This window comes from Molothrus aeneus, chromosome 3, assembly GCF_037042795.1.
Source record: "Molothrus aeneus isolate 106 chromosome 3, BPBGC_Maene_1.0, whole genome shotgun sequence".
Classification (NCBI taxonomy): Eukaryota; Metazoa; Chordata; class Aves; order Passeriformes; family Icteridae; genus Molothrus; species Molothrus aeneus.
The window spans coordinates 80,047,287-80,119,375 of NC_089648.1; positions in this window are offsets into that span (position 1 = coordinate 80,047,287).

The window sequence follows — 72,089 nt, forward strand, 5'->3', positions numbered from 1 at the left end:
TGAATTTTAATGCCCATCCACCCACTACAATTCTGACTTCATTCCTAAATTCAAGTCTTGGAGTGTAATTATCCCCAGAGCCACTGAAGAAAAATATGGGGAAAACATTTTTCTTTTAAACTGCAGCTTTAAGGATGGAAAGCATTTTCAGTGTATGAAAATGTCTTTTAACCTAGCTCTGCTGGGTATAAAATGAACTTTATTTTGAGTGACAGTCTGCTATTTTCTTCTCAGAATCTTCAGTCTAACTCTATTTCATGGTGTGTCGACTCTCTATATGATTACTCCAATATTCAGGTGCAGAGAAGTAAATGTTTCATGAAAGTGATGTCCCTGTCAGTAGTGTGCATATCATCTGGCCCCCTGAGCTGTCAGTGAACAGATTGTAGAATTACCATTAGAATACAGGAGCCCATAGCTGCAGGCAGTAAATGGAGAGCCGGTAAGCATATGTCACCAGCGTGATATTTTAGCTTCGTATGAATTTGTAAAGTGGAAATAAGCCAGCAGTACCACAGCAACTGCTAACTGTTCTGACTATCCATGTTTCCACATTACACCATATGTTCACAAAATTTGCAGCAAAAAGGAATAAAAACTGCTTTCCACTTTTGTGAAATATAACTTTGTGAGATGGAGTTTAAAATTTCATTGGTCTAATGCTTTAGAGATGTGTTTACCCTGATTAAATTTACTTTTTAAGATATCACAGGATTTCTGTGGATGTCTACCTAGGAAATTATGTTTAGCTGCCAGCAGGATAAAAACAAGGCACATCTGGTTTGATCCTCTAGGGAGGAAGGTGTTAGATACGTTTGGATTTCAAAGTCAAATTATGTTTTTAATCGTATTCAAGTTGCGGTTGGATAACAGTCCATCCATGCAAGCAGAAACAGAGCTCAGTGTTGGCTATCACTTTTTGTTATTAACCTTGGAAAATTTTGTCATTTAAATTTGCCACAAATGTTTTGAATCAAAAAGAAAGGCCCTGGGTCAGTGAAGAGGTACTTTTGCCTTAAATGTCAATTCTTTGTTCTCAAATGCTCATTGGACGAATTACAGGAAGACATAGTAATTCTGCTAGGTCTTAAATCACCTTGAAAAAAAGACAAACTAGTTACATTGCTTTCCATAGCACATATTATACATTTTCTCATTGGTAGTAACATTTATATTGAAGAAAACCAAGACTTCTCTTTCTAACTCACAACACCTTGTACAAAATAGCAATTGACAAAAATGTTGATATTTGGACACATATTAAGTCTGAATTATATTCTATAGATACCTGTGTCTTTCTGCCTATTCTGGGATAGGAAATGGGAGGCACACCACGTTGGGAGGACATTATGCTTTCAAGAAATTCAAGACACTTAGAGCTCAAAACAAGATGGTGTAAATTTGGGATATAGAGGTCAACTAGATCAGGGCCCTGCTTCTTTGGTGGATAAAGCAAATGATGGTCCCTTTACCCAGGAGCTTACCTGGGGCTATAGAATGGCATTATTATTAGATGGTGAGAAATAATTTTTTTGCCCTGTACTTTGACATAGAACATTAGCTTTTGGTCACCCATTCCCAGCTGCAATATGCAAAAATTATTCATCACCCATTATCTTGTAGAGGCTAACAGGCAAAATTAGCACAAATGTAATTATTGATAATGATTCAACTAATTCATAAATAGGTGACTATTTTCTTGGTTGGAATGTGATAAATAGTAGTGACATCAGAGATATTCATGTCTTGATAGCTAACAAGGTCATACCTTCTGGGACACATAACATGCACAAAAACTAAAGATGTATTTAATTATTTTCTTTATGAAAAAAAGAAACAGACCCCCCAATCAAGCATCATGGCCTTCTGAGCATCTTTGAAGAGTCATTTATATGAAAAAGCATTTGGGCAAGTTCAGATTTTATTTCTTGAAGGTCAAAAAGAAAACATAGCTAGCTGAGTTAATTTGTTCTCTCTGTGGGATTATTGCTATGCTGTTTGCTGGCCATTGTTTGGAATTGTAAATCTAATTAATTTTATGTGTACCTATATCTTTTCTATGGGTGTCTTTATACAGCTTAGCTATACATAAATACAATAATAATAATGTATAAAAATAAAGCAAGACTAGGAAGAGATTACAAAATAAGACACTCTGAAAGACTAAAATGATGAATTGGCAAACAAAACCAAATCCTCAGTCACTGAGTGTCTTGTGAGGTGATAGTCTCACTGAAATCTGAATTTTATCTTTCTTCTTTTTTTTTTTAACCTTCTTTATGTGTGTGCTTGTGTGTGCATTCTGGTCCATGATCTATAACTGCACCAAATCTGAAGGTTCTAGTCAGTGGCATTGTGAAAAATCACCAATGTGCCTGCAGCATACTTGCTTGCTTTCAGCAATTTTCTTGGCTACAATCAGATAAAGAGATTTGATGACCTTTATTCACCTTAATTTTTCCAAACTGAAGGCTTGCTGCACCTTAGTGTAGATAGAAAGGAATTGGTTCACACACCATAGCTGACAAATGGATAGTTCAGATTTGAGGAAAATAGCTGAAAGGTCAGTTTTTACTGTCAAGGTAGTTTGCCTTTCTCCACTCATAATGATTGCATAAATGAACATACCAGATCTCTTAACTTGAAGTAGAGAGACTAATCACCATGGAACACACTTGACAAGCAGCTCTATTGTATGGATAATAAATAATGTGTGTTTGTTTGTGGTTTTGTTCATTGCTACAGTTTCAAAGCAAGCACCTGAAAATTTGATTATAATCTCAAGAACATAGCTGGGCTTTGTTTGTTCTTCTTGAACTAATCAGAGCAAATTTGTGGTGTTGGTTTTAGTTAAAGGGCATTAGTCCTAGAATTCTCATGCTATATGACAGGAAAATCTTCCATTCAAAAAAGTTTGTATACAAATACAAGAGGAGATTAGTGCTTTCCACCTTAGCTTTTCTATTAAACTTAATGACCAACTTATTACTGTATGAGATGGCATGAAGGAAACTCTGTAAAATCTACATTTTGAATCCATATATTCCATTATTATCACGTTCCTATATAACATGGTTGTACAAAGATTCATAGAGATCTTTTTTACATCTATTTAACTGTGTGTATATAGATATATATTTTTTTGGTGAAAAATCACAAAGTTTTTAATTGTGCCCTAGTGTTTCAGGTATCCACCATACAGACATTCCAGAAAACCCTGGCTGCTGCTGGACAATTGGTTTTAAGCCATCACTTGCCATCAGTACCAAAAGTGACAATAACAAGCCAGTCTCAAAGGCCCTTTTTTACACACAACTCCAGTGTAAAGTATGATGTCTCTGATATCATGCTTCTCTCTGTATAAATAATTGTATGTAAAGAGGATAGAAATCTTGCATATACTTTTAGGTCAACCTGACAATATACACTTGTAGCTTTATGTTATCTTTTTTGACATATTTTTAGATCTTTTCATTGACATTGAGAATAAAATTAGTATTTGGTTAAAGCTGATTGGGTTCAAACTTCAACTATGCTGAGTAGGAACATAATGTAATTTATCTCATTGGTTTTAGGTGGAATTATTTTCTTGTAGAAATATCTTGCAATACAAAGATATTTGAGGAACTTGATGTGATAATATTTTTTTCTTTTTCTTTTCCTTTTTTTTTCCACTTAGAGACTCAACTAGAAAAATCTTTCATTTTGAACATTTTAAAATTAAAATTGTGATTTTCTTCATTTTGGAATCATAGAATAGCTTGGTCTGCAAAGGACCTTTGAAGATCATCTAGTTCAACTCCCTGCCATGGGGGTTCATCCCCACAGTCAGGACATCATCCAGCCTGGCCTTGAATATTTCCAGGGATGGGGCATCCACAGCTTCTCTGGGCAACCTGTTCCAGTGCCTTAGCCCCTCAGAGTAAAGAATTTCTTTCTTTTGTCCAAGCTAACCCTGCTGTCTTTTAATGTGAATATGCACTGTCCCTTTTCCTGTCACTACAGGCCACAGTAAAAAGTCCATCATTTTTCTTACAAGCACCCTTTATATACTGAAAGGCTGTAATGAAGCCTCTTCTCCAGTCTGAGCAAACCCAACTCTCTCACCCTTTCTTCACAGTGAAGGTGTTTCACGCCTCTGGCCAATTTAGTAGCCCTCCTATGGACCTGTTGTAACAGGTTCAGGTCATTCTCCTGCAATACTCTTCATTCATCTCCTTTTTTATGTATCTAGAACTTAATTGCAGAAGATTTTTTTTAAATGCTAGTAAATAATCCCCCAAACCCCAACTATCTACCTAAGTCTAAAAGTGGGAAAAGTAAATGAGAATAAAACCATCTTCAAGTAGCCCAACAACCTTGTACTGGAGCAGCAAGGTGGGGAGCAGAGGGCAGTAGGGGGTCTCTGAGGAGGATAGAAAGAGCTGAAAGAAGGTTTGCTACAGATGACATCTGCCTAACAGGGGGAAGGCACCCTGTCTTTCACAGACAAACTCTTTCACAGGCCATGTCCATCTGAATAAGGGTCTTTCCACCAGCTATGGTGGAACACAAGAATAAAACAGAATCTGATCATTTAAGTCCAAGCACCAGCAGGAACATGTCATATTCCCTACTGTGTCTGCAAAGTGTTGAGATATTCATGAAACCTTATCTCAGATGCCATTCCAATATCACCAAGAATTGCAGTACACCAGTTCTTGCAGTTCTCAGACTCCTGGAAGCCTGGAACAGCCAAAGAATAAAAGAGTAGACATATTTCCTCACTATCAAAAGTGGAAAAAAAAACCCTGAAACACTGAAAAAAGTAGACTGTGCTGGGCAAGGTGAGTCATTAATTTATTTTCTCCTTTTTTTTTTCTTTTTTAAATTAGGTATTTCTGTGAAGCAAATTTTTTCTTAAACTTCTAATGCTTTTTAATTACAACATCACAAATAAAAACTTTGCAAAACATTTGTCTCTGTTTGTGTTTGTATACATTATGAAGCAATACTTTAAAAAAGAAATCTATAGAAGGTTTGCTACCCAGACTGAGGCCTCATTTGCCAAATTCTATCTGAGATCTAACCTATAGATGTGTAACAAATCCTGAAAATGATGTTTGCTCTGAAATGCTGACAGAACTTTTGCCATAATTACAGCATGTTACTATAAATACATGTCTGTGTAGCATACACATGTACTGGACCCACATACATATGCTGTCTGCAGGGTTTATTAGTCATAAGGCATTTCATGTTTGATGATTTTTCAGAAGTAGAGATGCCACAGCCATGTCCTGAACACATTCTAACAACGGAGAGAATAATGCAATTATTACTACATGTATTGTGACAGATTCACACAACCGTCACTTTTGATGATGTATTGATACAACACACTGCAAGAACAAGCAACTAACTAATGTACGTTGCAAAAGATAAACCTGCAAGAGCAGGAATTGTGCTTTATGTAAAGAAGAAAAAGACAAACATGCAGATGACAGAACTATCTCAATTCCATGTTTTCTAGCATCTCACACGATTCTCTCCAAAGCAGGTTATAACCACATTTATGCTTTCTAGAAAAAAAAAAGGAACAACAACCCACTCTCCAACCACCCCCCCTCCCCAAAGTTATTTAGAAAGAAAGGAAAGAAAGGAGCATCCACTCAGGTGCCCCAGCACACATTACTCCTGCTCTGTGTGAGAAGGAGGCAAGAGCTCCATTACAGTGTGACATCCCTTCGGGGCATTGTCGCTGTTGTCAATCATAACAAGTTTTTCACAAACACATTTACTAAGAGAACCTTGTCTTTTTGCAAGGGGCCACTGTCAAGACTTGTTAAGAATAAACAAGGCAAGACCATTCCCGTTTACATTTGACATCAGAAGGATGCACATTTAGCTGCTTCTCTGGCTCAGCCTCTCCAGTGGGCAGAATCCTGGAATATGCTGGAGCAGAAAAACCTGATATGTAAAGACAGGCTTGGAGTGAGTCAGTGAAATATAAAGAGAGCTTACAGGATAAGGAAACCACATTAGTGTGGGGAGGCCAGCAAGGGAGCTTATCTGTTAAGTTTTCTGTAACACTAATTGCAGTTTCTTTTATCAAGATGAAGACATCTCAAAAGATAAACTAAATAATTCTATATATGCAAAACCGTAGTAATTCCTGATGGCTAATATACAGCTTACTGGTCTTATTCTGCAGCTCTGGAAGGGCAGAGCTTATTCTAAATCACCAGAATTGTTTTTATCTTGAGTTTTAGTAATAATCAGTGCTTAGTCTTAAAGACTAAATCCTCAGAGTCATGAGTTCCTAAGATAATCCCATGCTTTATTACAGTAAAAAGCAGGATTTTTGTTGTTATGGTCAAAAATTAGCCTTAAAGTTTCCCCAGGGTTCCTAAATAGAAAGGCAAGTAAAAAGAGCCAGAAAGCTTTATTCCATTTTAAGCAAAACAATGAGTTTCTCTTCTTTTTGTACAGGCAATCAAAGTCATAACTCAGACAGCAAAACCAGAAGGGAAAATTAACAGAAGGTCATGGAAAAAAATTTGAAATTGAAGTAATTTTTTTCTAACTATCCTACCTTTAGGAAGATAAGAGATATGAGAATGACATTGTTGTTGCAAGAAACGCCTGAAGCATGGAGCAGCTGAGCAATACTTTTGATAACTCCAGACAGAATGAGACTACAGAAATATCAACTAATCAATTTTGTACTGAATCAGGTTGGTGCCTTAGGTCACAGCATGGTTATTTATAAGGTTTGACCTCTGGATTTCATTCTTACTACCTATGCAGATACCTAAAGGTTTTCCCCTTTCCTTGATGTAACAGCACTATCTCATGGAAAAATGCAGGAAAACCTATCCTCATACATGTAGAAGACATATATATGCAGAATATAAAAAAATTCAATCTTATAAACCTAATCTTATATATACGTTCTTCTAAATCCTTCTTCCTAATTTTACAAAAGAGATCACACCATCAATAACTACTATATCTCACTTTCAGAGAAATCATCCCTTTCAGATATTTTCCATACTTTTTTTTTTATGTGTATTTACACTGGAAATATTCCAATACTTTACTTAATGACATTTGTATTTGTGTATAAAGGCAGCAAACTGTATTTACTTAAACCTGCATCAATCTTTAATCAGTAGAACAAGACACTATCACACTATTGTAGTTAAACCAATTATTATTGATTCTGCATTTCTTGCAAAATACCATCACATTTTTGTATCACATCACTAGAATTAGTGAATAGATATTGCATTTGATAGTTATAGTAAATATTTCTATCACACCTGTTCTATGAAGACCTTTACAGTAAAAGATAGAAGCATTCTGAAGTCTTGTTATCTTCCATTTGTTTTACAAGGTGTTATACTGTGACTTTATAAGAAATGAGAACTCCTTGAGTATTTTTTGCTTTGTCTTGTTGTTTTCTTTCATTTTCTCCAGAAATTTGAATATCTGAATAAAGACTGAACACATATTCAGAACTGGAAACAATATGTGTAACTTTGTAGACATTAGATATTCCACAATTGAATTTAGGATTGTCTCTGGGAAAAAATAGTCCAGTTTGCAGGAGGCATGCTTGAGGGAGACAGAGCTAGAGAAATGCCTCCAAACAGCAAGGGCAGCTGAATTGTTCAAGGGAAAAAGGGCCAACATTATAATAGCCATTAACAGAGAGCAAGTACACCACTGATTGAGCTGAAGTGACAATGCTGACATGGTCCTGCCCTGGAGAAAGCAATACAAAAATATGAGGGTCTGGGAAGAATTATAGGTAGGAGAATTATTTATAACCTAATCCCATAATATTTTTGAAAGACATTCCATAAAACACAGCACATATCTATGCTGTTAAATGAAAAAGTGCCAGGCAGTGAAGTTCAGCATTGGATGAGACCGCCAGTCTTGTGCAGTGCATAATTGCTAGCATATTCCCTGGCAGGGTTTTTGCCTTTCCCAGTTAAGAGTTCTCCAAGACAATGACTGGGCATAGTTCAGGGGATAACTTGTGCCAGGACCATTCCCAAAAGGCCACATGGAGAAGAATGTGGTGGTTTGGGTGTCCCCCACCCTAACTTAACTTTGCAGCAGTCAGCGCTGTACCCTCAAACACTCCTCTTGCCACAAGACACTTCATGCACCACATTCCCACAGCTTCATGCTATAAAAACTTTACTATGGGAGATAACAGTCTTCATGTCCTTTCACAACCTACAAACAAAAAAAGAAATTAATAATAATAATAATAATAATAATAATAATAATAATAATAATAATAATAATAATAATAATAATTTAAAACTTCAGAGATCTTACAGGGGTCAGAGGATGCCCATAACACCCTTGGGCCCTAAGACTATGACAGTGGTCTGTGGCCTTGTTTTATTTATTAGTATTGACAAATCAAAGAAATTTTCACTGATATTTGTGATGCATGCTACCAGATACCAGAGCTCTCAATACACATACAGTACTGAAAATACCACCGCACATTTTGATTTTTGCATTTGTAACTGTGTGATAACATCAGTAGCCAATTCACTAAGACAAATCAGCAATATTTGATGGGAGAAATTTGATAAAATATCAATTAAATGCAATATGACATTCTGAGTGCCACAGGCTTTTAATAAGAAACCCACAAAGTTCAAGTCATTATCACCCGAGGTCTCTGGCAGCTGACAGATATAAGACCAGCTCTTCAAGACAGCCTGGTAATAAAATCAATACACAGACTCAGACTCACAGTGGTGGCTGTATGTTCACCTAGGGCTATATGGCCTGCTGTGTTATGATGCATAATATTTCCAGTTTCAGTAGCCACTGGCAGATACAAGAACAATGTGGCTAACAAAAAATTTAGTGCTCTTTGATTGCCCAGCTGAAATGAAGAAGAAAGCTTTTCCTAGCTAAAAGGAAGCTAACACTCATAACAAGAACTCATAGAGAGCAAGGGCACACCCTGACATTGCTGGATATATTGCACATTTCTTTAACCACCCAGCTACAGCATCTCATTTCACTGTACCATGATATCAAGCAATTTACTGCACAAGAAATGCAGGAGAACTAGCACTGTGGGTCTTTGGCATTGTAACAGAGCATACCAATTTGCAAAAAGAAAATAGTTCTCTTGAGGATATGTTGACATTTCCTAACTTTAAGTGTACATTTCCTGACTTGTACACTGGAAATTTGCATAAACTATTTGGAATACCCTGGGTCCTGAGACAGCACTCTCCAACAAGGCCAAATGCTACCCTTTGGCATCACCAGAGATTAGAAGATAACTTCACCTGCCACTTCTGAAACTGCAGGAGCATCATTCTATTATCTTTGACAGAATATATTGTGGCAGTGATTAATACTGAGGCAGAATTAACACATTTTTTCAGCCATTTCCAGAATATCAAAACAATAGAGAATTATCTAATAACAGTTAGGAAATTTATGTTCATTTGTATTGGGTTTGCATAGCAAGACTTTTGAGAAGGGCTACAGGGGTGGCTTCTATCAGAAACTGATCAGAAGCTTCCCCTGTGTTCACCAGAGCCAATGGCATCTGGCTCCAAAGCAGGCCCACCTCTGGCCAAGGCTGAGCCCATCAGTGACAGTGGTGGCACCCCTGGGGTAATGGTGTCCTGGTTTCAGTCAAAGACAAGGTTAATTGTTTGCAATAGCTGAGAAGAGACATGGCTAAGGGGGCATGGCCAGACACAGATTTTGTTCAATACTATCTCACTTCATTGCCAGGGGTGGGTAAAGAGACTCTCCCCCTTCCGAGAAGAAGAGCATCCTTTTCCAGGGGGGAGAAAAGGTAGTGGGGAAGCTGGTCAGCATTTGCTGCCAGCTTTCCATGTAAATAATTTCTTTGCCTCATACCTTTTGTTAGTAATATTTTTGTTGCTACTGTTTGTCTTCTTATCTCATTGTTGTTTCCAGTTAATAGTTCTTATTTCAAGCTGTGATTTTCTACTTTTCTCCAATTCTGAACTCCATCCTGCTAGAGCAGAAAGGAGGAGGGGAAGGGGGAACAAGTAGTGGTGTGGTTTCAGCAGGATTACTAAATTGGAGAATACCAGTCCTAAACCACAATGCATAATTGAGAAGGGAGGGAAAAAAAGTGCAAAACAGCAGCAGAGAGAAAAATGAAAATATGTGAGAGGAAAAGCCCTACAGACAGCAAGGTCAGTGCAGAAGGAGGGGGAAGAGGTCCTGCAGACACTTCAGCAGAGACTCCCCTGCAGCCCTTGGTACAGCCCATGGTGAGGCAGCTGTGCCCCTGCAGCCCATGGAGCTCCACAGTGGAGCAGAGATCCACCCACAGCCTGTGCAGAACCTCAAACTGGAGCAGAGGGATGCCCAAAGGAATCTGTGACCCCATGGGAAGCCCATGCTGGAGAAGGCTTCTGGCCTTGTGGAGAGTGGAGCCCACTCTCGAGTAGGCAGGACCCCATGAGGGACCCATGCTGGAGCAGGCTCTTCTGGAGGAGTACACCCCATGGAAGGGACCTGTGCTGGAGCTGTTCACAGAGAACTGTACCCTGTGGGAAGGACTCCTGTTGGGGAAGTTTGTGGAGAAGACTTGTCTCTCATGGGAGCAACCCAACAAGAGGAAGGAGCAGCAGAAATATGATGTAATGAACTTACCACAGTTCCCATCCTCTTTCTCCTGTGCCACTGGGGAAGAGGAGGTAGAGAAACCAGGAATAAAGATGAGCCTGGAAAAAGGGGAGAGTTTGGGGGAAGATGTTTTCAAATTTTGTTTCATTGTTTCATTTCTCATTATACTACTTTGATTTTTCGTTACAAAATTAATTTTCCCCAAGAAGAGTCTGTTTTGCCTGTGAGAGTCACTGGTGGTCTCTCCCTGTCCTCATCTCAATCTGAGACTTTCCTTTTTTCTTCTCTCCTGCCCAGATGAGGAAGGCAGTGATAGAGCAGCTTTGGTGGATGGCTGTCCCACAGCAAGGGATAACTCACTTCAACTCTGCAGGATGTGAACAAGAATGTCTACTGCTTACAGACTTTCCTGTCTCTATTGCTTGGGGCTTTTGGCTTGATCTCCCTGAACTTCTGTAGCTCTGCCCTCTGTTCTGTTGCTTGCCTCTTCCTGCTCTTGCTTCTGCTTTTGGGCAGCTGCTGCTCCCGCATCATTGCATTTATCCTTCTTCCAAGCTACTACTTTCCTTTTATATCTTTTCCCATCCCAATCTCTGCAACATTTCTCATGTGCCCAAGGGCACTGTGGGTCCTGCTTTTGGGAAGTGTTCAGAAATGCTGTGTGACTGCAGGGCAAGGATGACTAAGGAACAATCCTGGCACACAGGAGTAGGTGCATGCTCAAGGCCAACAGAAACCTCAGAAGATGTAGATGTCATCTTCAGGATATCTTTAAAGACCGTGAACAAGCCAAAGTATTTTGGTTACTCATGATTTAGGCATACTGGAGCAGACAGCACACTGAGACAGCATAAGACATTGTTCTCATGCTGTTACCAGCTTTTAGTCAACAGTGAAGGCAACACTTACAGCATCAAAAGAGAGGTGCTTGAGAGGTGCTTTAACATTGGAGTGCAGGACAGAGCCAGTCTCACTGTGAAAACAGGGTCATACCCTCTCTTCTGGACGTGAGTCAGGTGGTGGGAGTGCAACCTGTTCCTCAGAGCTGAAATTCAGGATGGGCAGGAGCACCCAAGACCGTGCTCCAGCCCTACCACCTCACACCAACTCCAGGTCCTACTTCTTGGGATGTCTGACCCTGCTTCAATTTTGGGAATCAAGCCTCCGCCATGCCTGTCACCTTCCTCTATTCCAGGGAACCACTCCTCTACAGGCAGTGTTAATATTGCTGCCATAGCCTCAGAAGAGAATGCAACATGGAAGTTAATGTAGGTGAAAAAGTCTGCTAACACTTTCCTAACACTACTTTTTCCATTTTCCTTTCTCATAAAAAGCCACTGCACTCTAGCTACATGTTTGCATAACTGTGTTCAAAAAACATTTAGAAAACATTTTCCAACTTAAGGCAAAGCATGGAAATTTTTCATGTAAGCTGTTAAAAGTTTCAGGAAATTATATAGGGATGTATAATGGAAAGTTTCTGGTTGTTATAATCTACAATATACATATATATCACAGAATCACAGTATGGTTGAAGTTGGAAAGGACTCCTAGAGGGCATCTGGTCCAACCCTCCTGCTCAAGCAGGGCCATCTGAAGCCAGTTGTCCTGAACTGCATCTTGATGGCTTTGGAGTATCTCAAAGGACAGAGACTCCACAACCTCCCTGGGCAGCCTGTGCCCACGCTGGGTCACGCTCACAGTAACAACTTGTTCGCTGATGTTTATGCAGAGGTTTCCGTGTTTCAGTTTGGGCCCACTGCCTCTGGTCCTGCCAGTTAAAGAGGTTGTAATGGCCTGTGGTGAATGAAACATAGCGATGCTAATTTATGGATTTTGTTCTAGTGCCTAACCAAACTCTGTGGCACAGGGCAGTTCCTGGAAGAATCATTTGTGAGAAAGACACAAGTCCTGCAGTTCAAGATGCAACATCCTGAAACATGTCAACCACTCATGGGTTCCATATTTGGCATTAGACATCTTTAATTCCAAAACTGTGAAATATTACATCTATCCAATTCAACAAGCATTTTTCTTCCAGAATTAACACCTCTACTCACACATCTCAGCATGAATTACCACAAGGAATTTTGAAATTATGTAGTGGATAAGACCTGCAGCTTTTAATTCCCTTTAACCTTTACTGAGTTGCTGTTCTTTAAATTGCCCCTACAGCTCTTTAATTTCCTTCCCTAGCATTACCAGTTATTTTTGTTCTGTTATTATTATTTTTATTTGTTTTGTCTTGCTTGAATGGAGGAAGATAATAGCTGTGGCTCAGTGACAGAGCACTAACTGGGTACCAGCCCTGGTGCTGCTGCAGCTGTGTCAGAGGGAGCAGAATCTTGGTCTGCCTGGGATGGGCACTAAAAGACCTGCACCAGCCCAGTACAGCCATGGAGGACACAGGTGAAAGAAGCCTGAAAGGAGAAGGCAAGGAGGACTGGGGAGAATAGGAAAGCAAGGTCTGCCTGTGGCAATAGAGGAAGGCTGCTCCTTCTTTGCTTCTCTTGTATACTGCAGATAGACACTCAGACAGGGATGTGACCAGACCATAGCATGATCCTGCCTTCTCTCTCCTGTGCCACTCAGTCAGAGAGTTGTCAGTCCTCTACAAGACAAATGGGCACCCTGACATCATCTTACGGGGGTATGGAAGCTTCCCACAATCATGGGAAGAAGCTCCATTCTCCCTGCCTGGACAAGCATTGGGCCCCCAGATGAGCTCCTGAAACCAATCCCTAACAGTGTAGTGGCATGTCACAGTGGGCAGGATGATTGCAGAGGCCCCTGTTAGAGTGGGGCTGGTGACATGACTGGCCCAGGAGGAGGCTCTTGTATCTGACAGGGAAATATGGACTGGACAGTCCCGGTGTGAGGCTGGGAAAGCCTCAGACTTCCAGGGTGGAAAGGGTTTCTCATATTGACAGAGGGTGGCTGCTCCATATATTGACTCTGCTGTCTTTGACAGCCACAGCCCCAGAGAGAGCCACAACCAGATCATGGCATTTGTCAGTCCTCTCCCTCCTCCACCACTCAGCTGGAGAGCACTGCAGAGAACTTGGGCTAGGACATCAACCTAAGCTTCAGGAAACACACATATCTTCATTCTGTACCACATCATGGTCCTGTGGGTGGCTAGAAGGTCCCCACAGCTGTGGATGAAGGGAGCTTCACACCACCCACCATTTCTGTGCCCTGTCATGGTCCCAGAGGCAGCTGGAAGAGCACCAGAGTTATGGACACAGGCAGCTCCACACTACCCCACTTTCCTTTGTGAAACTTCTATGTGTCTAACCTCCTTACAAGCATGCAAGGAAAAACCAGAACTCATCTTGTGAAAAAGACATGTCCTGAACTTCATCAGCATTTTTTGTCTTAATAAAAAATTGTAAGGAGAGCATCTATGTACTACATACTAGGGCTGAAATATCTGCCTTAGCTATTTCCTGTTGATTTCCTAGATGTTTGTTCTCACAGAGAGAACAACAGCAATTTATTAATATCCACTGTTCAGCCCTGAGGACATATTTACACTTCCCAGGAGAGAGTACATATGTACATATGCATATGCATATCTACATATGCATAAATGTGTATGTGTGTATATAGATATTCATTTACATGTATATGTTAGGTGCATATTATGCACATAAAGGGAAAGTCACCAAATGGAAACAATGTCAGATTTTGAAGGCAACTCACCTTACAACTCTGAAATGACTGTCCCTGCAGCCTTAACTCTCCCTGCTGTGTATGTGGATCCATTAGCTGAAAGTATGCACAGAACAAGAAAGAATCCATGGTCTGTGGCAGTGGAGATCAGTTGTGCCTGTTTACTGAAAGAGAAGATTTCTTTTTCTTTTACTGTTTAATTTTTACCTTATTGATTTTTTGCTTTTTCTATTTGATGAATATTGATTGTATTTGTGCAGTGTTGCACTCATACTAGCACTTTATTTCTCCCTTGTTTATTCATTGTGGTAATTTACTTGGGGTATGAAAACTGCTGAGTAGCATGGAATTACAGTATCACACAAGTTGGAAGGCACCTCTGGAGATCACCCAGTCCCTCCCCAAAGGAGGGTCAAACACAGCAGATTGAGTGTTCTATCAGCAAATCAGCACTGTCTGCAGACACACCAGAGGGTCATGTTGCTATCCAGAGGGACCCCAACAGGCTGGAGAAATAGGCTGACAGAAACCTCCTGAAATTCAACTAGGAGAAGTCCTGCACCTGAGGAAAGACAACCCCATGCCCCATTGTAGTAAACCCCATAGATTTAGGAAAAGCACCATGGAGGATATGAACAAGAGAAATGCTGAAACAGCAAAAGAAAATTCCTGTTTCCCTGTCCTCCGCCCTTAACCTATCTCTGTAACCCTATAAGGCAATGTCATGTTAACCCCTTACCATTGGTCAAGCTTGGATCCTTTCCAACCCTATAAAAGAAGCATACTGTACCCCATTAGGGGAGAAATAAGAAGAGCAGAGACCCTTCACGGACCTCCCCAAATAAAGCCATCTCTGTGGAACAGCCTGTGCCTTCTCCTTCTCCTCTCTCTCCGTCTGCTGCAGCCTCAAGCCCGGGGCACCACTACCCAGCAAGCAGAGCTGAAATCCTGAGAGCTTGCAATCACTATGGAGCTGATAATCACCATGCTTGCTAGATGGTAACCCCACGGCGTTGGCATGAGCGAGCGAGCTTCGGGCACCCGTTCCCTGCTCAGGGACTGAGCTCCTGAGCCCTAGTGCTCTGCTTTATGATAAGGCCAAATCAGAGAGGTTATTACCCCACTATATGCCTTGAGCCATCCAGTTAGAAAGCAGATCTGCAGACCTGGGGGTCCTGGTGAACACCAGATTGGACACGAACCAGTAACCTGGCCTTGCAGCAAAAAAGAGCAATGGTATCCTGGCTGCATTAGGGAAAGCCTTGCCAGTAGGTCAAGGTGAATCTGCACTTTTATTCAGCTTTGGTGAGCCACACCTGGAGTACTGTGTCCAGTTTGGTGTTCCTCAGTATGACAAAGAGCCTAGTGTATTGCCACTTCATCAGATAACAGGGTGGTTAACATCTCCTATGAGGATAGGGCCTACAACCTTGAGGCTTCTTCCAGTTGTTTGGAGAAGGTTCTCAGCAGTCATCACATGTCTGCAGGTAGAGCTCTGCACATTGCTGCTGCTCGCACATATAAAGGGCAAATCTTCCTCCTCTCCATCCCAACCTACCCTTAAGAGCCTGTACCCTTCCATGACAGCACTCCATCTGTGTGAGCCATCCCACCACTTGCCTGTGCAGCTAAACCACAGCCCTGCATGCTCCCCATGCTGCAGATATAGGCCTTTAGTACCCAGCCTTTCTTGTGCTGACTCCCCAAAGGGCATGAGAGCTTCCCCGTGTGCCTCCCTCTCAGCATTGACGTGCCTGTGCTGCAGGCAGGATGTTTCATTGTTTCCAAGTTGTCTCCTGCCCACATCACCCTGCACCCTTTTCCTAAAACTCATAAAATCATAGAATGGTTTGGATTAGAAGAGCCCTTTAAGATCATCTAATTCCAGCCCCACTATGGGTAGGGATGCCACCCACTAGACCAAGTTGTTCAAGGTCCCATTCACCCTGGCCTTGAACCCCAGGGATGGGGTAAAAAACCAGTCCACAACCCCTGCATCTCCCTGCTGACCTTCTCTTTCTTCTGTTCACCCCCTCTCCCCTGCATTCCCGTTGTAAATCTCTACACTCCAGCTTGCCCAGCTTGTGAACAGTGGTGGTTCTGCTGCCTCATCCAGGTAGATACTGTCCCTTTCTGCCAGCCTGCCATCCCCACAGACCATCCACGGTCTCCGCAGCCGAATCCCCGCCTTCGACACCGTCTGTGCGAACCGCAGGCTCCCCGCAGCCCCCGAGCCCTCCGTGTTCGCAGCGGGGCCACGCCGGGACCCCGCTCCGGGAGGCGGCGGGAGGGGCCGGGCCGGGCTGCGGGGCCGGGCTGCGGGCTCGCGATACGGGGTCGGGATACAGGAACAGGATGCGGGATCGGGATGCAGGGTCGGGATGCGGGATCGGGATGCGAGGCCGGGATGCGGGACCGGGATGCGGGAACGGGATGCGGGACCGGGATGCGGGGCCGCCGGCTCCCTCTCCTGGCCCCGCGGCGGCACGGCGGGACACTGCAGCGGGTCGGGACCTGCGCTGCCAAAAGGCAAGAAACGCTCAAGATTTCTGTCTGGGGTTTTACATTTTGGGGTTTTTTCCCCCGAGGGATTCGTATTCCCCGTTACACCCCGGCTTCCCATGGCGGTGTCTCCCTAAAACAGAGCGCTTTTTCTTTGCACACGTTAATTCAGCATAGATAGAGTTAGCGCTGAATGACTCCTGATTCCTGAAGGGGAAAAAGGAAACAAAAAAAAAGAAACCTGCTGAGCTGGGCATTCTGAGCAAGTGGAAAAATTGGGTTCAGAACCTCTCATGAGGAAGAAACAAATAATTCCTTGTCCTGTGTTTTCTTGATATGTGCACTAAACACCAATCTCTAATGGGAATGGGAACAGCTCCTGCATTTAATGAGTCTGTACTCTGCTTCCTTGCCATGCTGGCCTGAGATTAGGCTCCTGCTTCTGGATTACAACTGGGGAGAAGCAATATTCAGTTGTAAGGAATTGTCAGAGGTTCAGAAAGGGCTGGCAACGCCAGGGAAAAAAGCATGTAAATAAAACATATCACCTTTTTTTTTTTTTATAATCAAATCACTAAAAATATGGAGAGAATCCAGTGTGACAGCAGTTTGCATTCTCTCAAAAAAAGTCAGCAATATTCTCACACAGCTCCAGTGTGACTGTGTGTAGCTGAGCAGCAGGTAGGTGGACATCATTTGGTGCATTGACCCCATGAGCTTTATAAAACTTATGCAAACAAGAAAAAAAGACTGAATTTATGACAAAAGATTAAGGGCTTGTCCATGGGGAAAATTCAAGAGATTCACTCCTTTAAGTGGATTATCAAAACCTCATTAAGCTTCTTTGAGAATCCCTTATTTAGTAATAAATTGTCTTTATTCTTACGCTAAGAGTGAGTTTTAACACTTTAAATTTACACCTTCAGTGCATTTGGATTGATTTTCCTCACTGTCCCTGTTAAGAAAGATCCCAAGCAATTGGATTTTAGGTAGTTTGCAACAGCACAAAAGACTTCAAGATTCATCTTCTCAATCCAGGACCGAGGTCATTACTGTCACTGTGGTGAGGAGCCTTTCCTGTACTGTCTGCATTGTAATATAAGATCCTGTCTAGAAGTGCAGACTCAAAAGCAAGATTTCTCTAGTCTGTATGAGCCCTTAGACCTCCACATGAAAGGTAAGGTGACAGAACAAGAAGAAATGGCCTCAAGTGGTGCCAGGGAAAGTTTAGATAGTATATTAGAAAAAATTTCTTCACTGAAAGGGTGCTCAGGCATTGGAACAGTTCTGGTGGAATCACCATTCCTGAAAGTGTTCGAAAACATGTGGATGGGGATATGGTTTAGTGCATATGATGGTGCTGGCTTAACGGTTAGACTGATATTAGAGGTCTTTTCTAACCTCAGTGATTCTATGCCTGTTGAAGTTAGCCACTGTTCTGAACTTCCTTGGAAATATAGGAGAATTCTGGTATGGAAGTCTACAGGAACTCTCCTTCTTTAGGATTTCACTGACTGCCTGAGTCCCCACTGCAGTCACTGAAGCCTCCATAGAGGTTCAACCCCTGGAGCTCAGTCCAGCTGCCTGAACTTGGGGTGTCTCACAAGCCAATTCATTTTGAGACTTATTCAATACATCCACATGAGGACAGCAGATAAGATGGACACATTCTGAATGGGAAAAACCACAAGGGGCCCCCAGGTGGAACTAGATACTGATGATTAGGTAAGTTAATTGTACCCTAAGTCTTTTATGCTAGAAATAGATGATTGTTGTTTTGCTTTTATTGACCACAATGGGAAGTCAGACATATTCTGTGCCTCCAAAAAATACGTTTAAAGGCCTTAATTTTGAACTTAATCAAAGTTCAAATTAGTGTGTTTGGTCCTGTTTATTTGGGGCTTTTTTTTGTTTTTCGTCAGTTGGTTGTTCATTTGGTTAGGGTGTTTTTGGTGAACACAGATGAATTTCATGTAGCAAGGTTTTAGGCACCCAATACCCCTTAACTTGTGTGACCAGAAAGGGTATGATAATCTCAGTCATGAGGAAGAATCTTATGAATTTTGTGTCTGCAGAGCTAAGCAATTTGTAATCTGAACACGAGCTAATTTTAGGTACTAACACTCCAGAGTAGATGGAATTGAAGTGGGCTGGATCTTCTCTGGTATATCTGTCTTTCAGACTGGCACATAAGACATAGGAATGCTTATGACAGTCTCCACTGACTTATTTTACTCTTGCTGGAGTTTTGTGGGTGAATAGAGATTTCTTAGCACTAAAATAAACTTCTGAATGGTTTTTTATTGGCCTGTTGCTCAGACACACTCTTCCGTCCTACATGAGCAAATTCCTACATGGACAATACCTGCAAGGAAAAAAAGCCACACACCATTTCTTAAAGGACCCTCTTGTCGAAATTCATTTCATCCCTCTGGCTGTCCTGGATTGCCAGGACCCCTGCCAGGGGGCTCAGAGACCCTGGCACAGAGCCCAAGATGCCGGTGGTTTTGATTATTACCCATGGAACAAGTTACCAACCTTATTTGAAGAGCCACAAAAGTATAAGTAGAATAATAATTTGTCACGGGGTGAAAAATAGATTTTTGGGGTTTTTAGAATGGGGGTTCAGGGGGCAAGATGGAGGAATCTGGGTGTGTTCAGCCTTTCTCCTTCTTCTTCTTGGCCTCCATCTTCTGCTGTGATGTTGGCACTTTTAGATTGGTTTAGAGTAGAAGCTCACTGTCTAACATAGGTGAAAGGTATTGGAAAATAATTGTAAACATTGTATACGTAGTTTTTAGTATAAAAAGATAACACCACCCCAGGGGCAGGCATAGTGCCTTGGACTGTCTTGCTGAGTGGACCTCGGCAGGTCAGGAGAAAGAATTTTATAGACAAGATACAATAAACAACCTTGAGACTGAGAAATGAAGAGTTCTGACTCCTTCTTCGAGGTCCAGGGAAAAGAGACTTGCCGGGCTGGGAAAAGAGACTTTCAAACGTATCACTCTGGGTCACTCTGACCAGCTAAAGTCCCGAGACCCTCTTTTCCTGATAGGTCTTTTCAGATAACTCAGCTTTTTCTTCGGGGACAAAACCAAATAAGCGACCAATATCCCCTGATAGTGTTGGCAACAGTGCAAAACTAGCGGAAGAGGCTGGGGGACTTTCCTCTTGCGACTTCCACCGATGCCTTGGTTTTGTGCCGAGCTGCAAAAGGCAGATGCGCTGCTGTCGTTCTGCCCCGGGGAGGGGAGGCGGAGGAGCCGCGAGCAGGAGCGGCTCCGTGCGCGGCCCCGCGGGCGCGGCGGGGGCGGCAGGGGGCGCGCACCGCGCGGGCTCGGGGCTGTGCCAGGGGCGATCCCAGCGGGATGCGGGACAAAGCCGGCAGCCGTGCCCAGCCCCAGCATTGCGAGCCTTGGCTGCCGTCCCAGCCGCTTTCCGCGCAGGCAGACTCGCACTGGAGCTGCCGGAGCTGCCGAGCGGAGCTGGCGTAGATCAGGTTTCAAAATTAGGATCTAATTTTAAATGAGATGTCAAAACCCGGGACTGACAAACAGTGGGGAAGGCTGTAAAGAGGCAGGGCGCAGGTAATCTCTGCGAACAGCTCGGCAGCCATGCTGACAGCTGGGAGCGGAGCCCCGGAGCGCTCGGGCTGTCCCCTGACCTCGGACGAGCTGCTCAGGGCTTCTGCCTTCAGGTGCCGAGCCCCTCCCGCAATGATGCTGAACAGCTCCACAGGATCAGGGGAGCCGGGAATGTCACTCCTTCCTCGTGAAGCACTCGGTAACCTATGGGAGCCATTTTCCTTCCTCACTTTCTCTGTGCGTGAAGAACCCACCCCATGGAATAAATAAAACCGGGACTGCAAAGTGTTGCAGCACTCCCTCATGGAATAATGCGCCTCAGTAGCATCGCTGCACTTGACCGGGGCGCTCGTGTTTTTATTCCTTGCTCTCTTTGGAACATTTCAGACTCTTGAGGAAGTCTCCAAGCCAGAAGCAGAGAAGCCTGGCGATGAAAAAAGGAAGAAAAGTGGCTAAAGCAGCCAGGCAGCCACTGTCTTGGAAATACAAAAAAGTATTTATAAAAGCACTGAATTAAAATAAGCAGTGTCCAGTATGTTTTGTGTGATTAAATAGTCTGGATAAATTCAGGCAATAGGCAGATGTAACATCACCAGCTCAGATGAAGCCAAATCATCTGCTGTTTAGAAACTCAGGTAGCAACCTTCAGCTGGGCAGCTATGCAGCAATAAATGGAAAATTCATTTGTCAAAGATGAACCAATGACTTATCTTTACTCACCTTTTTCATGTTTCTTTTTTTCCTCTCTTGTGGGCTGTTTAGTTTTCTTTCATTTTTGGGAGGGTGAGGAGGCTGGTGGGGGTTTTTTTGTTTGTTTGATTTTTGGGGTTTTTTTACATATGGAGTTAGAGAAAAGTATGACAGCAGGGTCAGTCTGCTTTATCTGACTACTTGGAGAATGGTTGCCTGATTGCTTTGAGTCCTAGAGCAGGGAAGGCAATAATGTAGTGCAATGGGGATTTTGATGGGGAAATATCTCTCATCACCTGTGTAATTTTTCCATAGTCAATGCTTTTAATTTTAGAAAATGTTTTCTGTCTTGACTGATAAAGATGCAGACATTGTAGAAGATACTGAAAAGATGCAGTTAATTAATTTTGTCTGTAACCTCAGCACATTTCAAATGACTTGTGTGAGTGTACTTTTCCTCACTTCATCCCCTCCTAGACATGGGACCAAAACCCAGATTTCCCTCCCACATGATTTCCCGCAGTACACTCAACTCTATTTTGGTTCACTTTCTGCCACCAGATTATTTGGCTATTTCTGATCCATCTTAACTGGTTTATTCTTGTTTCTTTGTCTGTGTATGGTGAGCATTTTCACCACACTGGATTCCTGAAGTGGAAGTTGACTTTCAGATCATTTCATATGTCAGGGAATAGAAATCTGGGCTCAGGCTGCAATACAAGGACTTTTTTATGTTGTCAGATTTTCCTATTATCTTCATCTGTAACATTGCGGCATCAACACACCACAAGTGTGAGCAGCTTACAGGTTTTAAGATCACACATGTTAGAGTGACTTGCTGAATTAGAGATTAGACAAAGCATTTGATATTTCATAGATCATTAGACTACCTAGTGGTAGAAGCTAATAGCAAATAGTTAAAAAGAAAATATAATCGATTATGCTTTCATTAAAGAGAGAAAGAAAACCAGTGATGTTCTTATCAGTGCCAATCAACATTGGAGACTGAAATCTTGAGCAACTGAAGAATTTGTTTTCAGTCCTTTCCTCATAGCAGTATTATAGAGACTGAAATCCAGGTCCCTGATTAACCCCTGAGTAAAGAATAACCTTCACCTAGAGAGCTCTGCTTTCAAAAGGATTGGCCCCTGTAACTAGAGCCTGTTCAATTATTCTTCTTCAAAGAGAGCAGGCACCCAAGAATGTCAGCTTCATAGAAGGAGCTATAATTTTGAAGCAACTTCCTGTTTGTCAATTTATTTTTTTATCTGGGTGTTGTAAATGGGAGGAAATGTCACAAAGATTTTTTTCCTTTTTTTTTGTTCCATGTTACATTTTGCATTGCAGAAGCTTACAAATGGAGTGTGTTTTCTGTCACTGTTTATAGATTGAAAGTGTGCAGACTATCTATACATGTGTAGCTACCAAATACATGATGAATTCAGATTTGCAAGATAACATATTACAGTGTTCTTGTTCAAAAGCAAATAATGATTTCCACTTGAAAAAAAAAAAAAAAGAAAACCCCAAAAAAAAAAACCCAAAAAAGCAACCTGAAAATCACACACTAGCTACTATTCAGTAGAAAAAGAGACATAGCTGAAGCTGGGTTTAGGCATGAAGTGTATCCCTGGAAGAAGTCAGCCTGTCAAAATCTCTCATTCTTGGCAAGATACCAGAAGGGGAGTATTTTCACAAAGATGAAAAGAGTGTTAAATGCTAACATGCTTCCAGATTGGATGCACATTCCTTCTTATACATATTTTTGTTATGAAACAAATGCATTTTGGTAAAATTAGGGATGTGTTTCTGCCTCTACTGTATATTTTGTGTGATAAAATGGCACTGATTTCCTAGCTAATTTAAAACAGTTTAAAATAACTGGTAGCATCTAGTAGCTTTCTATTCTTCCAACCTTTATTCACTCTTCTGTGTATTTTAATGCAGAGCAGGGACTTGGCAGGGGTTATTTTCTTTTTGTTGCTTTTCTGTTTTAGAATAAGAAGACACAAGTTTTGACCTTCTCCCTTCTGTTCATGACTTCCTCACCATCACTATGCTTTTCTGTTCAGTGTCTCAAAGAGCATGGCAGAAAGAAACATTTGGATTTAAACCCTGGTGCTTTATGGTCTGCGATTCAGTTCTTGAAGGACAATAAAAATCTTTATTAAATGATACACTGGTTCCTTTCAAACATTCCTCCAGTATTTAGAAGCCAGGAGATACATGTACTCTGTTTTCTTTGTCACAGCCCTTGTATTTCACTGTGTATTTCACAAATCTCTGATTTGGGGGGCCAAAATTAGTGTTTCCTTATGATCTCAAAACAAAACAAAAGCAACAATAACATCATCAACAACAACAACAAAAAGAAGAAAATAAAAGAAAAAAAGAAAAGAAGAAAAGGAGAACTATAATTCTATAATCTTCTCCCAAAATATGTGTTCTGTGTAACTTCAGGACAAATGAGTAAGTGAACAGTATGTACATGGACAGACACTTTCACAAGTATCCCTATAAATCTAGATCATGCTATTTGGGTGTACAGAAACTGTGTAGGATAGGCAGGCTTAATCTCAGCTTTTCAGCCTGCAGCCTGGTAGCATTCAGCATACTCAGGTAGTACTGGATACATGTAATATGGGTATCAGGTGCAACTCTCATTACCAGGCTGGACCTTTGTCTTGTCCTCTAAGCTAATTTTTTTTCCTTTCTAATATTGAAATTTTTTCAAATGTTTATGCTTTCCAGGAGAATAAGTTCTTTTATTTAGCCTGCCTTTTCCTAATCCCCTTTTTTCCCTTTATGGTTATTGCCATTTTAAATTAAGTATTCTTCACAAAACAGTTTCAATGAAACAATCAAGCTTTCACAGATCACAAATATTAGGCTACAGAAATAGGTAGAACACAGTTTGAAAAAAAATACACTAAAGAAATTAAATTAATGTGAAGTATTACCCTCCTGTATCTCTCTGGAAAACAAAACATGTTTGTTTTAAACACATTCCAACACTCAATTCCCAATCTGGGAAGGCAAACCCAGCCTCTACTTTGTGTAAGCTTCAACTCCAAGCAAAGCTTCCACCAAAGCAATTGTAGCTGACATCCCCTCGGGATCACTCCTAGCATGTGCAGCCTGCGAGTTTCCTTGGAAACTGCCATGCAGCAAGCATGAGATTATGGCACATGACTGCTAAGCTGTATAGCTTTACCCAGGAAAATAAAGGAATGCAAGAATGGGGACCAGGGCAGCAATCCACCTCCCAAGGACAGTAACTGCTGATTTTCAACCTGAGGCTTCTAGTGGCTGATGGATTACTTCTACACAGCCAGAAAAGATAAGGAACTAAAGCAAATCTCTTTATTATGAGCTTGTGTTTATTCCATTGCAGCCTGTTTTCCTGCTGGGAGGGGGCAAAGCTGAAAAGCAACCTGAAAATCACCACATTTGCAAAGACATTCTGCAAAAAGTCAGCTTAGGAGGCCGTATGACATTTTCCTTACGCTGAGCTAACCTGGATAGGATACCTCATATGGACCCTTTTTAATAGAGAAATTCCCTCTCTAAATTTCTATGATTATACAGTGTTGAAGGTGAGACTTTGGGAATGACCACAGTGGCTCAAACTCACCAGCCTGTACCTGACATAGTCAATAATAAATAAATTGAACAAGAATATAAGCACAAGGAAAACACACAATTTTTTGTATTCAGGCACCCTTGACAGATTTGCCTGCAACGGACTTAGCCATTCCTGATCACTAATAAACCCCTAGTCCCACCCTTATCCTGTGGCAAGCAGTCCTGCAGCACACACCAGCACTTGGTGAGGAAGTTTTTCCTTTGGTTTATCATGAATTGTAGCCCTGCTGGTTTCCCTTTGATGACTCTTAACTCTTGCATGGAAAAGACAGTGACCAATTGCTACCTATTCACCTTTTCTTTTCAACTAATGATTTTACAGCAGCTTCTCTATCAGATTCCCCTCCAGTAATCCCAGTTTGAGGCTAGAGAGGAGAGCACTAGACACATTGTTTTGCAGTGCACTTTTACATGCACTTTGTCTATGGTGATGTCAGCTTGGAACATGCATTTTCTTGTAGTTTTATTAGGTGAGACTGATTAGTTGGATCCTCAAATATATAATTTAACCTATGGGCTTTGTAGCCTCCATATGAATTTGACCTAGGATATACAGGTCACAGGAAGCTTAATGATTTGGGTATTTAGATGATCTGTGGGAACCAGATTTGCTACTGCCATCCCTTCGTGGCAGTAGTTATTGTATTTGGCCTCAAATTCATTCATATTAACTTATATTGACTTCAAAGGTTCTGATTTAAATCCCACCTCCTGTGACTGATATCTTTCTGGGAATCTGCTGTCCCCCCCCAGACCCTGCCAAGAGCCTGTGGCCCTGGAGCTGCCAGAGCACCCACCAGAACCATCTGGCGTCTGCCCGCCATCCTCCGGGGCACTGCTCGCTGAGGGACAGCTGCCCAAAACAAATGGTGACCTCTGTCATCTGGACCATCAATTGTTACAACATCTGGCAACTGGCTTTCTTATAAGAACTGACATTTGGTTGCTTTGGACAGAGGATTTTTAGGTCCATGGGCCAGAGTAGAAAATGGAACAGATCCCAGCTTTGGCTTTGTTGTTTTTTTTTTTTTTTTTTCAAATGGCTTGCAGTCACTTGGAATAGCAGCATAAAGAACGCAAAGCAAATAATCAACTTATCACTGTGAAAGAATCCTTTTGACAATTTTTTGCTGGTCTCATCCCATTCCTGCCTTGAGTTGCTACCTTCCTGCAGCCCCAACAACTCTAAATTCTGTTAGAGACTCTCTCCTACACCTTAGAGGTGCATTTAGTGAAACACAGTGACTGCATTTTTGTAGTTGTCTCCACTGAATGTAGGTGCCTGGCCACATGAGTCAGTATCCAGCTTTACATCTGCACCCATGTGTACAATGCAGCAGGCTGCTCTGACTCCCTATGGTCACTCTCTTTTCTCATAACTTTTCTTCAGAAGACAAATACAACAAAGATAGATGTTGATGTACATCTAAATTTAAAACATTTTACTGTGCTATAAAGTGTCTTTGGTCTTTTGCTGCAATCATAAAGCAATTTGAAAAAAAAAAAAGAGTAATATCCTCAAAATCTTGGCAAAGCTAATAGTGAACTCTGGAAAATTACATTCAGGTATTGTATACAATTTATTGTGTTACTTCAGTCCCACAGATGGCTACAAATAAAATAAATGTTTAAAATAAAATATTTATTTTGAGCTACAAACACTGTTTTTAAAAGATTCCTTCCCTAAACTCTAGGCAGATTTGACATAAAACAGAAAAAAGAAAGGCAAATAATTATAAAATAAGTAACTAAAATAAACTTTAGAAAAAAAGCTTTCAAAATGAAGGAATAAATCTTACTAACCACAAAGTAAAAGAAAACCAAATGAAATACAAATATGAGAAACGTGTAGGAATAAAGAAACATAAAGGTTATTAAAATATGTAAGATAAATTTATTATTTAAAATCTACTAACTACGTTAACTAATGCAGACTTTTAGATCTAATTGAACTAATCAGCATAAGCAGATAGTAATGCACAGTGGCTGCACTGATTTATCAAAACACCAAACATTCAGAGAGTTAATTCCAGAGGAAGAAAAAAAAAATCTAAGTGCAAATACTTATATTTCTCTGTGTTGAAGTTTCATCTGGGCTCCCTGTGAAAAATGGAGACGGAAAAACAATACTGTCGAGCTACAGAGCCCCATTTCAAGCACCTCGCTGCAGCAGCCACTGACGGAGTCTGAAATGGAGTTAGGCTTGTTTAGCATGCCTGCAGGGTCACACCGACTGACCCGGTCCCCTCTGGTTTCACTTAAAACTCAGATTTTCTCCATGAAGATAACATGTTCCTGTGATATTTAGTTACCTGGTCTCCAGAAAGATCTCATTTTTCATGGTGTAATTTTTAACCTTTGTTTAAGACGTCTTTTTTTAACATAAACTCTTTAAACCTGATATATTTCCTCAAAGAACATGTGCTTGCAAGGCAAATGTTTGGTTATTAAAATATCTTAACAAATCAAAGTTCACTGCAATTTTAGCTTGGTAGGTTATAAAGGAGGGTTAAGTCTATCATTAAGTGTTCTTTCTTTAATTTCTTTTGATATTGTCTAGGATTAACATGAATATTCATATAGATAAACTGACTCTGTATGTGCTTATACTGAGAGCTTTTGTACTGAAATAAATTATGAGCTAGCAGTTCTGTGGCTTTTTTTAATTCAGAAAAATGTGGTATTTATGATATACATGAAAATTTAAAAAAAATGAGATAGATTAAACTGTGACAGAAGTTTTCATGAAAAATGCCAAAAAACAGCTAAACCACCTTCTGAGTGTGAAAGGCTTCAAAATATTGTTTGTTCACTGAAGAATTTTTGAGGAAACTGGAAACTTATCTGACCAGAGCTTTCCTGGCATAAATTAGTTTCAGCTGAGGTATAGGTTGGCACTTGGAGAGGACCTGGCTGAGCACATTTGGTTGAGGACTTGCTGCTGTTTGTCTGGCAGCCACAAAGGCACACTGGATCCAATATCTGTGCAAGTGCTTTCTGCTTATCGGAACGGCAAGTCCCAGACCACCTCCCTGCCCAAGTGCCCCCTTGAGAGGCCAGATTGGCATTTAAGGAATGTGAGGATTAGTGATGTAAACTGCAGCAAATCCGAAGTTTAAAGAGGGCAGAATCTACTTAAATGTGTCACTGGGAGTTTGGAATTGCATTTTCCTATTTTGCCTTCTCCAGTGTTGTCTTTTTAAACCTCCTGACTAGTACTTTAAAAACTCTGATTGCTCTACCAGTCGCAAAAGCAGCCTCCCACTTCACTGCTCCTTAACGTCCCCATATTGTCCATCCTTCCATGCTCTATCTGTCAATCTGCTCATTTACGTTTATTGTTAAGGGGGAGATAGAGCGCTATGGTGTGTTGTTGATGTTGTAAGGCAGCTGCTTCGGGCAGTGGGCCTTTACCTGAGAAACCACAAAGAAGCATTCAGAGCATCACTGCCTGCACAAACAAAAAACCTTTTCACCCAGGAACTTGCCAAATCCCTCCCACCCCCCCCCCCCCCACCACGCCCTCATCTGTAGAATCCCTCCCTGAGGAAACCACAATTAATAAAATCAGTGCAGCTACCCATCACGTCTGAGACCATGGTTTAACATAAGGATTTTGCTGGTGGGAAGTCAATTTAAGAAGTTTCATCCCCTTTTTTCCTTCTTACCTGCTCATTCCTTTCTCTGCTACCCCACCTCTGGCGGGGGAATTTATCAGTCCTTAGCAAGGATAATGGGTTCATTGGTACTGCTGCTGACAGCTGGAGTGATGCAGGCTAATAAACAAAGAAAAGCAATATGTGAAGAAGGGTGGGAGAGAGTGTCTATTGGCTTAGATCATTCCACTCAACCAATTTTTAGTATGGTCATCAGAGAGTTGAATTGCCACATCTGAGTACCAACACAGGTGGGGAAGACTGCTTTTAAACAGGCTTTGCAACTTGAAAAATTATAATGTGATATCTCAGGCTGGTTTCTTGGGTGTGGGGAGTAATATACATTCAGGAATCACGTTACATCTGACTAAAGGCAACCAAATCTGTTGCATAACTACTGCTTTTGGAAACATAAGATAACAGATTCTGATAGAACCTTAATGGAGATGTTGAGACTTGTGCAAGGGCTGATTCCTTGCTTTCTGTTCTCAGGAGCATTGAGGCATGGCAGATTTTATATTCTACTTACAAAGGCAGTTCTGTTCCTCCCCATCTGAAAACAGGTGTCAGAAAAAAGGAAAAAAATTAGAGAGGAGCAAAAAGGATAACCAAAGGAGTATAAAGCTTCCATGGAGGTGAGAAGAAAATACTAGGTGACAATACTAGGTGACAACACTGTGGAAAGGGAAAAATTCTAGGGGGGTAGGAGAAGTGCTCAAGAAATGTTGGGTGTTATTAAGATGGTACATAAGGATGGTTTGCTCACCATTTCATCCCAGTAAAAAAATAGTGTCTCACCAAAATGAGTGAGATGTAAGCTGAATACAAACAAAAAAAGTACATTTTCTCACTGTATGTAACCAAGGTGGGGAACTTGCTGCTGCTTGCTGGATGTTTTTGGTGCTCAAAGCTCTCTTAGATTCAGAGAGAGAATGAACAAGGAAGATAAATCTAGGAATGGAAACACCTAGAAAGCAAACTTGGCACGGAGGCCTCTGAGGTTCAGCTGGTGGAGCGTGTTTGGGAAAATAACAGTGCATGCCTTCACCTTCCTCTGTACTGCCCCAGGCAGCCACCTCGTGACTGCCAGAGGTGGGGAGGCAGGCAGGATGGGTTTGGACCTCATTCAGCACACCTGTTCTGATGTTCTGCAGCACTACAAAACTGTCTAAACTGGGAGGTGCCCCTGTGTTCCTACATGTTGTTATGCTCCTACATGGACAAGGCAGCATCTCCATTGTATCTACGAGAGAGTAGTGTGGACCTGCATCCACATCCCGAGCTAGGGAGCAGAGAGGGGTGTTTCCCTGTCCCTGGAGCCAGCACAGGTGGGAACCAGTGAATCTGGAAGTCTGGTCCTCCTCCTTCCCTGTACAGGAAGAACTTTTAGGGAGTAAGATAACAGTCAAGGGCTCTGTTCTGTAACTGATTGGAAGCTAAGGGAATTTGATATTTTTAGGAGATACTACATACACGGGTTAATCCATCCAAACAGTAGTTTTGGTGTGGTTGGTTCCACTTATAATCTCTCAAGTGCTTGACCACTGTGTGTTTGTAAAATACAGATCCTTTTAGAGCTTATTTGAGTTTCTCACAAAGAGCATTTTGTGACCTAAAAAATGATATAGTTAATAGATATGCAAAGACACTAAATGCCGTAGTATATCAACACTGGTAAAGCAATAAAGAAATTGATACATTCTGGTGTTTGGCTAAAGCTTCTGTTTGAACTCCTGCAAAAAGGAAGTACTAGAAGAAAAGGCAGAAGAAAAGGCTTATGCTCATTTGTATTTTCCTTTTAAAAATAATCTTGTCATGTTTAATGTTGCACTATCACATAGTTCTTATTTTGCATAAATACATGATGATTATAGCTGTATAACCTCAGCAACATACTGTCCTCATGAGGCAGCCTGAAATAGAAGAGAAATGCAGATTATACTACACAACTGCTCTTTTGGGAACAATATTTTATTATGTTTTATTTCCTTTCCATAAAATTCAAAGAAAATGAAGGTAATTTGGATTCCACAAAACCAATGATAAGCTGCTGGAGAAAATTCCTAAATCACACTCAGGCACAGCCCTACAAATAGATGTAGGCAAAGGTGGGTAAGAAGATCAGGCTATACTCACTAACACCTTGAATCTGACTGTCTGAAACCGGACATTGGACATTTCAAGCAGGAACTTGTTTTAAGATTAATAACTGTATGAAAATTGTGGGCCCAAATCTCAGACACAGGAAACAACTTTATGCCTTAGCTTACTATTGGGTGGAAAATGACACATGGAGGAAAAGAAGTACTAAAAATTCAGGGTCCAGTTGTTCATTAATTTATACAGCCTGAGAATGTGGCCCAGGGAGTGTGTCATACTGGCCATTAGTGCCATTGTAAGAGCCATTAGGGCTAGCCTGTGATGTCACAGATAAGCTCAGCTTTCATTTAATAAGACAAAATAGAGGCCTTTTTCATGGTGGAGATAGAATCTCAGCCAGCTTGCCTGCCACTGAAGGAAAACAAAACTAAAAACCTTTCATATAGGCATGCAATTTGCTATTTTTTGACACTGAATTGACTCTTGGTCTATTATCCAGGGCAGACTGAAATGTCACTTCTTATAACCAAGCCAGTACTCATTTGTTTAAGAGAAGTGATTTCTGTTTAGTGTTTCATCAGCAGGAGGATGAAAATGCTCTGCAATGGTACCATATACATAGACATGCAAATTATGAGTTTTGCCTATGTGAGGAGAAAAGTGCTAAGCCCTTTGCTATTACACGGAAAGGATAAAGCTAAACAGATTGTTTGATGAATCAGTGATATAATCTATGAAAAATCCCACAGGATTTTTCATAGAAAAGGAATGGTGGAGCTTCAGCTTTACCATTGAAGGTCTGGCTCTTTTAGTCCTTGGCATGAAAGAGTGAAAGTGAAAGAGTGCTTCATTGGCACTGATAATGTGAGCCCATTAATCTTGCATTAGCAAATGAACTCCCACGTGATTTGAACATCTGCCTGGAAGGTACCTCTCTGGTTAGCACAGATGTATTTTTCTAGAATTAAAATAAATACCAAAGCATATTTCTGTCTTTCAGCTTACTTTCTTCATATAACCTGTGTTGAAGTAATCATGGATAAAATTTGTCAGGTCCCAAAGTTGTAAATGTTTCATTAAAAAGGCACACAGTAGTAGGTAATTCAATACTTGTCTGTGGGACATGTATGTACAGGTTTATATTCCTGTTCCATCATGGGAACACCAGATACCACTGGCAAACCCCTTGCCTGCAGCTTAAAATGCAAGCATCTTTAAATAAGAAGTTTCTGCTTAATGCCATAATATTTAACACAGAAGTTCCTTCACTGCTGTTAAAGATGACACTAATAGCCTAAAAAATGATTACTGAGAAGTTTTGAGAATTTCCCTCTGCAGGCTAGCCTTGAATAATTACAAACCAAATGTCCACCTTCTGGCTGAAGCTGGTTTGACTCATAAAGGACAAATCAGTGACTGGCCACGACTTACCATGAATTGGCACTGGTGACTTCAGTGGCCATCTCCTATTTGACCATAAATTTACTGAATGGTTGTCAGCAATTGCCTTGCAATGACAGACACTACCTGGAGCCCATGTGAGACTGCTGTGACTGGTCAAGATAAAGATGACACTGCCTCCTGTTTCCAGAGTGGATTCCTGAATGCACAAGTTTTTGTGAAACTTGAAGTTCTTTTTACAGTTTGTGAGGGCTTTAAGAGCAAACACAGGCCAAGATGGGACTTCAGAAAGAGTGAAGACATCTCTCTGTGGTGCCTCTTTAAACAGAAGCAGCATGACCTCATAAGGGGAAATCATCTAAAGGGAAGGATGTGACAGAATCTGCAGCCACAGCTACACTGGCAGACCGGAGATGGGCTGAATCATGGAATAAAAGGTGTTTTGTGCACATAAGCCTGAACTGTCATCTGCACACCCACTGAGCTTGAGTCATCCATCCCAGATAGACATTGACACTATCTGTTCAAAAAGGCAAGGGGACTAACGGTGACAGTGTGCTAATATTGTTCTATCCCCTATATTCTACATATAGAACATTCAATTTCTCTTTCTTTCTAAGACTGATTGTATCCCATCTGGAATGATCCTCAGATGAGATAGACAGAAGATTCAAGGTGCAGCAGCAAGATGCATTTTCTAGAATGAGACAGAAGAGAGTGCAAAATGGAATGATTTGTACCTTCAGACTTTTGTTCCTGTCCCACCAAAGCAAAAGGAGATGAGGAGCATGGAGAGGAGGAGAGGAAGAAATATTCTTCTTACACTTACAAATACAAAATCGTAGTTTCTGGCTTTTTGAGTGACAAGAAGAAGAAATTATTATTATTTGTTGAGATTTTAATATTACATTTGATAGATATGTTAATCTGTGTATGTTATTGGCAATATGAGAATCCATCACTCATCCTGGTCATGGTTTGAAGTGAAGTCATGCAGGAATTTTTATTCTAGAAGTAAAGTGAGTAAAAATATCATTGTTGGTGCAAAAAATAAGAAAAGAAGATGATCAAGCTGAAAAGTAAAAAGCATATTGGTAATCTCCTGTCTCCATAAAGAAAACAGTAAATAGGATATCTGATTCCTAGCACGCCACACACACTTTGTTTTAGAGGAAAATCTGTGAGATATAATTCTGATTTCCAAAGTACTGCAGACATTCATGCCTGTTTCTGATCTTTCTGAGAAAATATATCCTATGATGTGGACTGACTGGCCTACAGTACTTCTAGGCAGGGAAGGAAGGTGCCAAGGATCCAGTCTATTTGAGTTTCTGGTGGTTTTTAGCCAGAATGAGAATGAGAGAGGATGACCTGCATTTTTACTTGTTCTATTAGTTCAGAAATTCACTTAGTCCTAAGGATCTTAAAATTTCTTCCCCTCTTTTGAAGGATTTCTGTAGAGTGCACTCAGAGGTGATGCACATATTCTCCATACAGATCAGTTACAATTTTGCAGCCTCACATTGTGCATGAAATAACTCATTAAATAATGTGCTCCTCTATGTGCAGAGCTAAGGTCTACCCTCACTTGCCAGATGTGACACTTGCCCATCACAATAATTATCAGCAACATTGGTGTTGGTATTTGTGCTGGTATCAATACTACCCTTCAAATCAAAAGCACAGCAAAAGGCTCCACTGGTGACAGTAAAAACACATGCCTCACTTTTTGTATGAAGGACACCCAATTTGTTTTGCCACTGTTTGCAATTAATAACAACAATAATATTAATAATTCAAAGTGTCAGGAAAGTAGTAATTGCTTTAGAAGTGTGTGGGGACAAGCAGTTAATAGACTGAGGAATTCAGAGACAGATAGCTAATATTACTACATAAAGTTTAATAGTATCAGCAGAACTATATGCTTGTCTGACTCCCATTTCTTTCCCATGTACAAAAACCTCATCCCTTTTTAGGGAGGTATTTCAGTCTGTAGTGTTCAGATTGGATTTCCCAGAAATAGAATCTGGGCCAATTATGATAATTTTCTTTATCTCTATTTAAAATTAATTTAAAGGAAATAGTAACACTTAAATGCACTTGGCTGATTAAACCATAGTCTGCAGCCAACTGGACTTAGCAGAAAGTTTTTTATTGATTTCAGTGGAGTTCAGACCATGATATTTAATCCATTTTGCTTATTGGTCTCATTTATCCCATGAGTGAACACAAGTTGAAAAAAGAGATTGGATACAAGTGAGAAAGTGCCCAGTAAAAGTGTCTTACACTCTATGTGAAAGAAAAAAGCAGATTGTCCAGGTAGAATTGAAGTTATTTAAGAGTAAGTAAAATATCTCACACTATTTCCTTTGTCTTTTTCTCTTCTTTTCCTTCTTTCTGCATAAGGACTGTTTTTTTACCTGCACAGCAGAAACATTTAGCACATTGTGGATTCTTTTGAAATCCAATCGATAACAAATGATGATGCATCATTCTGCACCCTTATGAGTAGCTGCAAAGAGCCAGTAAAGGGTTCACAGAACATTGTTGTTGACATCATTGTTCTGGGAGCTTTTAGAGCTTTTAGAATTACTCTGAGATTTCATAATGAGCTCAAAAGGACACTTTTGAGGATTCATTTTTTCTTAGGATTTCTTTCACACAGCCTTTACTGCAATCTTGGCAATTCTAGAAATGTGTAGGAATCAAAAAAACCTGTTGGTTTAGTAAGTGTTAGTAGATGAGTGGAACAGCTAATTACAGACTGGATGGACAGAACAAAACAATATATGAGATATAACTTCCTGTAAGCTTCTTCAATACCAGATACTACAGCATCCCAGTGTTTTGTGAAGACTTCAGGGCATGGTTGAAATAGAAAAAACATGTGAATGTGCACGTTGAGTCTTTTGAAACTCCCATGAGAAACTCCCCTGGATACTTCATTCTGCAGAGTTATGGAAAGCTGAAAGTTGAGTTTCCTTGAATTTGCACTTTTTTAATTCTTATTCTGTTTAAATCCAAGTGGTACAGACAGGTTTCAGTGAATCTGGAGAAATTCTTGCACATGCTTGTGACTACCTTTTAGACAATCAGGCCATACGTGATGCTAGACTAGGATTGTTCCCAGTCTGCTTATAAACATCTGATTCTTTTGTGTGTATACCATGTCTTAGGAACTGAGCTTCAGTGAAGAGAATACTCAAAACTTCAAGGGAATTTAACTACTGAAACAGCACTTCAAACTCAAAACATTCTCAGTTCTTTTAGGCAAGCAGAATTTCTCCCTGTTACTTACCAAACATTTAGAAATAGAGTTCCTTGTGGCAGAGTGCACCTCTCAGCTCCTCTGCTGCTCAGCCTTCCCCAGCACCCTCAACACACAGACTACACCAAGCAGGGCACTGTGTTATAGAGCTAGTTGTTTCCACACTTGGAGAGGCTGGCTTTGACTCAGTGTTGCTTTCCACTTTGGGCAATTTTTGTTTTGTTTGATTCAACATGAAGTTAGAAGTGAGATATTGCTGTGATTTCAATACAGTAGTAGACGATACAGAGATGACAGGGGCAGCTTTGGAAGGAGACATACAGACCAGGGGCCAGCCTGGGATAGATGTGGATCCTAATCACCATCTAGTGCCTACACAGGTGACTGAAAATACTCCCACTGTTTTCACTGTTGATTTTAGTTTGGCTGCTAAAACTAGAACAGACAGTGGCTCCTGTTTCATCTGCCATAACAGGAAATGGGATAAATTTTATTTAACTTCTATCTGCTAGTCTGGCTTAAGGCAAAGACACAGAAAGGATGTAGGAATCACCAAAGCATACAGACTTTGCTTACAATTGCTTGTTATTAAAATAGAAGGGAAACAAAATAATTTTAATTTTTGAAAAGTGATCTCTTTCCCTCACTTTTCTCAGAAATAAAAGCAGAAATTATTTTGGTCCTCAATAAACAATTTTATTAGAAGTAAGAAATGGCAATTCTGTCTGAAGAAAGTAGTTTTGTTATGTAATTAACCAAAAGCCAAAACTTCTCTACAAGTTCAGTTTTGGTTTGTTGTTTTTTTTTTTGTTTTTTTTTTTTTTTTTTTTTTGTTTTGTTTTGTTTTGTTTTTTCTTTTAATTCAAAATCACTTAGGAAGTTTGAGAGTTTCTATTGCTTTTTATTGAAAAATCATCTTTTTGGCAAGAGGGTGCATATTGATAGGTTTTCCCTAAATTTCTTTCTGCACTGCAACTTCACTAGTTTGTTCACCTTCTAGCACTGACGGTAACATGCAGGTAATATTAGAGAGCTGTCAAACCAGAAAGAATGGACAGATTATAAAATGGAGTGCTCTTGTTTGGGAAAACTGGAATCATAGAATCACGGTGGGTCAGGCTGGAAGGGACCACAGTGTATCATCCAGTCCAACCTCCTTGCACAAGCAGGGTTATCCTAGAGCCCATGGCACTGGATTATGTCCAGATGGTTCTTGAATAAAGAGGGAGACTCCACAAACCCTCTGGGCAATCTGTTCCGGTGCTCAGTCACCCACACAGTAGAGAAGTTCTTCCTCATATTCAGGTGGAACTTCCTGTGCAGCAGTTTCTGCCCATTGCCTCCTGTCCTATTCTTTGGTGTGACCAAGAACAGCCTGGTCCATCCTCTTGACACCTTCCCTTCTAAAGCTTTGCTTGCTTGCATTTAATTTTAGACACTTAACTGATGTTCTCCACTAATCTCATAGAGGCAAAGCAAAAGAGGAAACACTTTCACGAAAGTAATGGAGCTTGAAGGTCTCGAGCTGCTTACTTCTGGTGACTGTTTGGTAAACCCAACCAGCTCCATCCTTACCCTCAGACAAACAGTGAAGGTCAGGTTGAAAGATTCCAAGTTTAGGAAAAATAGGCCATTCTAAAACTTCTTAGGTGACAATGTCACCTTTCACATCTCTGTGAAAAAGCTTTTGAAGCAACAGAATTCAGGGAATAGAGAAGGATGCACTATCAGATGAGATGTGCTGCAATGACTTTGCAAGTGAAGCACTTTGATAACTCTACAGACATAAGTCTTGAGCTCACTGCTCAAAAGGTTTATTTTCCACTTTGAGCAACTGGCATGTTGCCTTACTCTGAAGCAAAACAGCTGTAAAGACATAGTTTAATTTTTTTTTTTACAATCAATCATGCAACAAGAGTTTGAGGTATAGTGTAACATTGATGATCTTGACTTGTGATGAAACCGCAGGGTCTCACCTTCTCAGTTGTCTTTATTCTGGAACAGTCCAAGCATGTTAATGGCTTCTAAATGAAAACTCACCTGTCTTTGACAGCAAAGTCCATGCACATATCGGTCAGCAGTAACCACAGCTAACAACTGTTGAGTCTCAGGTTCTTTGAAACCTAGCAATATTTCACTGGCAATGTTACTTAGGTAAAGAAGACATTTAAAAAATCGTTGCATGAAACTAAAATTTATAATCCTTGGGAAGCCTGTTGGAGTGGTGATAAGCATAGGAACAGAGTTATCTTGAATTGTATATGAAAACCGCTGCTCCTCAATTTTTCATATTATTTTGCTGCTTTGGTCATACACCCCACAGGATGTGCCAGTTTGCACAAAGGACTTTACCTTCGTCCTGTTTGGGTCTATCTTCCCCTACAGAACATAAGAGTTTGAAAAGCTCCTTGGCTTCAGCAAGAATTGTTACTCTCATAAGAGATAAATATCTGATCTCAAAGCTTTCTGAGCATCTAATATTTCTACAGCTACACCCACATGGCTTGGGACATTCATCCCAGTCCTTATCCCCAAACTCTGTGATTCTAAATGGCTCATAGCCATGAACCTTGCTGCTAACTGCTTCAAGAGCAAACTGGTTGCATCTAAAGTGTGCACTATTTGAGCCAGATTTCTGCTAGCCCACCTGTTGAGGTTTGGTTTGTTTGTTTTGGTTGAATGGTTGTCTGGCTTTTTGTTTGTTTTCCCAGTTCAAGATGTTTGAAATTATGTGAGAAGTGTTTTACAACCCAACAGAGCAAATGTTCTCGGAATGCCACCAGCTTTCATCCCAGAAAGGTCTAACTGCTTTACTCTGAAAGAGAGTAAGGTGTGAAGTACATACACAGAGAACATGATGAAGAGATTGGAATAAAGAAGGGAGCTGACTTTTATGATAGTGTAGACACACATACACTTAAAAGATATTATAATGGATGTTTTACAAGTATCTAAATAACTACAAGTAGAAATCAGTCTTGAATCACAGATATGTTTATGGTCTTCCTGCTTATATCCTGGTCCAAAAAATACTTCCTCTTAGAAAACAGTCTTTTTACATTCCTTGCTCCATTGCACTCTCTCAATGCAGCTGTTTCCTGTAATACAGGAAATTCCATTTAATTATAAGAAAATGGTTTTTTATTGTAAGCATGATCAAACACTGGCAAAGCTTGCCCAGAGATGCTGTGGAATTTCCATTTTTGGGGATATTTAAAACCTAAACAGATATGGTCCTGAGCAAGATATGGTCATGCTGTAGGTGACCCTTCTTTATACAGAGGTATGATTTTATCATTCTATCATTTTTTTTTCTGAAGAAAATTCTTGTTTTTTCATAGTTTAAGGCACATGAGCTTCTTAATGTAAACAGTGGTCAAAAAGTGTTGATTTATGCCTTCATGCTATGCTGGTGTTCAAATAGACCAATACTTGACACAGCAGGAAAATAAGAGAGCTGAGCATTTTAATCCATCTTTTCCCATCTTCTTTCAGCTACTTATTAACTCCTGTATTTTGTATTTAGAAAAGTAATTAAAAAATTAAGTTTCACTTGGTCTGGATGGTCTATGTCAACGTTTCTATAATGGAAGTAAAACAAAGACATTACTAATTGTGCACATGTATCACTGTTCTTCTCTAAATTGTGTCCTGCAGTACAGGTAGATGGCCCTGAACATTCTTGTGTTCTGTGCTGGTTTGCCCTCTGACAGACTGAGGGTGAATGTGGATTGTCAAATTCTGCATGAAATATTTTAATTGCCATAAATGGCTATTAAATTTTTGTTCTTTTTTTAAACTGTGGAGTAACACTGATAACATGCAGTTGACTTGTGATATTTTTAAACATTTTGGAAAACTTTCATTTCTGAAACATTTCTACCTATGGCCTATTTAATTTCCCTAAGATAAGTGTGCTGTGTCTACAAATTATAGTTTTGATGAATAATCAAGAAGCATTTTGTATTTATCTAGATGGATTGAATAACTCCTGGTACTGAAGTAGAACAATACTTTTAATTTTAAAGATATTTTAAAGACATTCAGATGCAAAGAATCATTAAAGAATTTTAAAGACATTCAGATGCAAATTCAGATTTTATGGACCCAAAGACACATTCATTATTAATTTAAAAATATTTAAAATAGCTTCAATTAAATCATCTGGAAAACTTAAACAACATAAAACCAGATTAGGGACATCAGAAATCAAATTAAATAGTTTAAAATCATCTTCTCAACTTCCTACTGGTGTCAATCCCATATAAAGCGCAGTTCATTTCTACTGAAAATGATTTTGCAATCCACATGAAATAAGAAGGAACTTATCTTAATTTTGCATTGATTTGAAAACAAAATTTCTTCAGAATCTAGATTCACCAGTAACTTGGAATATCTTCATTACAACAATGTGTCCCAGATTTTAAAAATAGCACTGGATAATGATATGTAGTGTCTTGTCCTCTGCAGTTGCATGTTGATTTCAGAGTGTGAGAGACCTTATTTCAAGGGTCCAGGTCTGTCTGAGAAGATCTGCACAGCTTGAGGATCAGGTCTACCCCAGCCTATGGCAAATGGCAAAGGTGGACCTGAGTAAGTGGTAGTGAGGAGAAGGACAAGACTTTCCTTACAGGTAGAAAAGTTCAGTTGCAAGGACCAGTAACAGCTAATTGAATTTATTTGCAGCTTAGATATTCTTTTGCAGAGTCTTTTAGTGTCTTGCAAACTAATTGCAAAATGAAAGCCTTATTTTAACTCTGAGTTCCAGGAAATATGTCTTTTCCTCATTCCCACCTGATCCTTTTGAAACAGTTCAATTGCTGTCCAGTGGTGAAAGCTCCCAGTGGTGGGACCATCATTTCATATATCTTCAGGATACAGAGAAACACTTAAGTATTAATCACCCTTCCCTTTAAGATAGGAGTTGAGTGTCTTCTGCTAATGGCTTAGAAAGTTCAAAGGCACTTTCCACAGCAATTAAGTGAAATGAATAATAAACTACATTTATTTGGGTACTTTCTGCTCTCATGCTTATTTTCCTCTGTGCAATTCACTGATTTTCACAAAGATATTCCTGACTTATTTAGTCTTTGTTCTGATTGGTGACCCTGCTAAAAAGAGAATTAATTAATGTCAGATGCAGTGGAGAATCACTGCCTCTCAAATGGGATTGACATCATAATTTCCTTTCACCTTGAGTATAAAAATGTCAAAGAATCAAAATAAATTTTGAGTACCTTCAAGCAGCTCCATTTTCAAAACAGTGACCCTCCTGAATACAGAACACATATTTATTTAATTTTTTATCATGTTTGCCTTAAAAAAAAAAGTATTTAAATTTATAAAGCCTCTTCTTTAAAATATAAAGTGACAGTGTGGTGCAAAAGCAGTCCTTGCATTATATTTATGACTGAAAGTTTTAAACTTGCTGCCACCCTTTATAGAAAAACAATGAAAGCTGCCGGCTACATACTTTTATTGCTTTGATTGCTGCAAATTATTTTTTCTGCTACTAAAACTTTTTCACTAGATACATAACTGATGTGACATATTCTTTAGCAACCCTCACATTTTCTGGAGGAAAATCTCAATTAATTAATGTGTCTAAAAATGCAACTATATTTCTCTTTAGAGGTAGGTACAGACACACTGAATGATGAACACTTTTAATATGTCATAAGAGAAAACCGTGTTTTCATGAAACTTTATTGACAAAACTTGATAATTGTGTACTTGTTGGAATCCTGTATTGGGTTTTTAAAAAGAAAAATGGCAAAGCAACCCTTTCAAAGTCCTTCAGAGCCTTCATTAATGGTGTATGATTTTTTCCAGTGAGTGTATCTTTGTCTTCTTTTTTTCTTGTTACAGCATGTGCAGAATACTGGATGACAAATATTTCTCATTCAGTGTTTTGCTAGCAGTCACCAGCCCTACAGCTCTTGTGCTGAGTAGGAAAAAGGAAACTGGTATTGAGCACAATATAAAGCTCTGTGAGCAAAGTGAGATTAAAATAATGCAAAATACAGTTCCAAAGAGCTGGCTTGTGTGCATGCAGATTATCCCCTAACAGATGACAGAGTGCAATTTGCACTTTTTACTAGGAAAGAGAGGAAGGAGAAGGGAGTAGCAAACAAATGGGCTGACCTCTGATGAAAATGTCTGTGCAACGACCACTGCTTGCTCCATGCATTGAGGGCTTTGGCTCATTTTTTTCCTTCTGATCCTATTCTGCTTTTGCATCTACTCATTCCATAAGCCTTGTATGTAGCTTGCTGCACATATCAGCACATATAGTCCGGTGAAAGACTGTTAAAACCTAAATAAATTTCCATATGAAAGCCTTGATCAGGCAAATTGCAAGGCTAAGAAATATTAATTTTTCAGGTAAAATCAAATTAAAATAATATAGTAATTTCCTCTATAAAGGTCCTGGAAAATTAACCAAAAGTTACCTGTAACTATAACTTGTCACATTTGGAGGGGGAAAAACAAAATTAGGGACATTCATTTCAAATTTTGAACACACCTTAATGTATAGTAGCCCTGATACAAAAAGCTTGCCCTCAGTGAGGTAATATAGGATCATGGAGAAATGTAAAATTGTTTGTGTCCACCAATGTTAACTCATTTTATTAGTGACATTTTACCATTATCATGATCATAATTGTAACGTGTTGGTGCACCCTCTCAGAACTTTTGCCAGTGCTTTAGATAATGTAGGAAGTAACATTAATATTGGTGGAGTGGGTACTACATCTAGTCACTGACAAAAAATAATGTTAATCATAAATGTCTTCATAGAAGTTTATGTAAAAATTCTTTATTGCTCAGAGTCATCTTAAGCAGTTTTTGAGGTTTTTTTTTTCTATTTCATTTATTCTAAGTTATCTCTCTTTCTCTAGTCAGCCCATTTTAATAAACTTTTTATTAGAAGTAGCTGCAGATAAAATTTGCATATCAGAAATTATTGATTAAGGCTGGGAAAAAATCTTAATCTTACATAAACATTAGTCCAGAACAAAAATATTTTCAACCCAAAAAATTCTGTATTAAAAGGAAAGTAGAATAGATTATTTATATAATAAATTGCCTGTTTTCCAGGCAGGTCAGGATCTTTGAGCAGACCTTTCATGTAATCTCATGAATTCAGAGGGTAAAAAGTATCTCATGGAGGTTGAGATCCTTCAGCCCCACTGCACACTGTAGTTAGCATGACTCATTGGGAAAAGAAAAAAGTAGGTTATGAATGCATCCTCAAGCCTCTGAAGCTGAACACATGAAGATATGTAACATACAGAGGACGTGTAAAAAGTACAAGTTTTCTATTTGTTTTCCAATATAAAAAAATGCTATGCAAAACTAACAATCTCTTTGAAACCTAGTCAGCAAACACCTTTTCACCAAAAAAGGGTGTCAACAAAGTGTTTTCAGACAAAAATCTACAACTACATCCAATAAAAATCTTTGCCTAGACTCCTTCTGGAGCCTGATTCCCTCTCCAGGGCTGATAGCATCTGCAGTAATACTGGATAATGTCCTTGACTCCATGAACTTTTTCACAGAAATTAAAGCACTGCTAACCAAACTGTATTCTGTTGGCAAACTGGAAGTAACTAGTGCCTACAGTTTATTCAAGAAAAATCATAAAAAGATAAAATTTTCTCAATGAAAAGAAATTCTCATTCCCCAAACCAGTTCAACAGCCTGCTTTTTTCTTTGGGACCATATTAGTCACTACAGTTTTATCTCACTTCATTACTGTGACTGAAGATTGAAGTAAGAACCAAAAGGAACAAAAATGGGAATACATGAATTTGTTCTCAACATAAACATTGAAAGGACATGGATTACATCATTTTGGCAGAATAATAAAGAATTAAAATGGTTAATTCCTCTCCTTATCATTACACTTAGAGTAAATTCTGCAATTTTGCAGTTTTTGGCACCCCCTGCATTAATGCATATTTGAACAAATGCCAGCTTGTTATTCCTCCCCAAAGTCTGCCTGGGATCATGGTGCTTCATGTCCACAGAGACAAGAGGGTAGCCCTGTCCTAGATTAATGAAGCTATTTGCTCTTACAAGAAATTTCCAAATGAGGAAAACCAAGTCATTCTTATATAAATTTTCCATTGTTTTTAGGTTTTCTAGTTCTTTCCTGCTATACAGTAATTAGAAGGATATTAAGAATATAATTTAGCATCCTTGAAAAGTGCCAAGGTAATTTTTGAGTCTCAGGTAAAATGTATCACGAAAATCAGTTTTTCATTACTCAGTGCTGATTCACTGACAACCTTATGAAAAAGAATTAGATATATTTGTGAATTTGTATGTATATAATTGATTAGAAATAATTCTTAGTTTAGTAATGTCAGGTCAAATCTAGAAAAAAGAACTATCAGAGAAAACTGCTAAACTATCAATTTTCTTATCAGAAGGTTAAGCCTCAAGTCATTGAAATTAGGTTGAAGTCACTTTGTTGTTTCATTCCCACAGATCAACTTCACTGAGCATCTGATCTTCTGGGATATTGGCTCTTTTGGCATAGCAGCTTTCTTGGTTTCTCTGCAGAAAAGTTATGCAAGGATTGTTTTTATGCTGAGAAGATGAAAAACAATAACAGTTAAAAACAATTTTTCAATCTGAGTAAACCCAATTCTGTTAGCTCAGCTTCAAGAAAATTGTCTGCTATTTCTCATATTAAATCTTGCATAAGTGAGAAACCACTGCAGAAGAATCTATAGGAGAGACAAGTGAGAGATCAAAAGCAATGTGAACTAGCACCAATGCTACACCTCTTCTTACAGAATGACAAGAGAAAGCATAAAGAATGGATAAAAGAGAAAAAAAAGAAATACTGAAATATAAAAGGAAAAGTTGTGGAAGGCTTGAATGCATGAAGACAAGAAGCAAGAAATAAAATTTGAAAAAAGGCAAACTGCAGCCTTTTGAATTTGGACTTTTATCTTTGATTCTGTAATCAGATATTTGTCTTCAGGCTTTCAAACAACTGTCATGAGAACTAGTATATGTGATTATAACAATCAAATATAACAATTCACAAGAGATGGTAGAAACTCGGATGGGACATGATACTTTCTTCTTTCATATGAAATAAAAGCAGAAAGTAGTTAAGTAAACAGGAATGGAAAAGAGATTTATTCCTGAGAATTTTACTCAATAATGTTCTTCATGAGGAGAATAGGGAGAATGAATGTTGTGGTCAAATCAACTAACTTTTAATGTATTTATTGTGAGTATAGATTTGCATTGTAAGACCTGGAAGACTTGTAAGACTTTTTTTGCCAGGTTTTTAAAAAAAAGACTTATTTGTGGAATCAATAAATACTTCAGCCACTACCTTCCTGCATTTGCTCTGAGAGTTCTTTGCAATTTTCTGGCATAAATGGGCCTTAATCCCACAATTTCCCCAGCAATTTCCCAGTCCCTTTACTCATTACAGCCAGAAAATTGTTATCTCATCATCTTCATCAGATTCTTTTACATGGACACTAACATATGGCAGGACAGAACACTTGCAGGCTTCAATCATCCTCACATTTAGGCTGAAAACTAGCAAATTATTCTTATTATGTCTTAGCCTCCCTGATCTTTTCCAAATGACTCTCTATGAGAGAGAGAGAGAGAGAGAGAGAAATAAGACTCAAACCAGAAAATTTGCTTTAATATGAGCTGTTCCAGTTCAAAATCTCTTTTTTATCTCCAACTTTTCAATCTCAAATTTGAAAATTACCTTTTCCCGTAATTTTTTTGTATTTTTTCTAATACCCATACTTTCAGTTTTAACTAAAATGAGAGTCTTTGGCAGTTTATTTTGTATTCTTCTGCTGCTAACTTTAAAGTTTCTTGACTCACTTTACTTGAATTCAGATACTTAATTTCTAGGTATAATTTAATTTCCTACATAACACTGATATATGAGGAGCACGCATACATGTGTGTGGGGCATGTGTGTGAGAGAGGTTTACAGCAGAGGGTACAGCCTCTATTTCAGCCATCATAGTCCTTGAGGAAGTTTCAGGAGGTCAGAATTGCAAGATATTACATTCTTCATTAAGGCACCAGCTGTTTTGTTATGCAAACTGAAGGCTGAGAGATTTCAATTAATGATGATTGTGAGGTCTACTAATATTGACTGCTGTCTCCACTATCGATCTGGAGTGCTAGTAAAATTCCTCCAGCCTTCCATGCCGGGCAGGTTTTTGAGAAGTGCCTGCATTCTCCTCCTCCTGCTGAACTGCAAACTCCCGCATCTCATTAAAATTAATGATGATTGTGTGCCCAATGACGGCAGGTTGACTTGCAGTTTTGCTGGCTTTGTGGGTAATTTTCCCAACCATGCCTCCTTCAATTATTTCTTAGCTAAATAATTCATAGCAATCTTACAAAAGTAATAAGCATACTTATTGCTTTTTAACTGATATTACAAATGGAAAAGGAAAAAAAAAAGAGAAAGCTGAAAGAAAAACACAACATTGTTTGCTCATATGCTGTCTTCTGGTCTCACACGACAAATGCTGGGTCGTAGCTGGGTTGCTGTGTGCTGATCACTAACCAATCCTCCCCCAGTTTTGCTACTCATCCCTAGTTTGCATGAAGTGAAGGATTTCGGATGTCCAATATTGACAGCCCTGTGTGAGTTATTTTGTAGTTTGAAGCAGATGACTGAAATTAAGTACGGCTGGAATTTTGAAAGTCCTTAGAGGCATTAACAAAAAGAAACTCATTCAAATAAATGGACATTTGTAAGAGAGTGAGTCAAAAAGCCTTTAAAAAAGAAATTCTATTTTAATAAATACCCTTTTAAATGCATAAATGGAAAACAATCCCACAGAGCATTTCCAGTAAGGAATAGGTATTCTGCAGGCAAGACCTGCAACTCTCAAGAGTAATTTTTTAGATTCCAATAGTCCTTGGATCTGACTCAAATTACTCTTTAAAAATAAGATTATCTCAAAATTCCTACCTCTGTTTTACAATTCTTACAAAATTTGCCTAATCTAACTGTTCATCCACACATGCTCATGCTCCTATGAAGAATCCTACATATTTTTCCTGTCATTTGCGCAAGACATGGCTAGTCTTCCCACAGGAGACTGTGGCCACATAAGGGAACATAAGTAATGGTACCAGACCAGTCAGAGAATAACTGAGCAGGAACATCCTCAGGGACTTTCCTTCCAACCCCTTCATCTCTGCTGCTCCCTGTCCCAGAACCATAGAATCAGATTAGAAAGGACATTAGAAGTCAAGTCCACCATTAACATAACACTGCCAAGTCCACCACTAAACTATGTCCTCAAGTGCCATATGTGTTTGCATTTGAAATACTTCCAGGGAAGGTGACTGAACCACCGACACCAGCAATCTCAGGAGGAATGCTGTAAAAGCCTGCAGATTCAGGATTTGCCCAGCTCACAGCAAGATATCAAAGTCAAACAGAAAGAAGATCCTTGTAGAATGTGTTCCCTTAAGATAAACTGCCTTTTTCAACTACAAACCATGTACAGAGTAGAAGATTCTTTGGAATATTCTTCAGCAGAAAGGGCTTTGGAGGAGATTTTCCATCTTAAGACACTTCAAGCAATAGAACAGATCTTACCTCTCAGCACAGAGCTATGTCCTGTACTTATCAAACAACTGGTGTTTTTCAGACACCAAGGAATCCATCAGGCTAGGAATTAGTCCTAATCATACACAGGAGGAGCTCTCCAGATATATGTTTCCAGTAGATATTACATATTTGGATGGAAACTACCTGGCCTTATTCTCCTACCTTTTTCAGCTGATTCCAAGAACATTTCACAGCCTTAATGTGGAATTTCTCTTGGCTTCAGTGAAAATTTCCTAACTATGAGGAACTATTTATGTGGGATTATCAGACCATTATCACACCATTCTGAGCATTATCAGATCATCCTCAGCAGTGACACCACTATAATGGGAAGAAAAACACCTTAAGAGCACAGAGCTAGAGAGCCAGAGAGGACAAGTAAGAAATCCTCCACAATTTATCTTCCTTTCTCTGGCAGTTCTAGAACCACCAACTTGATTCTGAGATCTTGAAATGTGGGGGTTTGTTTCTTTTCTGAATCCCATATTAATTTTTGTTGTTGTTGTTTTTGCAGAAAATCCTGATGCCTTTTGTTATTTTGGCTCCACAGATCGCTTTTTGTTCTAAACCATTGTTTTCTGAAATTTTGCAACAATGGATTTGATCAAAGTCCCAAAATTTGGAACCCAGAACTGGCTGAGCTTAAATCTGGAATATATTTTTTCAGCTAAGAGGTTGAAAACAAAAGCCTAGACAGTCAAGAATTTACAGTGGGAATACAGTTAGAAGCACTACGCGATGCGCAAGAAGGAAGATCTGATCCCATTTTTAATTTTCAACAAACCCAGCGACTCACACATTACTTAAAAAGAATACATTCCTTTATAAGATTTTTAAGTGTCTGTATCTGATTTGGAGAGAGAGGTAATCATCCTATTTCTTGGAGACACAGAGAGAGCACTTGGCAGAACTTAAGCACAAAGAGCTCAGAAAGTTTTTTATATTAAGTTCCTTTCTGTTCCCTTTCCATTTAGAGTACATGAGGATTTTGCAGGCTCTGAAAGTTAAAGTGGCTTTGTTTAGAAGTAAAGCTGTTTAGGTCCTCTGATGTTGAAGACGAGAATTATTTTTTCAAATATTCTTTGGAAATTTTTCTTCCAGGTTGTTTAATTGGGAAGCAAACATTTAAGTCATTACATTATTCTTCTAAGAAATTATATTTCTGTATGTCCTTCTTCTTCCTCCTAATTATCTTTGCAATGATTTTTCTCTAGAAGTCAGTGAAACTAGAAATGCTTTTTGCTAAACACTTGTCTGAAGTTTGCCTCTCAAGGACTATATTTATCACTTTTGTTGCTTTTGTTTTGTAATTATGAATGTTCTGCAGAGATCTCCATGGCTTAAATGGCTTTATAATATATATGGAGATAATTTTAATTTTTACCAAATATACAAATGTATGGCTCCTCTCTGGAGAGGTTCTTTGCCTTTTAAGGTTGTTCTGACTGACATCCTCCAGAGTCACTTTCTCAGACAAGAATTACATGGGATTCTCACTCCTGGAGAAAGATGGTAGATTTTATAGTAATGGTTCCCTTTGCATCTTGTAACAGAATTTAGAAGCCTATATGGAAGAACAAAATGTGCATTTTTCAGATAACTTCTCTTTGCATATCTTCCAGCAGTATTGCAAGGTGATTCAGGCAAAGATTAATTTAACTGAGTGTCAAAGTAGATTCCCTGCCAAAATAAATAGGTGATCCTGCAGGATCTCTGCAGCCAGAGAGACAGCTCGAGCAGAGGAGCCTACTCTGAAAAAAGGTCTCTTCCCATAGACCTGTAAATGTCTTGCCCTGTAGATGGGAGTCACTCAAGAAATCCTAGAATCCTTAAATATTTTGAGTTGCAAGGGACCCACAAGAATCATCAGACTCCAACTCCTGCTCCTGCACAGCACCATCCCCACAAGTCATACCATATGGCCTAGAGCATTGTCCAAACATTTATTGAGCTCTGTCGGGCTGGTGCTGTGACCACTTCCCTGGGGAGCCTGTTCCAGTGCCCAACCACCCTCTGAGTGAAGAACCATTTTCTAATACCCAACCTAAACCTCCCCTGACACAATTCAGGCTGTTCCCTTGAGTCCTGTCACTGGTCACCACACAGGAGAGATCAGTGCCTGCCCATCCTCTTCCTCATATGAGGAAGCTGTAACTCACCTCAGTCTCCTCCAGGTTGAGCAGGCTGGGTGACCTCAGTCTCTCCTCACAGAGCTTCCCCTCAGGGCCCTCCATCACCTTTGTTCCCTCCTTTGGACACTCTGCAGTTGTTTCATCTCCTTCTTACATTGTGGCACCCAGAGCTGCCCCCAGCACAGGAGGTGAGGCTGCCCCAGTGCAGAGCAGAGCAGGACAATCCCCTCCCTTGCCCAGCTGGCCATGCTGTCCCTGATGCCCCAGGACAGGGTTGGCCCTCCTGGCTGCCAGGGCACTGCTGGCTCATGTTCAACTTTCTGCTGACCAGGACCCCATCATGAAAGAGCGTAGAGGGACGCTGCATGGGATGCAGTGTTGAGCATCAGTGACAGTCACTTGCTTGGCTTTAAGAAAGCATAAGTAACTTACTGAAGATTTCTCACACTCCATTGTGCTGAGGGGTATGAAGTAACTCCAACAGCAAGACAAGCAAGAGATGAGATATTGCTAGATTTTTCATTTATCTTTTGGATTTTCTTATTCAGAAGCTAACAATCACAGAATCATCTTTGTAACAGAGACTGACCCTGCAGTGTTCTTTAATTCATCTTTTGCTTCCAGAGCTATTCAAAAACTGCAGAAAATATATTTCCTTACAGACACCTCTTTACATGGAGAAAGGTAACAGCAGCTTTCCATCAAAATTACATGGTTCAAAGTATGCTAATAATCCTATTCCTTCCTTTTCCAACACAAAAAAACCCCCACCTCTATTTCCCCAAGGGAAATTTTTGCAACCTGCCAGGACAACATTATGAACATTTTTTTGTCATCCAAGAATCCCACTGTGCTTTGTAGACATTAATACAATCTATTTCAGAAGAACCCTATATCATATAGTAACTTTATATCTGTATATATGTGCTGTTCTTAGATGTGAAAACTGAGACACATGTATTACTTTATCATTTTCTGCTGTTTACAAAGAATTTGTAACTCAACTGACTGACTTGCCTCCTCTTCCAAGCTTGTTATTTAATCACAATGTGGAAACCGTTCTCCAAAGGCTATGAGCAGTGTATCTTAAGTCAGAATTATTTAATATGCATCCACAACTAAGCAAGGATTTTCTAGCAGCCTTTCAGATGTGGCATGCCAGATGCATTTCCCTTTCCAGAGATTCATTTGCAGAAGCTCTGGAGAGGTGTAGATAACATCTGACTGTCAGCAGGGCACATCATGGATGCCAGTCTCAAGATGTGGATTATTCCAATTTGCAAGGTCAGAAGATGTTCCCCATATTGCAGATGACAGAATGGACTAATGGTGGGTTACAGTCCCTCAGCCCTTTTCACAAGTGTCTGAGAAACACAATGCTGCCCACTGAAAGGGAAGATGATGCAACAAAGCTCTGCTGCTACATGCTGTCCTAAAGGTATAAGTTGTCAGCCCTGATGAAGGCATCATTCCCTTACTCAAACCTCTTAATCAGTAATACTTTCTAAAATTATAGTGATTTTTTTACTTTTGAAGAAATTTTCCTAGGTCTCAGGTGAATTATATCATTTTTTGTTTTTCTTCATCAATATGGTCATTTAAGTGAATGACTCTAAATTTCCATGCTAAAGGAAAACAATTGCTATGTAAAAATCCTAAGTTTCTAAGCAAAGAGGAAGATATTTGATACTGCCTTTTTTTTTCCTTTTCAAGGGAGAAAATGCAGTGCAAGATCAACAGCCATCCTGTACATTCAGGCAAAGTAGTAAGGAGCAATTGTACTGTCACACGTTTTGTGGTGGTAAATTTTGCTGCATGATTTTCTCCAAGATTAGGGCAAAGCTGTCTTTTATTCTAGTTTGGTTTGGTCTGCTTATGAAGGGGATTTCCATATTTCTTTGTTTTGCTTCTCAAAAAAAAAAAAAAAAAACACCAAAAAGAACCCCACACACAAAAAAACCCAAACAAAAAAACCCCCAAAATAAAAATGAAAATAATTTTTAAAACCACAAAAACAAACAAACAAAATGAAACAAAAATAAAATAAAAACAAAACCTGAAACAAACAAACAAACAAAACCTACAAAAACCCAAAACAAAACAATAAACCCAAATAAACAAAAAAACCACACCCCAGAACCTAGGGATGAAGTTGTCGAGCTTAAAAAAGTAAACAGACTGCCATAAGCACCTCAATATCTATCATGATCTAGTTCCTGTCCTGATATATACTGAAAGAGCTTTCCTGGGAAGGGGTCTCCTTAAATGCTTCTCAGAAGCATCCCAGGCCTGGCAGCAAGAGGCACAGAAGGAATTCTTCACACTGGGAACTGGTAGGCAAAATGCACTTCAGTAGATTTGACAAACTGGTGGTTTGTCATTGGTTTGTCACCCACAGCTCTGGGTGCCACAATGTAAGAAGGAGATGAAACTATTGGTACCCAGGGCAGTGAGACCCTGTACCACACTGGCCTTGCCCGTGCCCCACACTGCCTGTCTGTGCTGCCCTTACCTGAGTCAATTTCATCTGTGTGGTCCCTCGATCCATGAATGGTAGAGTGGGCAAACTGGAGAGAGGATTATTGTTCTCCAAGCAGAGCTCTGAGGGATACACAGGATCTGCAGGTAGAGGAACAGCGTGATGAGGGAGACCTAATGTTGCAGGATGAAAAGGGACATCACTTTCTCAGACCTCACTGTACCACCATGTTTCTACCATGAAAGAAAGGAAGTCATAGGACTTTCGAAGTCCTTCAGGGACAACATCCAGACCCAAGAGTTGTGTTTATACAGGCAAACAAAACAAGGCTGGGAGAGAGATTTGAGCAGTGGTGAGTAATTTTCTATAATTCTTTAATTTTTAGCATATTCCTTTGTATGATTTTAACCCATACCAACAGTTATTGTCTGTGTTATTGCCTGGGCATGGGTCAGTATTTAGCTCAGGCTTTAAGAAAAATAAGTAACTTGTCAGAAGGATAGGAATGAGAAGAACCTTACTGGTAGGGGTTACAGGGTTTTCTATGGCATATCCTAAAAGCACAGTTGCCTGCTATGAAAGCTGTGCATTTAGCATTAATAAATGTGCACACCTTGCATTCAGGGGTTCTGAAAGAGTTGACCAAGCCCTCTCCAGACCAGTACAACTATCTTAAAATAACATTTGAAACAGTGATACAGACACCTGGACAAAGCCAGTGCTGTGTGAATATTTCTAAAAGCAGAAATAAGCAGATACAAGTGGTTACAGTTCTGTCAATCCAGCATTGATCTTCGACAAAATAATGGAAAATTTGCTATGAGGATTGATTCATAAAGAATTAATGCAAGGAAATGCAACAAACTCCAGTAAGCTGGGAAGCAGATGTGATCAAACTCACTTGATTACTTTTTCAGATTAGACAGAAAATGTGGTTTGTATAGGCAAAAAAGGCTGATAGAATAGACTTATGCCCAGGATTGGTGCTGCATGACATTTTATTTGCCAATAAATTCAGGATTATATAAAACTGAGTTGGCATACCATATAGATTAGAAAAAAAACTATTGATCAGTGTTAAATTGTAAACTTATATGAAGAGTTATCATTAAGCAATTATGTTAGTTCTGGGAGATTTACACTGCTTAAAAAATTTATCACCACAGTCTGTGCAACAACTTTAAAATCATTACTAATGAACTTCACAAATGTCATCAAAATAAGAATAGCAAAGAAGAGCAAAAAGAAGAAAGGACCCCAGTAATTGTTTAGCTAGTTGGGTGAAATCCACTTATATAAAAATAACTCAGAAAGAGCTTGGGAGTCACCAAGGACAACCAGCTGAACATGCTCTCTGAAAGCAACATGCTGACCAAAAATATTAATACTGTCCCTTGGATAATTGGGAAGTATCCATTAGAATTACTCAACACTGGAACCAAAGCTGTGGAAAACCCTGTCGGTAATTTGTGAAATGGGAAAGATTTGAGGAAATGTCATTAGAATAATAGAGAAGATTGAAAAATTCACCTGCTTTTTCACACCATATAAGTTGGCCCAATAGTGGGTTCTGCTTCCCTTTATAAACATTTCTTCTGTTTTTTAGTGAAACCATCATAACATCAGCACTATCTTAATGCAATCATAGAATCATAAAATGGTTTCATTGGAAGGGATTTTAAAGAACATCCTCTACCATGGGCAGGGACACATTTTCAGCAGACCAGATTCCTCAAAATCCCATCAACATGACATTTACCACTTCTAAGAAATGAGGCATTCTCTGAGAAACCTGTTCCTGTGCCTCACCATTAAGGATTTCTTCTTAATACCTAATTTAAACCTGCCCAGTTTCATTTTGAGGCCATTGCCCCTTGTCCTGTCTCTCCATGCTCTTGTAAAAGGTCTCTCCATCTTTCTTGCAGGCTCCCTTCATTTACTGGAAGGCCACAATTAGACCATTCAAAAACCTTCTGTTCTCCAGGCTGAACAGACTCAGCTCTCTCACCCTGTCTTATTAAGAGAGGTGTTCCAGCCATTGGATCATCTTCATGGCTCTCCTCTGGACTCATTCCTACAGGTCCATGTCCTTCTCACTTGGGGATGCTGGAGCTGGATGCAGCACTCCTGGTGGTGTGTCATGACAGCAGAGTCATGACATCCCAGAGAAAAAGAGTTCAATATGCTCAATTTTATCAAAGAATAAAATACAGAAAAGAAACGTTAGATGTGAAGTGTTTCATCCAGAAACATCATTGTGAAGAAAGAAACTTCAACAATGTTGAGAAATGAAAGGCCAAGGAATCCAGTAACTGAAAGGCAAAAATAGACAAAACGAGGGCAGTCCTTGTTGCCTGCATTGTGGTTAATGAAGAGGTGACTGCAGTGGTCCTCCAGACCTTGAACCCTACCAATCTGTACAGAAACAAGTTTTCAGTGTAACATGGATGCCAGGAGGCCAAATTCTCACATAATTGCTGCTAGTCTTAACAAAATGTGACATATGGTTTCTCCATAAACAAGAATCTGCTCTCAGATTATACTTTAGATTCTGTTGCACTGTCATAGTTGTCATAATATCACTGTCTACTATGGCTCATCTCTCCAAATATACTGTTAATCCTCTATTTATACTATTTAAGCAAAATGATGAACAGAGAGATTTATTTTATTTAAGCCAATCTTTATTCACACTCTCTAGACATAGCCTGATATATTGGTGACCCAACAACGATCTTTTAATAGCTTTTAAAAAATGTTTGAATATGAGGTTTTTTTGCAATACAAAGTGTTCTGTTGTTGGAGGAAAAGTACTTACTATTAACTCTTCATACTTGAATAAGTATCTGCCTATATAATTCAACATTTGTTGGAAACATAACTAAAAGCAATATTTGCTGTCCTCACCGATTGTCTTTCAGTGTAATTTCTAGAATACCTAGGGCATTTGTACCTAAACAGCTGTGTTGAGCAAACTGATACTCTGTCTAGTAGTCAGTTCAGGTTATTATCATATAATCATTACTTGTTTGTAGTATGTCACCTAGAGGTTTCACTTGAAATGAGAATCATTGTTGGAGGAGCTGCCTTTGCCCAGACAGCTTATGGCTTAACAGTTGAGACAGATGAATGCACTTCGTCTACAGTAATGAGGAGTTTGCAGAGCAATTTACTTTCTGTTATGCTTGATTAAACCTATTATGCCTTTACTGACACTTGTGCAACCCCATTACCCTTTGTAGGTTTACACAGGTATAACAGGTTGGACCTCTAACAGGAATTAATTCTGTGATTTCTGCATAAGAACAAGTAGGACTCAACTCACTCTGTCTTAGCTGTATTAGCTCAGCAGGATGGACAACAATGAAAATTACCTGCAGTGAAATGTATTTTTGGTTCTAAATTACAGGGATGGGACTAGATATGAAGAGAGATCTCTGCTGAACTGAAAGATACTTTTGTTATACTTAAAAAAATAAAAAATTTTAAATAGCAGGAGAATTCTTCAAGAACACTGAAGTAGCTCCATGAAGTAACATAAAGTGTAAACAAAATTGCTGCTGTTAGGTTAAGGTAGCAATTGAATCAGTTGGCAAATCTAAGTAGAACTGATATTACAGGTGTGGTTTAAACTAAGGGATCTATTAAATCTATGAACAGATATTTCGAGATCAATTTTGTTACTGAGTCTGAGAAAGCTATTTTCTTCCTTCCCAAGACATTTTCCATAGTTAGGGAATATATATTTAATTCACTGCCTATTTCCACTCACACAAATATCAAACACAAAACCTTGAACTATGTTCTATGGGACAAATAGCAAGTGGGCAATATTTAATTATGTAGGATTATGTATGTCAGAACAAATGTGGATTTTTAAAATCTGTATCTTGCACTCCCAAATCCTTGTGTGCAAGAACTTAATAAATAAGTGTCAGTGCATCATCACCCTAAGGCAAATATTTAACCGGTATAAAAAATTACTTGACCTACATTAGCTTTACTAAGAAAATCACTTTTGAGCCATTATTGAACATAATCATGTGTCCTACTTTGGAATAGGCTTGTAGACAATATACTAGCACTGAGAAGCATAGCAATTTGTATCCATTTAAAGTTTATTCAATGTGAACAACACAAAAATTCCCAAGTTCCTACTGAATTTGACTGCAAAGGTCACTGTTATTTATCCACATCTCCTCTTTCTGCAAAATGAGGGGCATATGTGGTGAAGAGAACTTTTCAATAGGGAATTAAGTGACATGGATAGGTATTTAGCTGTTGATCACAATATGACAAAAATTTGTTCTATTTTATCATCTGTTTGATACAATTGGTATCATATGGAAGCTAAGTCTGCCTCAGCAAGCAGAACTGACCAAGAGGAGCAGACTCTAGGCAGAAATGTATGGGCTTTGGTACCTAACATCCACATTTCGAGAGCTTTTTATTTACTATTAGACTAACTCTGATTCCATATCCTGCATGCCTGTTTGTGGCTGGAGCACAGTGGGTGTGCCTCTGGAGCAAATTTTCCAGTATAATTTCATGCAAAATGAATTGAGCTTGGCACTCAGAAACAGTGCCAAGCATGCTGTGAGCCAGAGTAGGGACTGCTCGTAAATGTATTTCAAAAGTCCTTTCCTGGTCTGAACTAAAACACTGATACACCAGATTCACCAGAAGACTGTGCTGCCATTGAGCCAGACCTGGCTGGGCTGGGAAATTAGACAAAGAGCCCAATGAAGTTGAACAAAGGCCAGGGCAGGGTACCTGAGGAGGAATAACTCCATGGACCATTACAAGCTGGGGACTGATCTGCTGAGAAACAGCCCCATGGAGAAGGATCTGGGGGTCCTGGTGGCCAACAAGCTGCTCACGAGCCAGCGGTGTGTCCTTGTGGCCAAGAAGGCTGAAGGTATCCTGGGGTGCACTGGGAAGAGCATTGCCAGCAGGTCACAGGAGGTGATCCTGTCCTTCTACTCAGCCCTGGTGAGGCACATCTGGAGTGCTGTGTCCAGTTCTGGGCTCGGCAGAACAAGAGAGACTTGGAGCTCCTGCAGCAGAACAAGTAGAAGGCTAGGAAAATTATGAGGGGACTGGAGCTTCTCTCTTATGAGGAAAGGCTGAGGGAGCTGGGCCTGTTCAGCCTCACCAAGAGATGACTGAAAGGGGATGCATAGAGTGTCTTAAGAGCAGGTGTCAAGAGGACAGGCCAGACTTTTCTCACTGGTGCCCAGCAAGAGGTCAAGGAGCAACAGGCACAAACTGAAGCACAGGAAGTTCAATAGGAACATGAGGGCAAACTTCTTTACATTGAGGATGACCACGCACTGGAACAGATTGACCAGAGAGGTTGTGGTGTTTCCTTTGCAGTAGATGTTAAAAACCTGTTGGACATGAATCCTGTGCAACCTGCTCTGGGTGAACCTGCCCTAGCAGGAGGGGTGGACTAGATGATCTGCAGAAACTCAGCCCTGCTGTGATTCTGTGAAACACTAACCCGCTCAGAACATATCAATGAAAGTTCCTGGTCTCAATCAAAATGAGGAAGTGAAGGAGCACACAGAAAGTGAAAAATAAGAAAACACTCAGACATCAAAGAGTAGTAAAATGCATTTTTCAAGTTCATCTCAAGTTTAGAAATTGAGGAATTTGTTCTTGTTTATCAAAACTCATACATCAGTTGTTGCAGGAGAAACATAGCTGAAAGAAAAAAATCTTTGCTTCACTCACATATGTCAGATGAAATTGACAAAAAATGTCCATAAAGGGACAAATGAAATATGCTTTAGGAAAGGAGGCTGAAAAAATTAAGGACTATAAACATTTAATTTTGAAACTATACATAGCAACATTGTTAAAAATGTGTTCTAGAAAAATGAAATTTTGTTTGAAGTGTATCTATATCACTTTTTAAGCATCTACTAAAATTTTTTTGGGTCAAGTACAAGAAATTCTGTCTAAGTTCTGTAAGATTTTTTAAGCATTTATTATTGCAAATGTTCAACTAAAAAAACCCAACCACAAATTGTCAGACCTTTTTCCTGTCACTTTTCAGTGCGTTAATTCATACTACTTGGTCAAACCAAAAGTTGAAACACATAAAGAACTCAAAAAGAAAAACAGTTTGGTTATGGCAATGCAGTGGTTACAGCAGTGTTTTGATTTTGTGCAACAGCTTTGCCATGGGGGAGAAATCTGAGTAAAGGGGGTGGAATCCAGGTAAGAAATAAAGCTAATCAAAATCATAATCAACTGATTTTTAAATTTTATTTTTAAAATATTTCTGGCTTAACCCCTGATATTACTGTGCAGGTTGCTGTATATTGTATAAACTGCAAAATATTCTCAAGGATACCTGAATAAAACAGTGCAGTTTTTTTGAAAATAGATATGCCCTTATCTGTTCTTTTTTTTTTTTTTTCAATGTTTTTTGATTAGGAGAACTTACTATGAGACAAATCACATTGTCTGTTATCTGGTTCCTCTTCTCCTATATGACTGATTTATTCTGACTGGGAAAGCTTAAAGCAACAAGTGAAATATGATAAACAATATCTGTCACCACATAGGCAGCTTGACTAAAAGGTTCCTGTCACTATTAATAATATTTTTTGATTTTCAGCCTCCCTGTTTATTGCATTAGTAGCAGATGTATAATACTACAAAAAGTAAACAACTTTCAGTAGATGCTACCTGTGAAAATCTGGCCTCTAAATGTGGATATTTAAACTTCTTCTAGACAGTCACATAAATACTCTGAAGGAAAAACCTCAGGGGTAGTGCATATACAAAAAAAATATATATAACTAGCTCAAACTCTTTGTGTTGTGTTATATTGCATGTCAAGATGCCTCATCCTATACCACCAATACAAGAAAATATCACTTGGCACCTCCTAAGTTTATATAACTTGTCCAGAAGTAGCTGTTTTATGCTTATTTCATCTTACAGAGACTTTAAGCCACATACAGTTTAAAAGTTTTCAGGTACAGACTTAAAAATTGTAAACAAGTACAGAAGATACTATTATGCACCACCAAACCTGGTTTTGGGGGAAAAAATGATGTGCTTAATTTTAGCCAACTGAACAGGTCCATTGCAGTATATTACTTCTTTAAGTGAAGCACATTCTAATGTGCTCTGGTGGAGTGGGACCACTCTGACTCCCACAGACATGAAAAATAACTAGAACTCACACTCTGCGCTGATACACTGACACAAAATCTCTAGAAAATTTCTACACATTTTTTATTCACCTGTATATATAATATTGTAAATAATGAGAAATGTTCCATTTTTTGACATATATGAAAAGCTTCACACAACTAACAATTTTCTCCAATTATTGAAGAAAAGAATAACTGCAAGAGAAAAATAAATAACTTTTTAATTAATTGAAATCTATAGAAAAACCTTTTTGGATAGTTTTAGATAACCAAATAAATTATTTAAATTAATTTTAATGCTTTTAATCTGTGGTAAGATTTTTCATTAATATAAATTTCATTGTGAAAAAAATCTTGATTTATAAAAGTTTAAAAATAATTGAGACAAATGACTGCATTTCATGGATAAGTCTAGTACTACCATATCTTTCTTTTTTTTTTTTTTGCAAATAAACTATGCATCTAATAAAATATTCTTCTATATTAATAGGCCCAAATTCCCAAAATGTGTCTCTATGGAACAACATAGTTTAAGAGTTATTGTATGATTCTTTTCTACCTTTTATGGATAGAAGTTTTGTTTCTATGAATATGACTATCTCAAATCCATATGGCTGAACAGGGAAAAAAATCCCAAAAAAACTTGAGATGTTCCTATAATGTCTACAACTGTAGCTATACTTAATTTGTCTTGAAAGAGATCATAGTAAACGATAGTTAAAGATAGTAAATGATAGTAAAAACAACACAAAACAGTAAACTATAGTAAAAGATAATTTTAATATGCTGCTACTTCTTTCTTGTAGAAACTTTCTTTAGCAATTAATATTAATTTATGATTAAGTATTTGGGGAAATTACATACCCATTTTAATTAGCAGTCATAGGACTGTTCTTGGTTATTTTAATCTGGAACATTAATGCTGGACCACTTTCACACTGTGCTTTCTGTAGTCTCTTTCCCTCTGTCTCACTCACATCTTCATATGTATATAAAGCTAAAAAGATACACCAGAATTAATTACTTTCTACAATTTGACTGAATTAAAACCACTGGTGGGTCTTTTGAAAGCACATGTAAGCAGCAACCCAAGAATGTGTGGGGATGATATCACTAAAGTTTCCCCTAATATATCTATATATTTATATGTGTGTTTAGATTTGTATGCATATCAATACAGAGAAATAGAATTGACACAAGCATTTAACTTTATGTGAAACTGCATAGAGAAAATCTTGAGTCACAGGAACTGCACTACGAGGAAATCCTCAGTTATTTCAATATTATAGACATTCGTAAAATTTTCCATTTTCCATTAATAAAATAAGTTTCCACAGAACCATAGATTTGGATAAGACCTTAAAATTAGCCTAGTTCCAAGCACCCTGCCATGGGTAGGGACACCTTCCATCAGATCAAGCGGCTCTAAGCCCCATCCAACCTGGAGTCCAGTAACAATTTTTTTCACCATATCAGCAGAGTTTGTGTTCTAGCTAACAGCCAGACTTCTCTGTGGCTGTTAAATTAACACTAAATGACTGAAGTTCACTGGTGAAACTCATGTCATGAACCTAAAGCCTTGGCCTGGTAATGCAAATCTACAGTAAAGTGCCTGGGTCTGGTAGTGCAAATCTACAGTAAAGTATTAGTGAGTGTGGAGGAAAAAGAAATGTATGCCTTTGCCTTGGAGCCAGGATGGCTTCTTATCCAGTGTTTTGTGTTGTTTATCAATCTTATTTCTCCCACATCCTCTTTATGGTACACAGTTTGTGTATGCATTGAAAAAAGAGGTCGTACAGGCTCCCCTAAGCTAATATTTCACACTTCATACCCATGTGATGTAGAGATCCACACTGCAATTTGAAAATATAACATTGTGTATTTGATTAGAAATATTAATTTGATAAGAAATATGTCTGTCAATCTGATGCAAAATTTAATTCTTCATTGGGGCATGGCTGGCCTTAGAAGATGGAGAGTAAATATTTTTAAATAGATGTGTCTTCACAGAGTCAACACTTTTAAAGCAAGTAAAGGAACTCAGACTAAAGATTCCCTTCACAAGGTCCAAGAGCACTATTTTCTTCATGATACCTACAGGGCAATGTAGGTCTTAACACCTATAGTCAAGGGAAAGGTTAATATTAATGTGAGCAGCTGGATACAGTTGGTAGAAATGCCATGCAGAGTACAATTTAGATGTGGAATCAGGTGAAATTGGTAAGAGGCTCTTACTCTAATGGGGCATCCTGGGGAACAACATGGAGGAATGTGTATTTTTGAAGCACTGAATGAAATTTCAGTAATGGTGATTGTAGTGGCAGACATAATATGCTGACAAAAAATAACATCAAAGTAAAAGTGTTTCTCCAGAAAGGTATATTCATAAGATGTAAAGAAACAACGGAGAAAGAATTGGAACAATATTTGGTTTTTGATAAAAACCCCTGTGTTAACAGGCTAAAATATATTGTGGGAATTCTGGAAAGTTGATAGGAGTTTATTATTGATCCCAGAATCTAATCTGGATATGAGAAAAGATTACTGCACTTTGGTTGGAAAGATACATTTTACAGATATGCATAACAGAGAATTATCTTGTGAGGAAAATGTCCTACTGGCTCAAATAACATTGACACACCCATCTGAATAAGAATTAACTAGCAAAGCCTTCAGTGTGCAGCATTTAATTTGTTTTAAAAAGAACAACAACAACAAAAAGTTGAAGATAATAATGCAGTTAAAACTGCTCAAAGTTCTTAATTTCAAAAAGGCAGCACTTCACCTAAAGTAAGGACAGCCAGGAGTACTTCTGAGCCCCCAAATGTGGAAATAGGCCTTGGCCATCTCCCAAGGGAATAAGGGCAAAGCCTTGGCACACGTCTGCTCCTTTCCCTTGCTGAACTTTGATTTTGATGAGAAGGAAATCTGGGCCCATGAGTCAGGAGGGAGAGGCACCTCACTCTGACACTGTGCCCTATCTGGGGATCAGCAGCTGGGACTGCAGGCACCGTGCCGGGTGCGCAAGCTGCTGAGTTTGGAAGCAGCCCAAGGTAACTATTTAGGGAGACCAACTGAACTAAAGAACTTGGGGATTAGATTTTGGAGGCAGCCTGGAATGTCTCCATGTCAAACGTGCTAAAGCTATCTGGAATCTGTATGCCAGGCAGGGGGAAAAAAATGTTGTATGAGAACTTTCCAGACCTAACTGGAAGAATAACCATCTTGAAAATGACATTAAGCATAAGTTGAGAGTCTACAAGCAATGGAAAAAAGGACCAATCACCAAAGAAAACTATGACTTCGAAGGCAAGAAATGCAGGTTTAAAGTGAGACTTGGCAAAAGTGGGACTCAAACTGAATATGACCTCATAAAGGAAATCAGGCTAAATAGTTAAAGTTTTCTTTAGGTGTATGCTTAGGTGGAGAAAAAGGCAGGAAGTTGAAAGACTGCAATGAGGATGAGGTACACATGAAAGCTCCATATTTGATTTGAGTCAGCTTATATTTGGCTAAAAATCTAGATATTGTTTCAGTTTCCAATAAAATTTGTGGTTTTGAATGTGGAAAGCAAATAGGAAAGGATTCACTTGCAAGCAAAGTGACTATTATACCAAAATAGTTTATTAAAATAAAATTGAAGTTCCTCAGATAACCTGTGGTCTCACAAATTTGGAAGAATAGGTGAGTGAAATTTCCAAATTCCCACAGCAATTGGCTGATGGGAATTTTGTGGAATCAACCAGGTGGCAGTCCTCACAACAGGAATACACAAATGCAGTATTTGCATTAAGACTAGTCATCCTAGCAACTACAGGATCCTGTATGCTGAACTCAGCAGTGCAAATTTTGGTGACATTAGACCTGAGGGTTTCAAAGATCTTGTAATATTGTTTTTTCACAGGTAAATTTTGCTCTACTACATACTGATGCCTGTTTTGTATTTTTTTTTAACCAGGTAATGCCAACACTACCTCTGCAAAAAAAGAGTGCTTAAGAAATTGGGATCAGCAGAAGGGCAGTATGGCATAGAAGGGACTGGCAATAAAGTTACCAGCACCAGGCTGCAGACAAAGTGTGGGGCAAGGGAAAAACTCCCGCAGAACCACCTGAAGCATAAGTTTGTATTTACCCTGCTTAGTATTTCCTGAACAACTAAAAGACAAGTTATGTGAGCATACTGCTGAGGAAAGTAAATTAAAGAGACACTTGGGGTATTTACAGAGACTGACTTAACTGCATAATAATAATTTCTCTGGGATATTCCTATGGCAAATGACAGATTAACTCCACCAAGTACAATTCATATGAGGCGATGAAACTCTTGCTCCACCTTGACTCCTAGATAAGTTCTTCTCCATCCCTTTGCCTCACAGGCAGCCTGGAAAGCCTAATTTTGCTATACTATAGCTAGACTAAAGCTGGTCTCTGCACACACACACACTTCTTCTGTTGCTACACTTCCTTTCTCTGCCCTCCACTTGCATTGTCCATACATTATTAGATTATTATATGGGAAAAGAAAAATGACCTTGCAGACTAGAAATAGGATGAAATTCAGTAGGACAAAATTCAATAGCTGCATTGTTTTTATAAACTGGGAGACCACTGTAATTTAGCCAATGGGAGGAGGGTCTGGGAAACCAGCAGGGAGGCAGCTTAGCAGATGTAATCTTGAAATATACACAGCAGCAGAAGCGTTCTCCAAAGCCTTGCATACAATTCTGGACATTCACATTACAAAAGAAAAATTTCAATAGAAATAGGCTAAAACAAGCTTATGGGAAAATCAGGAAGACAGAGAAATGGCATTTTCAAAAGAGGCTGAAGATTTGGTTTATTTGTCCTAGCAAAACAATGTTTGAGGCAAGAAGTGAATGCCATATACAAACATCTTGAGGAAATAAAAAGCAGGGAAAAGAAGACACTATTCAAACTAAAAGGCATTACTGACAAAGGAACTAATGGCTACAGACTAGCTATTAATAGCTTTAGGATGAAAATTAAATTGTGTTTGACCATAGGAGCATTGAGATTTAGAAGCCAGGTTCTGAGAAGGGTGTAAGAAAGAAAATGTATAGCCATTTCTGAGAAGGCAATGAGACACTTCATGAAATGTTGCACGTGGTAACTCCCTTTAATGATAAAGGGAAGACTCCAGGGTGCAGGTGTGTCTCACCCAGCCCAAATCTGCTCTCCATCCCTAAACATACTCTCTGTTTTAAAGTGATGAGGGACTTGGTCCTGCTGAGATGGGAAATTTGGTGTGACTAGAAATGAAATCTGAGTGTTAGATGCTCATTCCCTAAGAGAGAAGAGATTTGAGAGCACTAGCACGAGAAATCCCAAGGGTCCCTGAGAAGCTTGCTGGGTCTGCAGTGCCCTTCAGCAAAGGAGGACACAGCAAGTACTTCAAGCATCCTTGACAAATCCACCCCAGCTTCCAACCCATGCTATGGCTTTCAGCATATCTGTACTGCTCACCAAGTGGCAATGTTCACTATGACTTATTTTATCAATGAGATCTGTAGCCCATGAAAGGATCAGTCTGCATAAATTTTATGATTATTGTACCAAGAACTTCCCAGAACTGACTGCTCCCTTAACAGACATGACATGTACTGACACTGCAGAGAACTAAGAAAACTATGGACCCTGAATAACTTGGAGAATTTTTCATACTTCAGCCATGGAAGAAAACAGATAAAGAATTATTCAAAATAATTAAACCTTATAATTTTGACTTGGTTTTAATTAATTAGAATTAAGATATAAAATCACCATGGCCTTTGAATTTTTTAATAATATGTCAGAAATTTTCTTTTATTGTTTCAGGTGAATAATACTACAATTGTTTCCTTTTCTTCTGAGTGTAGACTACTAGGCAAGTTGGTTTCTTGCCAATAGTAAGTATTTTTATATTGCTTCAGCCTCAGAGTGGTAGAACAAATCAAGCTTCAAATTTTAATGTTATTCAGTTTGTTGTTTTAATTTAAATTTCATGTATAGCATGTTTGGCTCTTTTTTCCTTGGCTACCTTTTTGGCAGTTCTTAGAAATAATTCAAGTCTCTTTTTTTTTACCTTAAACTGCATAGGCATAAATACCACATGCAACATATGCCTCTGCAATGTATATGAGCGCCATGGAGAACAAGATTTGAAAATGTGAAATATTTCCAAAGGGGAAAAACCCCTATACAAATGTATTAATTATATCTCCACCAAGACTGTTTTCTTATGTAACTATTATCCCATAGCCTGGCTTGATTTCTTATAGTTCATTGACCCATTTGGTAAATTCACAGACAAACTTTGGCAGAGGTGTAACTTGATAATTAAAAAGTATGTTATCTCTTGCCAGCTTGTTATAGCCAAGTGTAAGCTGAACGCTAGCTTTCCCTAATCCCATCAACCCAGTCTGTAGGAAGGGTCAGGGGTCAGTAACTGCTTCTAAAAACACTGTTCAATTGAATCCAAACAAGCTCTTACCTACTAAGCAGCTGCTCACAAACAATTCGGAATCTGTCCTCATTACCAATTGTTAGGGGCTCCTGTTGCAAGAAAAGCCCTGTTTTGAATAGGCCTCTAATGCACCAGCAAGTCTTCATCTGATAGGCTAAGACCTAAAGTCAGCAAATTTTTTTACTTCTTTTTCTTCCTTCTAGCACAAAGAGAAAAAAATAGAAACCAGCTATTACCAGCTGGCATATCTACTGGCTCTGGAAGGAGGCAAAATGTTAATTTTCAAAGCACAGTTTTGTACATCAAGGAGGACTTCTAGGAACTGGGGGGAAAAAAGAAGAATAAATATAATAATATATGGAACATTGTGAAAAGTATAAACTATTTTCCAATGACTGATAGAATAAAAAAGATTGTGCTAGGAAGAAATAGTTTTAGAATATCTCTTCAGCAAACTTCATTCAAATATTTTAGTCACTTTTGAAAATAAGAGCAATATCATTATGATCAATGGTCAGACCTAGTTTTGCTGATTATCTAAAAGATGCTGGCCCTATGGCCAGGATTTGCAGACTTTTTAATTATTTTTTTCTACGGTGTAAAATTTTAATTTTTTTAATTTTTTTAATTTTTTAAAACACTTATCTAGTAAGCTAGAAGTGTTTTTGGAAGGAATAGATGAAGACATTTGATATCTGAAAACTTGTAGAAGAGGAAAATTTTACTTACAGTAGAGCTTGTTGCCACCTAAAAATCATAGTTTCCTGATTTAAACATTCACAGATTTATTCCTGTGAGTTTGTTCAAGTTTGTACCTTCCTTTATTAAAAATGAAAAAACCTTGCACCAGTGACCAGCTATTGGAACAGGTGGTATGTAGGGGACCTCCACTGGTGTAAACTGGGAGCCTTGCAGTAGTCTCACTGGTTTCAGGGTAGGAAGAATTAAACCCTCTCTGACTGCTCTTATGTTTTATGCTTTAAACACAGTTGGTTTTTTTAAAGTCTTTTTATAGATAGCCTTGAGTAAGACCATCATAAGCTGATGGATGAGGGAATGCACAGAGGTATCTAATCCTGACACCAGCTTGGTGAAAAACACCTGCATTGTGGTGGCTCAGACAATAAGGATGTGGTCCCAGACTCCCGAGATTTTCAGTATCTTTTTTTTTTTTTATTCCTGAGGCCAGTAGCTTTTACAAGCCTGATTTGTAGAGCATCTTGTCTCTCTCTCTCCCTAAGGTCAACCTGCTGTCTTGGTCAGGAAAGTGAAGTGCACAACAAGATAAAAATTTAGGAAGATTTCCTAACTCAGGTGCAGAGTTTTACTTCAGCAACACATGCAAAGAGCTTAGATGCCTTACACCTCTTTATGTCCCTGTGAAGATGCATGATAGCTCTCCTAATTTTACATTTCATTTCTGGAAGCTGAGAAAATATGTTTCTTTTTCTGTGCTGCCTTTTTTTTTTTTTTCTTTCTGCTGTGAGGATCACAGTTTATTGTGGGAGCAATTGATTTTCATTATTCTCATAGTTTCAGATGGAGAAATAAATATTTTAGGTAACTTTACCAAGAAAAGATAGTTACTGTGAGGAGCAGGAGAACAACTCTTGTGAACATTCTTGCAGCAATTGCTGCATATATTTAAATTGCCCATCAGACACAGGACAAATATTAGCTTTCAAATGCATGCAGTTTATTAAAAGCTAAGTGAAATTACTGTAGAAATTGTCATTATTAGAAATATTCCACTGAACAATATTTTTAGTTTTTACTTGAAGCCTTAAGGATATACAAATTCCATTTAAGTGATATAAAAGTCTCTGACTTCCAGAGGCAATAGTCATATTCAGTACATAAGTGGACTTAGTATATTAGGACAATATTCCTAACAGCTTAAACAGGAAAATAAAAGAAAAAAGAAGATGAAGATGAGACTTACTGGTTTCCAGCAGTTATGGCATGCATGTATGCACTACTGGGCTGGTTGCCTCTGCTGGTTCAAATTCCTCCACCCTTGACAAAACCCCTTTCTCTGAGTTCATTCTATGGGACTCATTAATGAATACTTTCCAGAGGGCTTTGGTTGTTGTCTTTTCTGTTTTTTATGCACTCCCTCAAGAGCAGAGATGAGAGTGATGCCAAGGTCTGAGCTTCCCTCCATGCTGTTTCACCACTGTCCAGCCTCCCTTGCTGACTCTTCTCTGGCTCACTGGCAATTCTCTTGTTATGGCCTTTGGCTGGCAGGCAGGCATTCAGCTATTCCTTCAGAAATTAATTTGCCCAGTGGATTCTGCTTCCAGAATAAGAATACCAGAATACAGTCCAAATGATCACACTGCTAACTTTGAAAACATCAGTGCTGGCAGTCAGTTGTTGAAAAGCAAGTCTGTAGTCTCATCATATTTCTCAAGGTGGGTATTTTTATACCCAAAATGCCATCCAGAACTGGCAGGCTTTGGAGGCTGATGATGAAGGGGCTGGGACTGTCCTCTCCCCTGCCAGGAAAGACATTGTGGTGCTGCTGTTTGATTCTGCTCCCCACTTGACTACCTGGTCCTATGCACAGGGATGGGAAATGGGTTCAGCTATAGGGGCTTCAGCCTCAGAGTATGTCAGAAGTTCCTGTAGTGATGTTTAAATGGTTCCTGCTTGCATTCTCCCCAAAAGATATACATTTTCACTTGATCTTACCTACTTGAAAAAAATTGCAGAAAATGTGATTTTTTTTTTTGTTAGATATGAAAATGATTGAGATTCAAGAATTTGTGGGAATTAAATTCACAGCATGAATTCAGGAATTCATTCATTTTCTAAAACTAAATTAATCTGGGAATAATTTCCTCTTTTTTCTTTTTTTTTCTTTTTTTTTTCCATGGGTTACTAAATGTGACTGCATTCCCCATCCTTAATTGTCTCCCTGGAAATATTTAGTCAAATCAGGCTTTCAGTCACCCGAGTATAAATCCAGAGTAGTTCCAATGAACTCAGAGGAAGAAGCCAGATTTTTATTTCTACAACTATGAAGAAAATTTTATTTAGGGCTCTTGTATACTGTTCTACATAGGAAAGTTCTGATCAAAATACAAGTTGAAGTTTTCAAAGAGATTTTTTTCATAAATCAATATCCCAATCAATATCCAGCAAGCCTAGTCAGTTAAAGAAACAAACAAACAACAAAAAACCCAAAAAAACCACCAACCCAAAAAAAATGCAACAAAGCTGCCTTTTAATCTCTTTTCTCCGAATTTTTCTTTTTGTTTGATTTTGAGTCCTAACTGCAATTTGCTAACAGCCTGGGCTTGATTTAAAACTAACAATGACAGTGTAAGCTCCTCTGAAAAAGGGTTAAACACAGACTGCACACTGAAAGTGTCTGCTTAAAAAAATAATTCTTTAAATCATTTTATGTTTAAGAGAATTTCTTTTCACCCTTCCCCCTTTCAAAAAAAAAAAAAAGAGAGAAAAAGTGAGACCATCTTAACTGTAAGAGCAAGTTTATTCAGGTGGTATGAATCAGACAGGGCTCACTGATGCAAACTATAGCCTCAGAAAGCACAGCAGGCTCTGAGCCTCACAGGGCTGCCCCACGAAAAGAAGCATAACAAAAACCAGAGAAGAACAGGCCTGCAGTAATCTCCTTGGCCTGGCTAGAAAACAGGGGTGAAGGAAAGCTGCCCTCTCATTATAGTTTTGGTCTCAAGGTTAGAATTAGACCCTTAGGGTAAGCAGCTGTCAATTAGAGATAACTCCAACCAATGCTGTCTGAAATCTTGGACTTATCTCCTAGCAACTCCCCTTCTTTCAGGGCAGCAACCCTCCACTCTGCCTTCAGCTCAAGAGTCATCTTGAAGACAGTGAAATAACCTTTTCAATTTGGGCAGATGCATAAAAAAATCCAGCTTCCAGAGCCTGCATGAAGCCTGCGTGACTTTTGACTGAAGCTGGGTTTTAATCTAGGTTGATTATATATTTGCTTTGTTTTTCACGCTGCAGATGTTGAGAGGTGATTGTGCTAAAAGAGCATTCTCAGTTAATACCTAAAAATTCAATGGGTTTTAGGCATATGGTGGTTTGCTGAGAGAGACACAGGGTTACCATGTTTGTGCATCTGCTGATGCATCTCTCCTTCTCGCTGTCTTTTACACCAGGAGAAATTTGCCGAGAGTGGTGAATGAGGAGTGGCCATGGTTACGGCCGCAGCTCTGGAGTCCCCTCTCTGGCGTGGCAGGGTGTGCAGAGCGAAGACAAGCATAAATCCTATTAAGAAAAGCGAGAGGTTATGCACCATTTGTGTAGGGAACATGACTGAATTTGAGGGGGAAGTTTAAAACACACCAAAAGGCACCGCTACTTCTATTTTCAGGGCTTACCATTCATTAGATCTTATTTTAGATCTGTAGCAGTCCCTTTTCCTAACAAGGTGAAAGGAGAGAGGGAGAGGGGATCAGAGAGAGGAGGAGCAGAGAAAGAGAAAAGGGGTGCTCATGGAAAAATAACGGGGGGGGGGACACACACAACAAGGACGGAGCTCATCTTTGATTCAGTTGGGGTCCGTATTCACAAAGAGATCACTCAGAAATTTTGTACAAATGGCAGGAGCAGAATGTGAGCGCAATGAGGGGCCTAATCCAGGCACTTGTCCTGTAATCAAAGATTCAGCTCAACATGAGTCCTTTGTGAGACAACAGCATCATTCTCCACCCAGGCTAACCCCTGAATGCAGAGCAGCTCTCTCAAGCAAGGCAGGCAGGATGAGCTTCGCATTTCTTTGTCTTCTTTGGAAAATATGATCTTTTTTTTTTTTCCCTATTCCTCATTTGCTTCTCTTCTTAAGAAAACCTTTTTTGATATGCCTGTAGTAAGGCAGTGGATGTTTGCATGAGTGGAGACGCTCTCGGGGCGAGGAGAGAAGCAGATGGGCTGACATGGTGGAGCGAGGGCAGCTCCAGCCGTGCCTGGGGAGAGGGTGCAGAAAAATGGCTGACATCTCCTGCACGCGAATGCATGATGGGCGTCCTCCTCTGCGTAAGCACAATTCCCCTTCCCCGGGCTTCAGCAGCCCTGCTTAGACAAAATGTGCAGGGATTCCTTTCTCCCTGCTTACAGCCATTCTGGGGTAGAATCTCACAGTATTTTAAACCACTTTTCTTTTAAAAAATGTTTTACCATTTTGTTAAAATGAAACAGCGAATTTCAATATGTGTAAATGGACTTGTGCAGTTGGGTTTCATTAGGAATCCCTTTTTTGAGTTGCAAACAGTGTTTCCTTATAGGTGTTTTAAATTTCACGGTAGAAAATTATTTCTGAAAAAATATAAAACAGTATTTATCTGCTTCCTGATATTTCTGCTCAGTCTGAACATTACCTAATATGATGGGTATAATATATTCTTTTCAGAATTTGGCTCTTGAGAACTGGAAACAATATGCAGAAAGTAAGACTGATTTTCAATCCTTAAAGCTTTACACAGAAGCAATACAAAGAAACACTATTAAAGAATTGCCATGAAGAGAGTGAATACAAAACTAAATAGCCCGGTTGAACATTTTGTTATTCTGGGGTTACAGCAGTCTACAGCAGCATAAACCAGTGTGGCGTTGTGGCAGGGAGGCAGGTCCCAAATTCTTAGGAATCCCATTAATTCTTTGCTTTCTTCAATAGCTTAGTGCTTATCTCTAAAGAGAACTGACTGCTACCTCTAGCATTGCTAAAGGTGTTTGCTGAAAAGGCTACCCAGAAATGGGTCAAGCCTACATTCCTTGTTGATATCACAGGGAGTCTTGGAAGCAAAAGGCGGACTGTTTAAATTTCAGACAGGCTTACTTGAGACACAAATATCATATTAAATAGCCAGAAATGCCAGTATTTTAACATACAATGTAAAGATTAAAATATTTCTCAACACCCAGTGATGATGAGGTAAAAAGGGAAAACATTGTTTGAAATAACAGACTTCTTGATATAAACTTCAATTGTAAAAGATAGAAAATATTACTAATAAGGTAATCTTATTACTAATTTAACTGCAAATGTGTTTGTGATATCTGTTTGGTACATAGCACCCTCTTTTTCCTTGATTCTCCAAGACATTGTTATGATTCACCTGACCTCTGTTCGTGTGTCACTGTGCATGTGTGTATGCATTTGCATGGGCATGTATCCCTCAGCTACCTTGCAGCTGAAGATTTTAAAAGGCTAAATTTTGTACCTTTCTGTCTGGTGGTGTATGCAAGTCAATTTACCTACGTTTTCATGTTACATATATCCAAAACACAGAGCAAGCCTAGTTGTACATTTTTAACATAAGGCTTTATCAGATTATTACATAATATATTTATTTTATATTTGTCAAAAGTGGGCAAATATGAACACCTAATGGATTCTTTTTTCTTTTTTTTTTATATGGCATATGTGTGTTTTCAATTTTGTCTCATAAATTTGTGACATTATATAAGATTGCAAAAAAGTTTTACATTATTCAAACTAGGCCTGGCTTTAATTCTGGTTATGATGCAATCACTACCATTTCCCTTCTTAGGGGAATGAAACCAGCGAGAGCCCTGCAGCTCTGTGGCCCTGTCAGGCTGCCCTGGGCTCTGCTCTCAGAGCTCCCAGTGTGATTCAGCACTCTGCCCCTATTCAGGGACAGAATAAGAATGTGCTTAAGTGCTTTGTGCTTCGAAAACATTCTTAAATGCTTTGTTGAATTGAGAACTAATTAAATGACTGAAAGTTCAAACTTAATATCTCAGTGTATGGAATGTGTGAATTTTCCCACAGGAAAGAATAGCATGCTCACAAAATATGGCCAAAAATTTTTGGTTTTTTTCCTTAAGTTTGGTTTGTTTTGTTGTGGGTTGTGTTTTTTCTTTTTTGCTTGTTTGGTTTTTTTCAGTAGGAAATAAAGTATAATTAGTTTTTAGGGTTTTTTCCTTCTAAAAATTTAGAATATTTTTTAAAACGTGCACAAGATAAATTGAGAACAAAATTAAAATATACATGTTCACTGAATTAATCTTGTAGTTGTGGTTACATT